Source organism: Anopheles coustani, chromosome 3, assembly GCF_943734705.1.
Source record: "Anopheles coustani chromosome 3, idAnoCousDA_361_x.2, whole genome shotgun sequence".
Classification (NCBI taxonomy): domain Eukaryota; kingdom Metazoa; phylum Arthropoda; class Insecta; order Diptera; family Culicidae; genus Anopheles; species Anopheles coustani.
Window position 1 is genome coordinate 29,271,523 of NC_071288.1, and position 63,400 is coordinate 29,334,922.

Genomic DNA, 63,400 nt, shown 5'->3' on the forward strand with positions numbered 1-63,400 from the left:
ACACCACTCATGAGCGTGCCGAGGCAATACTACGGTTTCTGCAGGACAATGGCTTGCAGGGAGAGCCGACGGTTGAGAAGTGCCGCGAACTACGCAAGCAAATTCAGCTCGAGAATGAAGCGAAAGTCTTGGACGTTAGTGTCATCATAAACGCTGGCGAAGGTAGGATTATCAAATAACTTTTTTTTTGTTTCCACATCACATTTATTATTAACATGCAATATTTTCTTCCCAGGACGAGTAACTAGACAAAGAACAAAAATGTTGACTACTACTACCGCTCCGTCCAACAGCGAACAACAGAACAAAGTGGTGGAAACTAGGCAGCGGGAAGCACCTCAAGCAAGTGAATCCAATATTGAGGAGGCATCGCCCCAAGGTAATAATGAAATTCAGGATAAAGAAATCGAACACCAAAAGGAAGGCCAACAAAGCACATTACAACTGGAAAATGAATCAACCGAATGTCATAATGAACAAGACATTGGGCAAAAGGAAGGGGTTCAAGAAAGCAATGTACAAACCGGAATTGAAGAAGCGGAATGCCACAGTGAGGAAAACATTGAAAAAGACCAGCAGCAAAAGGTTCCAGATGGTGAAGTTCCGCCGGTATATGAGCCGACTGAAAGTCACAGCGAGCAAAATACTGAAATTGGCCAGCAATTAACGAATGAAGAAAAGTCTTCACAACCCAGCAATGATTTAATTGGAAGCCATAACGATCAAGATATTGAAAAAGAACAGGAGAAAGCTGATCAAATGCCGTTGCAATTTGCAGATGAACAAATCAAGTCCCATGCCATCGAGCAAACGACTCAAGAAATCGAACCGCAATCGGGAAACGAACCATCCGAATGCCATAAGGAACCGAAAAGAGCATCTGAGAATCAACAGAAGAATCAGTCGGGAGGTTCTTCTCCATGCCATGATGAAAAAACTTGTATTAGCCTAGAGCAAGCAACATCAACTGAAGAAACGGCAGCTGTTGTATCACATAATGGATTAGATACTTCTGGTCAGGTAAAGGGATAAGTGTAATCCTTTCAATTCTACCCAGTTCCAAATTATTTTTATGTGGATTTCAGTTTTGAACAGTATTGGAGTAATTTTTTATTTTAAAATTTATAATACTAATTTTTCTCATAGAGAAAGCAGAGTGTGTGTTCACATTTTTGTGGTGGTTGAATCAAAATCATGATGGCAGCTTAGCAGTAAAATGTATTTTTATTTTATCAATTATTTTCATATCTCTAAAGCATAGCTTCCCCATAAACGCATCACTGATACATGAATAATAAACAATTAAGTGGAATGTTTTATATTTGCAACAATGATTCTAAGCTTCAAGTATCGAAAGAAAGTATTTTATTTAAACTTATTGTAATTGAACGATGTAAAATACCTGTATTTGAAATAGATTGGAAAAGTATTTTTTATATTCTATCATTTTTTTAACGTTTGCATTTCAATCTCGTGGCATTAGACAACTCTTTGCATCACAGCGTTTGCCTCATCGAGATTAAAAAAAGGAACACGCAGCTTCTGTCTCGCCTTCCCCCCGTTCCGTCCCTTCTCCCACAAGCATACAGTAGTAATGCATCGTTGATATGTAGGTCACTGTCGGCTCCACTTCGATGGGATGCTGAAGGTGGAATTTGGGGGCGACTGAGGGCGAATGAAAGTGTATCGTTTTCATGTTTATTTTTCTTTCGCGTTTCCTTGTGGAAAACTGTACGCTACGAATAGAACAGTCTTTTGGCTTCACATGGTGAGCAAGCAATGAGACAAACATTTTTTCCACCAATACTTGTGCTTATCGCTGCCGTCATGGACCTGACTTGAATTTTAAACAAAAAAAACATAAATTTGCCACCATTAAGCAGCGCATTGCAATCAGAATGCAGAGCACCGTGCTTCGGGTTGGAAATCTTGCCCTAATCCTTCCACAAACACCACCGAGAAACAAACATAAATGCCGAACCGGTTGGCCTGCCTTATCATTCGTTGCGCACCAACGTTCTACTATCGGTCGGCTGGTCGGTTGGTCAAAAATGGCAAATGAAAGATTGCACAAAATGTAAACTCTTTCCGGTGCTGGTGCGGATTGGTACACACGTAATACAAGCCGTTGAATGTAGCGGTACGTAACATTACCGTAACGCTTTCCCCACCCAGCATCGACACAACCACACACATTGTTGTTTGTTTGTGTACCCACTTCTTAGTGGTATCTGTGAAGGATAACAGTGATCGGGTGGAAAACAATTGTGAGGAGATGGAAAACGGATAGGACAAGTGTCCAATACCAATACTGTCACGTGATATAAAAAAAAAAACAAAATACGATACGGAACGCGAAAATGTGCGCATGGAAAATCGCATGCAAACAGTTTGGCTGCTACCAATACATCGACGCTGACGGAAAAGCGAGCGTAAACTGTTTCGGTCCGCAATTTTCCGGCTTAACGAGGGCTTGCTACAGTGAGGTAGGAATAAATGCAGTTGCTGTTTTTAAAATACAATATTTGTTCAACATGAAAACGGTAAAAATGAGATTGGTGAGAATAAATCATTCATGAAATAAAATTATTGAGTGTGGCGAAAGCATACATAGTTATAAGTTTAGCTTTACTCGTTACATTACTTACAACTTTTATTTATTTACAGCTTTTGTATTAACTATGAATATATGAAATACGAAATAATTACAATCATAACTAACAACTAATATTTAAAACAAAACCTCAAATGCCATCGAGGTTCCTTTCACTGCTAATCGTGCGAGCAGCACTGTGCAAGCGTGCCGTGGCGTACACTATCAGGCGGCTCCATCGCTCGGCTGAGATTTGTGTGCCATGCACACCGCTTCGCGAACATGCGATTTACCTACACTCCCTGGTGAGCGTGTTTATTCACGGCACCAGCACCATCAGATGCGGTCTCGGAGTGTGGCCCTTTTGTATCCAAACTCACCCCCCGAAGGCGACGAATGCGCGGAAGACATTTAGAGTACGCCGCGAGAGACTTTTGCCATCCGCCGAGCAGTTTGCCAATCGGTGGCCACGCTCGGGCGTTCAGTTCTCTGCCAGCAGCGACCGACGCCGGTCTTGCGCACGGTTCCGGTCGTCCCCGTTACGCGAGGAAACCCCGCGGAGAGGTTTTCCGATTTTCCGCGCCTTGCGGGAGTGGTCGGTACTGGCTTGTAATAGTGTTTTTATTTTCACTTTTGTTCACATTGTAATGCGTACGGTTTGCATTCAGCCGGTGCCAACAAAAAGTGTGTGCAAAGCTGTGACTTAGCAGTGCGAGCGAGTAAGAGGTTAGGAAAAAGTGGTGTGCACCTCCCAAATATCCACCCAACTAGGGCGTTACAGGGACGTTCGGCAATGAAAAGGACCTCGGGGACGGTCGCAGCTCGCAACAGTGAATTCCGCTGTATTCAATTCGGTTGTCCTTTGCTTTACGCAATGTGTTTTCCGCCAGTCCGGGCGAACCGTGTCGAGTAGGCCGTGAGATTTGTTTCTCCGAAAGGAGACGGTGACAATCGAAAACAGAAAGGGCTCGCAAACGCGGAAGGGTGCAGATTTTGTTTATACCGTCGAGCCCGTTTGGTCTCTCCCTTGTGTTCGTTGTCGTGTGAACGTTGGCTGCATTTTCCACCCCTCGCCAGAAGAGCTGTACGGAAAAGAGGTAAATCGAGTGGCAAAAAGGATAGTGAAAAGTCAAAACATCGTTTTATTGTCTTTCGGGTGCCAGGGGGCGAGCTCGTGTCGGATGTTTGGTTATGTAGCACAGCGCTAGCAGCACGTCGTTAGGATCAGCGTCGTTCGTTGCACGATTCGCGTTTCGCCTTTTTGCTTTGTGTTTTTGCCGACTTCCGGCGCCAACCAGCACGGCCACCGACCGACGGTGAGAAGCGTTAAACGTCAACGAAAGTCCTCTCGCGAATCCTTGCCGGGGCGTCCTTGGCTGGATTCTTGGATCCACTTGCGGGCTCCGCTCTCCGGCGCCGAAGCAGACAGCGAAGCAAACATAAGACAACAAACGCAAAAGAAAAGCGCGTTTGACATTTATCCCGACCATTCCTTCCGAGGCGGGCCACCCGCGTCTTTAGCGGTGGACAAAGAAACCCGCCGCAAAGTGCTGGCCAACACGCCCTCTTCAAGGTTGCGGAGAGAATCCCAGAGTCGGGAAAAAGTATCACGCGCAACCCGGCCTGGGGGTGGCTGGAGAGTGATTTTTCCACCGCTTCCCGCTCGCAGAATTCACGTAACGCAAACACAACCGATAACCGAACGCTGCGATGCTGTTTGAGCAAGTCGAAGTCCCGGCTGTGGCGCTCGATTTTTCAACCTCCAACCCCGTGGGGGGCGTTGAGTTTGCTACCCGATTGAGGGATGGTTTGTTTATTTTACCCCCGAACGAATCGAATCCTACTGCGATGGATTCGGGAAGCAAAAACATTATCGCCGTTCAATGTTAGCGATCGGCTCACGGTTTGCGTTTTGCGGCTGACGAAGAAAGAAACGCCGCCATTTGCGCCAAAACGTGCGTTAGCTAGCCGGTGCAATGTTAACAGCGCCAATTTACGTGGATGAAAATAGATGGGAAGCAAAGGGCACGTAACAGCAGATTCGTCTTCATCGTTGCACTGGTTTATGCTGTCGACGTGATTTTGGGTTAACCAAAAACCAACTCAGTATGAGGATGTCTTGTTAATAATAGATTATGGTGTATTAGCTAGCAATTTAAAATATGTAAGTTGCAAAAAATTAAACACGGACCAAGCCTTTTTTATACAAATATTTTTTTGGATCCTATCGGATAATTATCATCCAAAATAATAGACACACCTTCAGGTAAAATAGAACGTATAACTACATACTTGAGCTGCGAATGCTTCGGAGTAGGTGACGGATTGAATGAGGATAATTTGATCCTTTTTGAATAAGTCAAAAAGAATTATTAGCTCCTAGTTCTACTATTAAAATAGGTTATAAAATAGGGTGTACCCTTTTACTGTTACCCCGGTACTGTTAAACTAGGTTATAAAAAGGGTGTGTAAAAAAAAGTTTCTACTTAACAGTCATTATCAACTACTTAACAGTCAAGGCTCATTGTCAAGTAAAGTCAATAAAAGTTACCAATAATAAAGTTGAGTTGAGTCCCTAATGAAAACATACAGCGACCCTTTTCAAGTTGGCTTCTGTGTTTGTTTTCGGGTTTTATGAAATAAATAAATTAAACAATCATAATTCCTGGCTTACCATTACACTGAAACATAAAGCCGTGCCCTCAACGCGTAGGAAAGTATGCATTTTTTCCCTGAGCAAATGTGTCGGCTGTTATGGTCGGCTTTCCGTTTCACAATCTGTTCCGTTTAATGTAATCCTCATCGTACACCATTTGCATAGAAATCGCGCTCGAGGAACTGTAAAGTGGTTGTAAAAAATAATTACAACCCCTCCAACCCGCTCCCTGTATAATTGTGCCGTGGTGTATCGCCGCCTAATGCAATTCCGCCTCGGACTAACAACCATCCTGAGTACGCGAACAGTACGCACGTCCTTACAAAACGTCAGAATGAATTAATTGCATTGAATGCTGATGCACTTAGCGTTGCTGTGAAAATTGTTGCCCACCATGTAGTTCACGCTTTTTCCTCTTTTTTCTGTTTTGCAGAACAAGTCCACCACAAAGAGATAAGAAAACGCAGCTTAACGTCGACCAACGTTCCTAGGCGAGAGCTGTCTCGTGGCTTATGCTTAACCGGCGATACGTAGAGGCCGCCTTAAAGCGATTGGTTCGGCTGGTGATTTTCACAGCTTACACACTTCCACCGCGTCGAACAGGCAGCAAACTGGTGCGGTTGGGGGAGACAAAGGGAAAAACTCTATACTCCCGGTATCCGGTCGAAACATCGTTCTCATCCTCGTTGGAGCTGTTTTCCTTCCGAACGATTATCCTGCATCCTGCCACTGGATTCATCGCCCATCAATCAGTCGCCGCAAAAGGGACCGGTGGGCCGGTGGGAGGCTGGTGTACCGGTCTCACACTAACACGCGATAAATAGTAGGAACCGGAAACTTCCAGGCGCACAAAACAGCAAAAAGAAAACCGCAGCAACGAAACGACGGTCTACCGCCGAAGTAATGGTAAGTGAAGATGGCAGCATAATTTCACGTTTAACATTCCGTTTGGGTTTTGCATTTTTTTTTGTCCACACTTCCCAACGATGCTTCTCCGTCGCAAATGATACGAAACGGCTGCGTCGACGTTACCGACGAAAATAAGCAAGCAATCCGATAAACTTTTGAAGCACGCCTAATGAATTCATGGATATGCTATTGGAAAAAAAAAACTGGAAACGTTGGAAAGTACAAGCGACGATAGCAGAGGAATGAAGGCAGTGTAAAAAGTAAAGCCATGCGGCCTAAAAAAAAGTAAGAGGAAAAAGTTTGTGTTTGTTTTCACTTTTGCTTACACTCTTGAAAGGAAAAAGAAAGATGTCAAACTAGATGGGAGGGGGAAAACCCACCGCTCGATTTTTCTCTAGTTTTTTCATCATCATCATCATCCTTGCGACTAAGTTTTCCAAGATACTACTACCACCATGTGTGCGGTACTGTTTAAGTGTGGCTGTGTATGTGTGTGGCGTGCAACTTAACGCTTGGGTTACGGTGAAAGGATGTAAGTTAAACACAAGAAAGCACAATTCAAACAGCCACCGTCAGTTCGCAGTGGAAATGGAGAGCAAGCGAGCCGGAAAAATCATACATCCGAACCGCGTTTCCACACCATTCCTGCCCAGCCGTGGAAAACTCGGATGGCACGAAACGGACCCGGAGCAATTGTTCGCAATGTAAAGCGACGAATGGGAAGATAAAGGAATTCTCGAACGCCGTTTCATAACCCAATGAATTACATTCACGTGGGGTTTTTCCACACCAGACCACAGTGGCGATAGTTTTTGCCCACAGGTTCTTTTATACGTGCTCCGGATTTCAATACTTCCGCGCGTCGGCTTTTCTATGCCTTTTAGAACAAGGTTGCGGATTTCTCGTGCAAGTTTGCCGCCTTGTTTTTTGTTTCCTTTTCCCCCACTAATTCATGCTGACGTTGCTCTTCATTTCATTTGTGTAATCCTTTTCGGGGCAAAGTTTTCTTTCCCTATCTGCTCGATCCAGCGGAGCCTAACAAAGAACTGATTAGATAACTTCGAATTAGAAGAAAACTTTCCAACCCGTTTTCTGCAGCTGCAGCAGGACGTTTCCTGGCAGGATGCACTCGGCATTATTTCCGTTTTCGATTTAATCACCAAACCTATTGCGAACTCCGTTCTACCTTCCTACAACACGTCGCAAGCTCGAAAACAAAAAAATTCTCGGTTCCATTCGACGGGATTGGTTATCGATCGGAGCGATTCCCCAAAGACACCGGGGGTGGTTCTCGCAGGACCTAGCATGCGCCATTAGCGTAAGATCCAAGAAAGAGTGAGGATGGAGGAGTTGCATGGAGTTGCGAAACGGTGCGAATTTAATTTTTCTTTCTTCACGAAATGAAGAACCGACCACCGGAACGGAACCGGAGGCACGGCATGCTGGGATGCTGTTCCAGGCGGTGCTGTTTTTAATTTCCTTTGTAATGTCATTCCATGCTGTGCGAGGAAATTATCCTGCCACGGTGGGATCCGTGTCGCAAAGACTGTTCGAAGCTGTCAAGGACGGAACGGTCGTGGAAAAAGTCGTACAAGTCCGAAGCCATCTTCTGAGCTTTTCCATTGCTTCCGTGCAACGTATGGTTCTGTACTGGCGGTGAACAACTTGCAGGTCCGCTTGCACGACGATCTTACGGCTCCTCGATTCCATTGTATCATGAAAAGATGTAGAATTTTGTTAACCATCGTCCGCTTCTCTGGCGCAATGGGTGCCTTGGGGTATATTTGATTCATTTCCATTTAAACAATATAAACAACAAGCTTTGTTTAGGGGGCAACCATTGTTTTATTTTCGAACAGATTCACAATATAGCTTTGTACTAAAGTGCGTTTTAAAGTGGCAATGCATCCTTCTTTTGCATTCCATTTTTTTTTTTTGCAATGCGTGACTGCAGATTCCAATTAAAAATTAATAGCTACGCGGTATTCCATTACGCTCAATTATAGCCGAAGTAGGTCAGCAAATTAATTGGACAGACAGACTTTTCCTCCGAACGTGAAGAAGCACCACGAATACTTGACCTGAAATACTGCGCTCTATTTGGCTTTTCCTACCGTTTGTGGAACGCCATGTCCAAAAAGTGTGTGTAATGCATTTTTGTTTTTCGATACTGATTTTCCAAAGTCCGAGAGGTCATTTGAAAGAAGTTTTCAATTTTTTTCTAGCTAATTTGGCAAATCTATTAAACGTTTTCACGCAGTAGACTGGGTAAGCGCAATCCTCCAAGTATGGATAACTTTTTTGAGAAGAGACATTTTGAAGGATATTTTTTACGTTGCACAACGCTATCGAAATCTTTATCTGTTCATGTTTATTTCGTTGGCGAACTCTGACAAACCGCCCTGGTTCAGGATTCGTTTATTTCTAAGCTCCCTTGAGGCTCGATTTTCGAAATGATGATGATGAACTGAATTTATCATCACTCTTTTGTCCGTTGTTCACTGGAAAATGGTGGTCATTCATGATTCAGCGGTACGCATCCATGATTAATGTGTGTGGTATTGTGTGAGATGAAGTTGGGATGATTATGAAATTTTACCACCCAGCAAAATGCTGCCACAACCTTGAACTGAGATTGAGAAGGGAAATGTTGCACAACTTTAATTTCTCCGTAAAAGATTGAACTAACTGCCCTCGCCACGACATCCGGTCGGATCCCAACTTGATAGCCGTACTTGGACGATAAACGAATGTAAAATGATGACGCGCGTCCCAGTTAACGACCCAATTCAAACTTCATCATTCGCCGAAGCAAACTGACTTTCGACGAAACCGGGACCGAGGATCAAAAGCACTCCGGCCAAGACCGGTTCCTCTCGAAGCGATCTGCGCCCCCTTTTGACACCATGGCGACAGGTGACGGACGACGTCCTTTGATCCAACCAGCGCTACCTCGTTGTATCTGAGCCGATCCAGCTTGCGGGAACGACTCTCAAGTGCTCACCCATTTTGGGCCGTATACAACTTGATTTTTCTATATTGTAAGCTCGCTCTCTCTTTCTCTTGCTACTTACGCACTCTTATTGTGTCGTTTGTCAGGATTCCACGAAGAAGCTACCAGGACCGGCAAGCTGTATCTTAAGGTGGAAGGAAAGATTTCCCCGGCAACGAACAGATGTAAATCGTTATGGAACTGCTGGGTAGACAATTGAGGCACTTGATGATGGTACTTTGATGCCTCATTTGCTTCAAAACGATAAAGATTAGCTGAAACGGTTCGTTAACGTGGATTGTGGTCTTATAGACATATAATCAATGTATTATGTCTAGAGTTGTGTAATTCCAATTGCGATTCATGAATCTGAATGACTTTTTGGAAAGAAAAACATAGGAAAAACGGGAAGAGACCCTCTTTTCCATTTTCTTTTGGTGGCTAAACCCTTGCCAATGAGAGAATCATGAAAATCCGTGAAAGATTCATGAAAGATTCATTAAGGTTTCAAAAGATTCATCAATGTTTAAAGATTCGAAACTCAAAAGATTCATGAATCAAAATGAATCAATCCTAAGTGAAAGATTCATATGAATGAATCCCGCCTAAAGATTCATAAGACACAACACTAGTTCTGTCTTATCAATGTATTTTGGCAAAGATGCTTAATAATAATTCTGTTGGAATGCATGAAGAAAGAAAGAAAGGACATGCCGTGGCATATTTCTTTATGCTAAACATCTGGATTTCCTAGAAAAAACCTCCCTCATGCGGGATTCTCCATCCCCAAAGCCCAATCCCTGACCAAATGTGATTGATAAAACACCATCTACGCTTCAGCATCGTTAATCAAATTGCACATCAAAAGGCTTTTACCGAGACCTTTCTTATTGCGTTCGCTGGTTTTTTCCCCAAAAAGGTTACTCTATTTTTCTTCCAGACCACATGCCATTCCCTAAATGTGTCCTTCATCCGGAGTTTCGTGCGACTGTTACATCGAAACCCATTGCCTGTACCACCGCCTGCTCCATTTGGGGTCGTCCTATTGCACTTAATTTGAATGAAATGAAATAAATTGCAAATTAGATTCACTCCGCAGCTCACGGGCTGTCAAAGTTTGAACATGAAATAAAATCACACTACCGTTACCTGACACCGGCTGCGTGTGGTTGGGTACCATGTGCGAACCTGTCCCCGCGCACCGAACATCCTTAACTCCTGAACCAAAAACAACTCGAACCGTAAAGGGAACCGTATGTGCCTGTGTGTGGCGAGTAGATACGAAAACTGTCCTTGTAATATGTCCTGCAGCATCCAGCAGCGTGCTGCGACTTACAGCAACATTCAAATGTCCTTCCCCTCGCCCAACTCGAACCGGCTGCAAACGACGAACGTTCGACGACGACGACAACGACGACTACGACGACGAAAACGGAACGGGAAAAGCTCATCGTCCCGATCAGAGCAACCCGGACAGGCGGCGCTCCGCAAATGCAAATGTCAATGCAAATGTGTCCGTCAAATGTCACCGTGAAGGAAGATGGCTCCGGTTTATGTTCTTTTCTTCTCTTCCGGTGAATTCAAATGTAGCACCCGGGCCCGGGGTACGTGTCATTACAATTGGTTTGATGAACTAAACTTTTGCTGTTGCGGCTGTATCGAAACATGTTTGCAAGCAAGGATGGGTGGTCTGTAATATTTTCAGTTCAAAATTCCATGTAACCATTTGAAGGAAACATATGGCATTGGAGGAAAAATCGTTTTTAATACTCTACTTGACAGGAGGAGGATGTTTAATAAACATGTTTTTATTTTTTGAAAATAAATATTACAGGCGTTGCTTGATCGACATAAGTGTTCCATAATTTTCGATGAAAATTCCAAAAACAAGTCAAGTTTACTTGTCGGTTCTTTAAATTGAAATTTCTTTTATCATCTAACCAAACCTGAACGCTTACTAAACCTGTGAAGGTTATAAAAGATTCGGAAGCTTTTTTACTGCAAACTGATCTTTTCATGTCTGCCCATCCTTATGGTACGATTCTGGTAGATACAACATTTCCATCGTCAGAAGAAACCTTCCACTACTTTTTCGCCGAACGTGCAATCATCGCTCTGTAGAGAAAAGTGTTCATCTCTGTTGTAGCGGCGGGTTTAAGCCGCCAGAATAGTGTCCATCATGTGCAGCTTATGCAAGACGGAGGTAAAATTGTGAAATATTCACCCATAGCGTCCCGTTTCATTGGAGCTGGTCCCGGGTGTCCTGGCCCCGAAGGCGCTTTCATGGTTGAACGATATCACGGACACACTGCCAATGTCAGTTCCGGTGCGTTTCACACGGACGCTAGGCCTAGGACATGACCTAGCAGAATGTCCCGTTCCCATCATCCCTCGTGCGGCAGTTGCATATCGAAAGGATGAGAGTTTCTCGTTGTCCTACGGTTTTGGTGTAATCTGGAACAGGTTGATGTCGGCTGCAACAGACGTTTACCGAGCACGATCCTTTTGTGGCCTCGAGGCACATACAAGTGTATTGAAATAAGTATGAAAATGTTTACCAGAATGTACAAAAAACCAATGTGAAACTCGATAGTGGGTGCGATTTGAACCCCATCATTTCGAGTTAACTCGAACTTTATCTCTTTGCAAACAGAAATGTCAATCTGTGAACGTTAGATACTAACTGATGCTAGGAAATGTGATACGTAGCAGTGACACAACACTTAATTAGACAGTGACTAACCGACGCGTCCGTGCAGCACACGTTCACTGTTTGTGTGTTGGCAAATCGGGAGCGAGAAAAATCTCCGCTCGTCAATAATCGATTGCTTTTTCAGATTTCAATCATTCAGGTTGTTTTTACTTTTTCCTCCAAACACCGCGCCATCTGGCTACGGAGGCAAACACACGAACTGTAGGTAGCATCATATGTTGAACTTGACGCAATACATGTTTTTTTTTGTCGATGCGGAGTTAGTCGATCGGAAAAAAGGGACAGGGCAAAAAAAATGAGAGATCCACCAACCGTCACGGTAGTACGGTGTCGTGCTGTTTCTTGATTTGTTGTAACTGGCTTTTCTGTTTTTGGTGTTTTATTTATTTTCCTTTCCACCCGGCCCGGATGCTAACGGATGCTCGGATACAGATGTGCTACCGAACTCTGACAGGATGACTGACTGACTGTGGGTTAGTGCAAAAAATAAATTTCCCCCACCCACACACACACACACACCCAAACACATATTGCTGCAATTCGTCGAACACATCTGCTCGGTGTTTGGTGAGTTTTCACATGGTTTGAAAAATATATTTTAAAAAAAATACACACACAATTTTCTGCTCACAAAAGGGACAAATGCAAGAAGCAACCCAAATTAGCGCGGATGAGTGAACAAATATGAGCCATTGTTGTTTCCAGTTTTTCCACTTTGCATTCCCCAGGGCATTAAATATGCTCGGCACAGAATCCAATCGGAAATGTCGTAACAAACAGATGTTACAGAACGATCCGAACGTTCGACGGCATGGGGTGGGTGGATGGTTGGTAAGGTGGTGATGGGTGAACGTATGCATCAACGTTGCATAAACAAGTCCGATCGGGCTCGGGAAGATCATAAAAGAAACGTCAACCGAACCCGGTTGCAGTTTTACGTTTCGTAGTGTGTCTGTTCACCAATCGCGAAACGGTAAAAAGTCGCGTCCCATCATCTCTTTCCGACCGGTTTTCCGACGGGGTGGTCCATTGTGCCGGGCTACGCAGCTGACGGCACTCCGGATAGCGGAGCACGGTTCAGTGGTTTTGGCGCGGGAAACCCAAACAGAAGTGTTTGGGATGGCAAAAACTGGCACAATGGTTCGAACCGTACCGCAACAACACAACCTGCCACAACACAATGGGAAACCGATGGAGCGTTTGTGTGTTTGGAAAGCAGCATAGTTTTGTTGTTGTTTTTTTTTCTTTTTCGTCAAGATTTGTTTTTATTTTTCAACTTTTATATCGTATTTTGGCTGCATTCGATTTCCGTCGCTGTGATGCCTTGAGACATTTTTTGTATCGTGTTTAGGTTAGAACTTGTGACCATGAATCAATTGCATTGTTTGTTTGGCGTCATTAACAGAGAAGCCAAAATTGTTATAAAGTTGTTTGCGGTTGAATGATACGTTTACACAAAATGTGCACAGTGAAACATAAGGCGCCTCCATCGAACAAAAGAAAAACATAAGTAGGAGTTTTATGCCAACATGCTATTCTATAACACTAGTACCACCAGTGCAAATAACCTAATTTATTAATGACATTTTCCAAACCCCATCAATAACCACAAATTTCCGTTGGTACCCATTTGCACCACATTTAGCTGGCAAACAAAGGGTCTGGAAAATAAGTTTATGCAGTTGTAATTAAATTAAATTTCCCTCGAGACAACACATAGCTCACCGGCTGAAATCTGCTCCGGCTTGTACGAGCGAAAAAGAGGAGGGTAAGGTCCAGGTGCTGGGGATTTTCGATCGGCCGGCCGATTCCGACCATCGGAAAACTGAACCTTTCCACTGCAGTAAAGCTCGACCCACTTCGGCCAATGCTTTTTCCCCTGACAAAAGTGCTGTAAGTGCTCTGCTTTAGGCGGCGCGCGGGGCGTTAGTGGTTTCGTGTGTAATTTATGATGGGCTCTGGAAATTCAATTACTCCATCGTTTATCGCCGTTTTTGGCCGGGATATCGAACGTGCGACCCCGAAACGTTGCTGCCTATAACCGAACGAGTTTCGTGAGCGAGCGGAACACGCACCGAAATAACACCCAAACTGCAGCTCCGGCCGGATGTCCGCAAAAGCAAAACAGCATCCGGCCGCCGGGCTTAGGGAAAAGGCTTCGGTTTCCATTTGTGGTACTGCCAGCCTGCCATCCAGACGGATGGGTTATCGACAGAATAGCATCTATTTATTACTACAGCTTCAGGAAGCGTAGCCTCCACACCGAACTTTATTGAACCTGTGCATGTTATTGTGGAGCGTTTTGCGTAGGGGAAAACTTTATATTCACATTGATTAAATTTTCTACCAACAACACCAGCTCAACCTCGTGTGATAGAGACTGGAAGCAAAACAATTTCATTAGTGTGTTATTTTTAGAGCCCATAGTGTTTCAGTGACGCGCTCTCTAACATTACGGGTGTCACAAAAACTCTCTACACTCCAGTGCGATGTTCAAATGGGAAATCTCCATCTGCTCGCAGGAGATAAAACCGCTCGGGTTGCTTGTTTCAACATGTGTCCCACACATCCTGCTGATCTCGATCATCAATCAATTTGGGTTAATGTGCCTAAATCAATCATTTTGTTTCCGGTATAGATAGCCTTTTTTTATGACCATCGTGATACTCATCGTGCCAGTAGAAATACCCACGGTACTGGAAACCCCGTCAATTAATAACAAACATTTTCAAACTAAGGCTTTCGATCAAAACTAATTAGGTAAAACCGAGGACGAGACAATTTTCGCAGTTACGAGTTAGGTTTTTCATCCACGAATTCAAGGAAGTGATAAAAATATCTAAAAACCTTGCTCATAATGGACCGAAGATGACGGAGGAAATTTTGAAGACTAATGGAAAGAAGCGAAGAAAACCCGCACCGTATGTTTTTTTTAAATTCATTTTCAAACCATTCAAAAATTAGGTTATACCGCTATTTGCTAAGGTTATTTAGACAGAAACGTCCCTTATTTTCATTTTCATAATGGACCCAAAAATAAATGGTTCGTCATGGTTTCACTCAGACAAAGTGTCGGGTTGTTTTTCCTTTTTCTTTTTCAAAGATGGTGACGCTGCTAGCAGATGTTTTGCTTCGGGACATCAACGTCATCATTTTATTTCAATACTAACTACGTTGGAAAGATATGTGCCCGGTACTAAAAAGGGAAGAAGGTTGTGCAAAAGATCATTTTAATTCTATCCAATCATGTTTGCTAAATGACAAACTGATTAATTTAATCAGTGAAGAAAATTATCTTTACTAGCTACCATTATTTGGAACAACAGATTTTGTTTTTAATGTTTTATTTTTTTTTAATATACCGCATTAAAAAATATTATACGGTTTTTAAATAACCGTAAACGGCAAACGCAAGCAAATAAAATTTGCTAGAAAAACCAGAGACGAATTCATTTTAAATCTCAGCTTGCTCCTCTCTAACGAAATATTTTAGACCTGCAAAGGTAAAAATGATTAAAAAAATAATTGATTAAATTCATAACTACCTAAGAACAAAAAAGTCTGTTAGAGCATGTTGGCTCTAACAATACGGCAGCGTCCGTCATACCCCAATAAATAAATTCATAACTACACATTCGAATCAAGTACTTCTGTAACCAGTTCCTTGAAATTATGTTATATAACATGAAACTGTTTTCAATTATTAGGTTAGAATTTGAACAGCTCAAACTATTCATAACCTAAAACTATCATTATGGTAATGAGTCAAAAACTACTGAGCAAATATTATAAAATGTAGACAAAATAAACTGAAAACAAAGGGAACATGTTGGTAATCATGGGAAAGTACTATAAACAACAACAAAACTACAAGTACAATTTGTTCGTCGTGCTATTAATTATCCAAGCGCTTTTGTATGCCATCATCATTGAATCATTGAATATATAACGGAACACAACCACAATTTCGCAGCGGAAACTACCCAAAACCGTTTCAGAACAATCAATTCAATGGTCTCTCGTCCCATCGGGCCGTGCTAACCGCACTTGTGGTTAAATACATAGTCAACTATGCCGACATTCCGGACCCGAACTGATCGCTTCTAATCTCGAACTCATTCCAAACCGAACGACCAAACACACATTCCGTTCCGCCGCTTTTCCGGCACTGCGATCAAATTCCAATTTCACACAAACTCGCCATTTCCGCGGGCGGATACTCACTCACCAACCCACCACCTCCCCCACACCTTCTCTAGTGTTCCATCCACTCCGCAGCATTAGGAAGTACCTGCGCGCATAGCATAAACTAATTTGCAAACTGTGCCACCTACGGCTCTGCAAGGGATGGTTTTGCGGGACCAAAGAAATGGCATTATCGTCGTTTCCTCCGAGGCAAACGAGCCGATTGACGATGCCGATGATGATGATGATGATGATGGTGATGCGATGCCGATGGGTTTCCCTGTGGCATTAATTAAATTGCACTGAACAGCCGCATGCAATTGAACGGCGCAAAACACAGCCCACCCCGGAGCGGAAACTGGTGCTTCGTGTTTATGACACTCCGAGGGGTGGGCCAGTTTTTTCTTTCCTTTCGGTTAAAATCCACCAAAACATCCGATGAAACCATTTGGTTGCTGTAAGAAGATGAAACTTGAGAGGAACAAGAGTATTAATGTTCGATTGCATCAAGAGCATCTTCACGGTTTTTCCTTCGTTCATATGGCATAGTTATTTTTTAATCAGTATTCTCATTGATTGCATATCCGACTCCGACAAGGCGGCTTACCAATTCCCTGCTGAAGCAGTCCGAACCGCAGCAGTGTCCTGGCGGAAGTGTGCGATCGTGCGCCTAATTAAATTACATCCAACCCACGCCATCGAAACACATTGTCGTTGTCGAGCACAAACTGCATCAAAGACGAAGGCTCATTAATTGGATCCCCGTTTCGTCCGACAGTCTGGGCGAGTTTTCGGTAACTTTGTGCCGATGGTGATAGAGCTGAACTCATCCACCGCAAACGAACGTCCCAAGTCCGTCCCGCCATCGCCCGGAACTTTTCTCCGGCAACGGGGACGCCCCGCCTCTGACCCATCCGGTGGTCCGGTGGTGGGGAACGTAGCGGCGAGTCGGTCGACGCGGGGAAGAGTTTCACTTCGACAGCCATTTGTCATTCCAATTAAGCCAAAGCAGGCGACTGGTGAAACAGTACGCCAGCGCCCACGCCGCGCATTAGCTTCCGTTGTGGTGGCGTTTCGGCTTTCCAGCAAGGAAGAAGTGAGAGTTTTTCCTCCTGCTTGTTTGTTTTTTTTTTTTGTTTTGTTTTGTGTTTTTTTAACAAAGAACATTGTTCTCCAATTTCACTTCACGGACTCGAGCAGGGGTCGGCAGCGGACCAGACCAGATGACCAGAGCAACTTTTGTATAACAATGTTTTTTATTACTATCAAAGCATACCATAATTGCCGGCAAAGTACGGTGGCGCGCTCGGCCCCATGCCAGGAGATGCTTTTCGAGACCATTTCTCGCCAAAACAAACTTTTTTCATACACGTTTTAAGTGATGTAATTGGGTACTGATGTTGTTTTTAATCTGAAGTCAGGTTCTTTATCTTTTCACTGAAGCATATTCTGTAACGAAAAAAGGGGTTTTTTAAATGAGGGTTTAATTGTCAGAATTTGTTCAAATTACAGACTCATCGACATCCAATCAGTAATTAGTGTTCGTAGGGAAGTGTTTTTGAACTCTGGCCAAGTTTTGAATTTCCTTTTCGATGACTTTCCTCTAATGAAGCACCATTTGAGTTTTCCTTCCACAGATCATGCTCGTTTCTTCCAATGCACAAATTAGCCATAAATTGAACTCACATAACTGCACAACCTCGGGCGCTCTCATACACACACACATACACACACGTACCAGGGTCACATCGAGTTTGTCGCGTCCTTCGCCTTTAATATTACATAATCGAAAACCCCTCCCTCCCCCTCCACCGAAACGACTTTGAGCCCTTTTCGGGTGGCGTCGCCATTTTCGGTTGTTTTCATCGCAGGGCGCTTTCCAAGCCCGGCACGGCAAAAGTTCATCATTCGAATCTCGTCCCGCCGCGGCGGATGCTTCGTTATCCCTTTTTCCCGAACGGAACGGCTGGATGTCCCTTCATCGGAGCGATTTGGCAGCCGGCCAGATAAAAACATTCCCCAAAGTCCAATAAAAAACATGCGCCCCCGCGCACCCGTACCCCTCACCTCTTTTTAGCTGCGTTGCGTCCACAGTAAAATGGTGTCTTATGAAAAATGGATTTTCTTCTCAGGACACGGTCCCTTTCTCGGGGAGATGACGATGAAAGGGGGGCAGAGAAAGTAGGAAATGGAATGGTGGGGAAAATTTTATATCTGTTTTGAAGCAAATCTATATATCGACAACTGAATGGTAATACGCACTTGTGGTGGGGAGGTGTTCGATCAGGACAGAAGTTGTACGCATTTCACACATTCGGGTTTTCTCCGGAACTCCAAAGGCAACACCAAACATAATACATAGTTCCAGTCCCATATGAAATCCGAAAAACCGGACCGCATCGTGTGTAGTCGAATGAATTTTCCTCTCCGGCAATATTGGCCGAGCAAAGTTTGATCGATCGTTAGACACATCCCCCCCAACCATTCCTGATGGCCTTTTCGTCTTGTTTACCGCTGATCCGAATCGATTTCGTCTCATCCATTCGCAACGAATTGCCTGAAAGAGATCATCCGATTAATATTGATCCCTCCACGCCGTCACCATCCATCGCCACCCGGCTTTTTGCCGGCACTTCCAATCGGCCGAAAATTTGTGAAAAACCACAGCGCAACCACATCACCCTCGACCGATTATTAATAAGTATCCCACGGTCCGCCTCGGTCGAGGTGTCCTTTTTTCAGCCGGCGTTAATTAAGCGTAACTGGTTACACTCATCGCCAAATCCGGCCCACCACCCGGCGCTCCAATCCCCCTCCCCCACCCACCAAGGTGGGGTTCGACCGGATGGGAAGGTTGTAGTAGGCTCGTTTACTCTACTAAACTAGAACCGGTTCCGCCGAGCCCTTTTTGCCCGGCGCTGCGCTTCGACAACCCTCAATCCCTTCACGACGTGGTTCGACCAGAATGTCCGGCCCCGGGAGGATGAGGACGATGATGATGATGATGGGTTAGTTTAATTATTGGTCGATTCTGTGGATCCTTTCTACGCTATGCGGTTTGTTAAATCCCACCTCCGGTCCTTCTGTATCGTTCCCCAACGCCATTTCACCGGTCAACCAATGTTCAGCCGACCACCCGCGGTGGAAAAAACTGTGGCTAGCATACTTATGGGCGGAAAAACTACCAGTGCAGCGAGTGTGTTCTGTGCGAGTTGTGTTTTATGGCATATATTTTTCCTTTATTTTTTTGGCGTGTTCGATTTGGTTTTGTTTTTCTTGCTATATTCTTTCCGGTTGTGATGGTTTTGATGTTTGCCGCACGCAATCTCGATCAGTTGAGGCGACGTGATACGGGTTTGACCTTTCGCATTACAAACGTGTTACACCTAGGACGAACCTCTGGACAGCAAGAAACGAAATGCCTGGTTTCCCAAAATTACATTATGATGTGCGAATTTGCGATTCTATTAAAGTTTGCGTGGAAAAAGTCAATCAAATTTGAGTTTCACTTTTTAAACATTTTCAATGGAATTTTGATCGAAATTAGTCCAATAGATCATTATCGAATAGAACATTAAAACCGTTCTACTAATTTTGGAAACGAAATTTTCAACTAACCTGTTTAATTTGTTAACTGTTTGAGTTTATTTCCTTTTTGGTACCAACCATTATGTACATGTTCTCTTACAAGCGAATTTATAAACACCGAATTCGTATGTAGGCTTAATCCAATATGCAACCGAAAGAAACAGTTAAATTAGTTCCAAATTTAACACTAGAATACACTGCTTTGGAATCTTACGATAATGCTTTTTAGCGGTAATTTTGACCGCTCTATTTTGGACGTTATAACTTTTCTAGTTTTGTATACTCTGTTCTGTATATTTACATATTTTGTTTATGTATTTTACAAATACCAGCTTGTTTCCGTCTGCTGCTGTGCCTAATTGAGCAGTCTTTCATTGATTTCATTTATAGCGAACACTTTTTTGAATTTATGTTATTCCTTTTTATGAATATAAAAGTTTGCAAACAACTCCAACTCGCTCATTTTTGCTTTACACCGAGCTTGAGAGGTGCATAAAAAAATAAAAAAAAACGCCAAAAGATAGTCAACAAATATACTAAAAAGCAGCCATTTGGTCATTAAAAAAAAGGTTCAAATATTTAAAAAAAATAAAAAAGAGAAGAAAAATTGGGTGGTTAAAATGTTGGCGGCCTAAGCAATATAAGGGTGCTCAAGTTAGTTCTCCGAGCTGGTTGTATAGAAAAGTCTTAAATTTTTATTTTAGCTGTTGCTTTGATTCTAAGAAAGGCCTTTTTTAAATATCCAACCGTTGTTGAGATATTAAATTCGAAATTAAGTGTTAAGCAACAAGAAAGTGGGAGTATCCGTAGGGTTGCTAGAAATGCTGGACTAACATATCAGTGTTGAAAATGAGATAGTTAACGAAGACTACCTCACTGGTTCGTTTTACCTCCAACTTTCTTACGATATCCAGCGTAGTGTACTACTAGTTATAAATAGCGAGATGACTGCTGGTGAAACTCAGAATCCTACAAACAACCCGGGGAGGAAAAAGGAAGGGAAAAAAAACCTCCCCCATCCCGACGAGGTGTCTCGCGGTCTGACACATCCGTTGGCTGCGGATGGAATGTGTTGCGTGCCGCACAAACAAGATATTAATCATAACCGTGTTAGTGTTAGAAAAAGGTGGTCGAACAGATCGGTCGGAGAGATCTATGGACGAGAACCTCTTTCTAGGCCAATGTCGTCGACGGGACAAAATGTGCGCGATCGGGCATGGAAAAACGTGGATTCGGTATTGAGACTCGCCAGCTCGCTAGGTTACGAAACGAAAACATAAACGTACCATTTCTTTATCAAAACGTTCGTATTCATTAGGTCGCAAGAGTTGCTCCTGATTGCACAGTACGCACTGCTTTACCTCCAGCCCATGCTGGCCACCATAAGTTCGGTACGTAACATTTACATATTCCAGTGCGTAAGGCGGTGCTGGTTGTGGTTAAACCTCAGAAGTGAAAATGATATTGTAATCTCCCATTCACAGCATAATAAAATCGTCATGAACTACGATTAGTCCTTGCCGTGCCTCTTTCGCCTTCGAACCAGAATCGGCATCGAGCGAACATCTTATCAAAATGCTAACCTAATGGTATATTATTTATTTCACCCAGGGTCGCTAGCTCTCCATTCCGATTCCACCGACCACGTTGGCATTCAGAAATCGTGAATTTTATCAGCACATAAAAACGGGCGAACCATACTTAATTTCTTATCGAGTTTATTTATGCCATTTTTCCCCCCGCACGCCACGATGCGGGTTGGGGTCCTTTTTTCCTTACCGGGGACAGATTTCGTGTCGACACTACATCCCCCCCGTTTCGTTTATCATTAGCTTATGGCTTTCCTTCGCGGAGGGCAACAATAATAATATGCCCACCACCGTCTTAAGATACCGTTTTTTATTACGAAATAGTGGCAAATAGTGACCCGAAAGGTGGAAAACAGCGCGATCGAGGGGGTGGGGAAATGTTAATTGTTCGCTCGGCAGCCGTTAATGGTGCGAGGGTACTTGGCACGCCGATCGAAGGTCACAAACTCCGCTCGGTGCGGAGTTAAAGAACGGGAAGGAAAAGCGTACCAGCATTACCTTTTACCTCGTCGAAGGAAAACACGCGCCATATTGGTACGTGCCCTCGTAAACATCGCCACACAGCACTACCCCGGTCGCATGAAATTAGATCCTAATTCAGAAGTGCGAAGGGTAGGAAAAGCGGGTGGTGGTGGTATCTTGGATTCAATAATAAATTTTCCCAATATTCATCCGTGCGTTCCATCGTGAAAGGTTCACTACGGACGCCATCCTCCCCTCCCACAAAAAGGTTGGTCGCTCCAATCCCGATTGCTTCGTGATTAATATCATAGGGGTCGCCTCACGGCTTCACGGCCGCACCGAAGGTAAGCGTATAATCAATGTTTGCCCAAACCGTCGGCACCTCCCCCCAAAATGGGTCCGCAAGATACTGCCGTAACCAAATTTGGTTCCACCTGACAACATCCGGTTGCGCAAAGTTCGAAAAAAAGGCCACCAACCCTTGATGAAAACCCCTCAGTCGCTCCTAGGGGAAACTCGGGAAGATAAAGTGCCATTTGGCCGCATGGGGCGAGCAATTTCCCTGCGCGTTTCAGATTACAGGTGCTACTACCGCAGGAATATAGGAACACGGTCAATTTTGGGCTCCCCTCGCTTGCTTGCCTGGTGTGAAGAGATTCTTCCCTGTTTCCCCCACGACGAAGACGATGGCATACTATCCGCCCAACCCGCCCCCGGTGGGATCGATATTATAAAACATCCTGCCGACCGGCATTATCCTACCGCAGGGCCAACACATTAAGGCGATTAGCAGGGCGCTTAGTTGAACGGTTCGCGGAGCTTATCCCGAAAAAAAAAACTAAAACAATCAGCGCCCCGACTCAGCCCCCGTTCTGTGTCTTCATCGCCCCGCCTTAGTAAGTCCCATTAGCGCTCGGCCAACATGTAAAGCCAACAGAAAAACAACCACAAAACTATGCAAATCCGCGGGAAGGGTCGGGAAAATCGATCGGATACATAATACCTCCTACGGTCAAGCCGCCGCGGGGGGAGGGATTTGGAGAATTCTGCTGACCGTTCCCGGTGGGGTACTAAAGTGTCGAGGGAAAAGGAAAACCAAGGGAATGATTATGTGCGAGTGTGATACACTTTGGTTGGTGGTTCCCGGTGGGATAGTATAAAATTTAAATGGCATGCAATCGGACGACAAGTGGATTGTATAATGAACGCTGAAAGATCAATTGTGCATCATCCTTTCCAGTATAGTGTTACAAAATAAACAGCTTATAAAACTGTCGACCCATATGACCCGAGCTGACACATAAAAATAATGGATTGATTAATTGTTACATTTATTACCCCTGTACTGAAACAGCCTTTCGATATCATAATTATCGTTCCACGGAACCGTGCGGTCGAAAATGGAAAATTAATTTCCGATACGACATCGAAACGTGCAGTTAAATGGACCATCAGCACCGGCCTGTGATATTCATTATTTTATACACTTCCGTCCCGAGCCCGTTATGATTGCGAAAAAGAAAACTCACTCCCGATGACGAATAATTTCAGGTCGCATCAGCAGCTGCCAGCGGGGTGTTTATTTATCGGTGTAAATTTAAACCGGAGAAATGCGAATTAATGCAGACCCACTAAAATAAAAAAAAACAAGCGGACACTTTTCACCGTTTACGGCAACCAATTCGACGGGCGGGAGCAAAAGTCGTAAAGCCCCATAAAGCTTCAGCTTAGTGTCCTCGGTGGCGCTACTGGTGGCAGCTGTGACCGACAACAATGTGCTCGTCCTGTTCTTTTGATGCGAAAATTTCCATGCGGCACGAAGGCGGAAGGGGCGCGCTACCGTCCACGATGGTCACGTCGTTGCAAACCAGAACATGGGACGGAGAGAAAGCAGAAGGCCGAAGGTGGCACAGACATTTGTAACCATTTAACCTACCGAGACGGAGTGAAAAAATCCCCTTTCCGGAAGGTGGACCAGTTGGACAGAATTCTAATTACCTGGTGTCAAGATGGGACCGGGATAAATAGCCGGAAGTGCAGCGGTGATAAAGAATACAAACTGCAGCGCAGAGAACGTTGCAGAGGGCAACCCGGAGTGCACATTTCGTGGAGATTTAAGTTATTAAAGTGATCCCGCAATGACGCTTCGTCACGATATTTTCACACAAAGAGGGGCTTGAGCTACTTTTGGGTTTGACAGACACGCAAACTTTATAGAAGGATGAGGCTTTAATTAAAGAGAATTTAAAACGGACAAAAAGGTAAAAATCATGTTTAATGCATAACAGTTTGATGTGGAAGTAATCTAAAAAAGCTTTCACCTTTTAACTGCGTGCCAATCAAACCCAACCTCATAAGTCCGGCTTTCATCTCGTAAAATCAAAACCTGTTACCCCACGTTCAAGCTTGGTCCGAATCCAAAGGTGAAGTTATTCCCCCCTCTAATACTTACATTACGATACACAAGTTTTTATTTGAAACCGTGTTCAATTTTACGCTCGTTACCGAACGAATGCTTGCTTGGATGATGGAATCGGCAAAATCGGCCGTGCCCTCGATGGAGGCGCCTGGTCGATTATACACCGGCACGTGTGGGTACGGTTTCGTGTTGGGAAAATTATTACACACAAACCCGGTGGTTACCTTTTTATTTTTATTTATTTTAGTTTTTTTATTAAGTGGTAGAAGGGAATAAAACTCAAACGCTCTCAAAAGACTGCCGAAAACGGTGGCACGCCTCGCCGTGGAGCACACGAACGATCGAAAACAGGTACCGTGCACTGCCGAGCAATAAATCGTAATGTCGTGTTTATGGTTTCCCGAAAACCGAACAACGAAAAAGCATCAAAAGCTCGGTTTTGCTGAAATATTGTTCGATCTTTAGTGTAAAATATCCGACATGGGCGAAGGTTGGAAAAATGTTTGCGAATGAACGTGCTCGCAAAGTTCATTTTAAAGGGGAAATACACGCTACTACGAAACGGAAAGTGGTTGATCGATTGTAGGTAATAAAATTGCTACAACATTTTAAATGTAGCCAGCAAAGTTTAAGATTTTTTCTTCATTTTTATTTAAATTTAAACCCCAATAGCCCTGGATAAACCTAGATTATTGTTGAACTCTCTACGAAGGCTTTCAAATAAACTACTAAGAGCCACCATCAAGTTGCGCAATAAACCCGAAGAGTTAAAAACTTCCGTACAAAATGTAGACGAACAGCATTCTCAAGAAAAAGTCGCACCAACGACAAAACAATTCCCTAAGTTGACAACAAATGGGACATGAATCAACCATAAAACATAGGACGTTGAAAAGGGGGTGGCCGAAAGAAGTGAAAATAAATTCAAACGAGAAAAGTGACAAATGGAAGGAAAAAAAACTTACCTTATGCAACGAGACACGGGAAAACATTGCCGCTGTCTTCGAGAATGCCATTCTTGTCTCCATTCTGCCTCTGTTGCATTTATTTGCGAGAAGGCAGACAGAAAAAAATTCAATAAACCCATAAGTCGTTCCGTACCCGACGCAATTTGCAATAACATCTCAGCCGTCGGGGTCCCGGTATCCAGTACCCCCCTTCTGCCCCCACCAAGTAGCTTCATTCACACTCTCTTGCTGCCTAAAGCAAGATTTTCTTCAACGAAATGGGTCCCACAATGTGCGAGTTTGCAACACTTATATTATAGGACGAAACATTGAAAGCTTGTCTTCCCCAGCAGGGATGTGTGTGTGTGTGTATGTGTGGTGGTGTTGGTGGTTGGAAGTGATATCCATTTTTCTCTTACGTAGGCACGGGCTTATCTGCACACTCGGCAGCCAAGCTAGCTACTTATCTCGATGCTGGCAGGATGTGGCAGCATGCCCGGCGCTGCGGCTATGAACATGCAGATTTCCTATTCGTGGGCCGGATGGAATGCCGGTTCGTGTCGGGCCCAGCTGCATAGTTTTCTGCAGCGACGGAGGCGTATGATTTATTGGATCCATTGGCAATTCGATGCCGGGAAAATACAACGAACGGTTCTAGTTTACACCCTGTTTATATAAGATTGATTGAGCCGGGGAGGTGATTGCGTAATGTATTCACTTCCAGGGTAATTCATAACTATTTAGTCGAATATATTCTATGTGCACAGAACGAGATTTATTTTCCGATTTCTTACGTGTTATGAAAAAAGAATTTTCTAGGAATGTGGAACTTTGAATCATATTCAACCTGAATACCACCGCTTCCTGTCTCGACCCGACACGGAGAAAGGAGTTCGAACTTTAAGAGGACCTGATATACAAAGAATTCGCTCCAGTCCAAGAGTGATTTTTGGTTTCATTCAGTTTGAAGTATTTCTAAAGCCATAATAGTAATTTAATGTTACTTTCATGTTAGAAACGAAAAATATTTCAAAGCACAATATTTCACGTAAAGTTTTCGAGAAATTTCGGAAAACTCGGGGTGCGCTTCAAGGGAACACTTACATTATTTTCTAAAGAGATTTAAGTTATGAATTAGTAAGAAAAATGACGTTCATGTTAAAGTTTATAGAGAGTCTATATAGGGCCGGTGGCAAGCAGGCAACATTTCGCTGGGCAAATACATGAGAAAAATAACTAAAACAAAATATATCACTCAAACAGACGACCGTAAATTGACGGAAACAAGAGAATTCCCTTCGCGCGTTCCCAATGCGTTGCGTCAGTGTTCAATTATTAACGAACTTTATATTTGACTGGAAAATCATTTTTCAAAGGCAGGCGTATTCAAGCACAACCAATAAAAAACAGTACACTCCCCAATGACAGCGTGACAGAAAAAGGACCGTTGCCAAACATCAATCCTCAAGAGAACCAGTCCTCCAAGAACCTCCGTGCTCACGCGAAATTGGTATATTTTGCAATTTTGATACCACATTTCTGTTTTTATTTGAAAGGTATCGTAGTCGGACGGTGGCCATCATTCGTCGATATATTTTTGAAACTTTGTCGGTTCCCAAGAACAGTTCCGTTTTATCGTACTCATCGATGACAACAACATGGCGGGGAACGGTTTTTATATGATATTTTTTTATGCGTCATTCCTCGAAGTAAATATGTTTTATTACCTTATAGTTGGCTCAACACTCAAGTATATTGGTTAATATCTATCTGGAGGGCCCGTTTATTGCTGTAAAATGAAATTTCGAATAATATTTCATATGCTTCCATCTCCATTACTGGGCATTTAGCGGTTTGCCATATTTATATACTATCGAATCTTCAACTTATGTTCAATAAAAGTATCTAAAAACGATCTGTTTACTGCAGTTTAATGCTCATAAATTGGCTCATCATGTCTTGGCCGACCCGATTTTGAAATGTAAAAATCATTTTATAATAGATTTGTTTGACAGCTATGACTGTACAATTTAATTTTAAATGTATTACAATGCAATGTAGAGTGGTTTACGAAAACCTACTGAGTGCTGGACTACATGAAAAGCCAAGTGAAATATGTTTTGGTTTTGTATATGATAAAATTTGATAAATATAGTTTACCAAAAGTCATCATCAGATTGATGATGAAGTGATATGGTCATCTCTCACCGAAGAGGCCTTTTTCAATTACTTTAGAACATCCCGCATTTCCTTGCACCATAGTGGAGTTCTCTACACAACAACAGGCAACAACACTGGTACTGAAGGTCAACAAACACATCTAAAAAAAAGTGCTAGAGAACAAAAGGAAGGACTGAATGTAAACAGTACTTGTCCTGGACAACACCGCACAACAAACATCCGTTAGACATGCCACCGTAATCCACACGTCAAAGATATCCATCGGATAGAGTCAACAGTGTATGGGACAACTTTTCCCTGGCCAGGGGAGGTAGGTGTCAGCGGCTATTGGGAGGGTCCTTTTTGAGACCCGCAGCGCTGAGGCGATGAAGCACGGCATGAAGAAACGGCTTTCGCACATCCACTTCCTTAACTGGCCGGTGGCAACTCTCGTTCGCCATTATGCGCTGCCAGGGAGGATAATAAAAGCCACCAGCAGTGGCCGCGTCGGTGCATTGTACGGCGAATCGGCCGACAAGGCCGGCAAGGATGAACCGCCCGAAGGGTCGTCCCCTCCCGCTGGCACCGGCGGAGAGGGTTGGTACTTCGACACCAACCAGCGTCGCGTTGTGATGCCGTGCTGTGCCTATAATGGAAATCGCTGTCAGGTTGCACTTAACACTCGTTAGCCGGTTCTTTATGCGAAACATTGTGTCGTCGCCGTCGTCCTCAGCGTCGTCGTTGGTATGCTGGTGCCCTCGGGCCAGCATCCATCGTGTCATTCGATAGCCTTGTGGCCCTGGGTTGGTAAAGAGATCACTCATTAGAGCAGCAGCTGGTTGGCAACGTGTCGGTCAGAGGCCCATCGAAAGAGTGCCCTCGAAAGCTGATGCCGACCCCCCCCAAAACGAGCGACGGTGCTCGGGTTGTCCAAAATCGATCGACAAATTATCGCCTAATTATCGCCCTTGCGTCCAACTGGCAAATGGCGGGTGTCTGTGTGTGATTTCATCGCTCGGCACCGTTCGCTAAACCTGTTTGGAACAGATAAATCAAATTTCCAATAAAGTGGCCGTGTACAGGAAAAGCGGGAAAACGATTCATATTCCATTCGATTAATGAATTTATTTCTTTTGGCTTTCAGTTGGGGCGCTTTTGTATCGTTCATTCTTTGTATGGTAAATCAATTGGCAACAATTTAATCATCTACCATAAATGGATCATTTTGGTTTTCTTTTCTGCTTTTATTTTATATTACATCGACAGTCATCAGCATGTTAAGACTGTTTTTATGTCATAATATTGGGATTCAAAATATTTCTCTTTTTTAATGTTGAATTTGACTGATTGGAAAAGATTTTGTAACTCTCAGTTTAATGAAGGAAAATGTTTATTTTAATAAATACCATTTTGATAATAAACTAGATATTTATAGAAAATGTAAACTCATCGTCAGTTAAACCATAAGTGAGGTTTTCCCACCATTATTCGTTCAGAAAGACATTTACCGCCTTTGATATAATTTTTTCTTTGATGTTTCGTTTCAAAAACATCGTTTTGATAATAGTTGAACAAACAGTAACGAGTTTTGTAAATGGGAAAAATATTTCCTTTGGTCGTGAAAGGGTTAAGTAAATAAAACAGTACTGTGAAAACAACGACAAACCAATAAATTTTAAAAACTAGTAGATTTTAACTACTTCAGTGAGTAAGGTTTAGGTTGCCTTGCACCGAAGCAGAATCTCTACGTTTTAAAACATAAACAACCACATCTTCGCTGTGTTTGCCAATTTCCCGAGCGTACACGAAGGGCGTAACATAAAACTTCAGTTTAAGCCCGGTCCTTGTTAAATGCACCTCGTCGACTTTTGCATCAAAAACTCACAACCAACACTCACCATTTTACGACGATGAAGAAAATCTAGACCAACGAGCAAATTTCCTCGGTTAAGAGGAGGTTTTACTACTTCAAAACTATAATGTCGCCGTCGCCGTCGTTGCTGCCAAAACCACTCGACGACTCAAAACGCCACGAAAGACGGCGGTGTCCACTCGGTTGCATTGTTCGCGTGAATTTGCATTTCTGGGGCACCGCGTCCTCGGGAAACTATGCTTCAAACTGGTGCCAAAGTGCAGGCGCAAGTTGGCCTTTTCGTTTGATGATAGTAGAAAACAAAACAACGAAGCCAGCGTTAAGACCAGCGGTAAAAACCGTTTAATAATAGCAAAAGTCGACCCCAGACTTGTGCGCCTCTTGTTGGTAATTTTATGATTTATTAAAACAATCGCTTTGATTCGATCTAAAACGAGGTGATAAAATGATTTAATTGATATTGAGGTAGCTTTAATCAGCTATCTAATGACCCATAATTTGCAAAACCGTGCAATGGCTCTACCGACACCATAAATTACTTCACCGTACTGACCCATCCAATTATGCTGACAATGGGCCCACCGCAATGTTTACCGATTGGTCATCGAAGCTGTTTGTCGACATTTGTCACACCCGCATTACGTGATAATTATCCATACGACAAACGGAAGATAACGATCTATTCATAGGCGGGGTAAAAAATACTTTGTCTTCACGCCAGCGACCCACCACCCCGTTGTATACGGCTTCCGCCCTCCTCCTGGGCTGTTGACATTGTACACCCATTCACCGTATCTCCCGGGGGTTCAGTTTGGGAGCACAAGTAGGTTAAGTGGTCCCGGCTGATCGCACACCGAAGGGCTTGTGCGACGGCGGTAAACGGTTGGCTTCTATTTCTGAAAACTCACACGTGCATGCAAAAACGAGCACCCTTTCGAGGATAAAAGAGCGATCTCGAACTCGAACCGGTTTATTCTGAGAACCTTGATTCCTAACTCCTAAGTAGGGTTAAAAACATGACAAACGGTTGAGCTTCGGTATGGCGCGAAACGGAAAACACGTGAACTGTGCAGCGATAAACAACGCCGTTCCGTTTGTGGACACGCCAAATGTGCCACCGTCGCTCGAAGGTCTCTTGCCACGTGGAGGGAGAGGGCGTAGTATTTGCGCATGAGGTCATCGCTTCGAGCGCTTACTACTCCGCGAGATGGCACGTACGCTGGCATTCCTTCTGTGTGCCACGGGCGCTCGAACCCACCCTCCCCCGGCACCTCCGGTTGATCCACCGCAAACAACCACGTAGAGCGATCGACGAGCGGTTCCACGATATAGTCAATAAATACTGACTCTGTCCGGGCGTGATTTCTTTACCAGCCGGGTTGCAGACGGCTAAGGGCAGCAGAAATGCGCCAAAGAAGTGCTCATCAAAGTGGGGAGACCATTGTGGGAGGTCGAGGTAGTCGCGGACAGATGGCTTGGCGAAGTGGTAAGCGTCTTCAGTGCGATAACGCTGGTCTTATTTCTCAGTGCCAAAGCTAAAGTGTTGGCAAAACTCGACACACGCACGTTCGTGGAGCTCATTTCAGTGTTTATTAAATAGAGCTAACTCGTTGTTGTTATTGCTGCTGGCACTACCCTTTGGAGTTCCAGTTTCATCCATCTTGGATTCCGTGTGGACTTCATTGGCAGCCGAACGTTTCGTAATTAAGATAATCTCTTCATTAATCTTCATTAACCACATCGCCGCCCATTCGTGGTTCCATTTCCAGATTCGATAATGCGGCCATGGCACTGCGCGGTTGGCGACTGTTTGGGGTGGCCGGCACCATACTGGTGTACGTCGGTGGCATACTGGTCCTGTCCTTCGTCAGCCTGCAGGGACCGCAGCAGAAGCGGGGCGTTCATGGGCCGCGCGGGTACGGTGAGTTCGAGACGCTGCGCAACCGGGACCTGGGCCTGATGGGCAAGAAGCCCCCGTTGCAGTGGTGCACCGAGCTCCACTACCGCGATGCCCCCGCCCGGGTACCCCGCAAGCCGCCCAAGCTACTGCAGACATTCCCGGGACACTTCGTCAAGAAGTTCAGCGTGTACAGCTATCACCAGGGAAAGGGTGGCAGTGGTGGTAGCAGCAGCAGCAGCAGCGGCAGCAACAACGGTGACCTGAGGAAGCAGCACAACCAGAACCTACACTCAGTACCCGAGCCGGCGGGAGGTGCGGTGCCGCTCGTTGGCAGTTTGGCCTCCCCGGTCACCAGCAGTTCCTCGCAGTCCGTTTGGCCTAACAACGGTGACGCGCCTAGTGGTAAGCTAGTGGATAGTGATAGCGTAAGAAGCAGCGAAGGGCAGCTGCGGAGGTCGAAGCCGGAGCTGGCAGCGCTCGTGTCATTCCCGGGCAGTGGCAACACCTGGCTGCGGTACCTCCTACAACAGGCCACCGGTACGTATCGATGGGTGAAAGGGTGGGGCAAAAGGGTCGTGGTTTCATCCGCTTCTCCTCATTCCATAGGTATTCTGACAGGAAGTGTGTACAAAGATTATGGACTCCTCAAAAGTGGCTTCCCGGCGGAGAGCGTTGCCAATTCTTCGGTGAGTGCCATTCTGGAACTAGGATCCAAAATTATTCACCAAACTGGACATCATATTATTCCTTTGACTTCCTACAATTAACATCCCAGCTTCTCTGGGATTTCCTAAGAAAATAATTTCAGTTCATTCGAAACGTATTTTCAACGAACGCAGAGCAAATCTGGGTTTCTGAGAAAACTAGCTAGCCCTAGGATGACAACTGTCCTTGTTTATGCAGGAATTACTCAGAACTAGATCCGGGCATTTTGCAGCATATAATTACGTTCCCCATCGTACATTTGTTTCACGCCTCAAGTCATGAATAATCTGATCCAGTTCGCAAAATATGCTTCAGCATCCACAGACCCCTCTGAGGAATTTGGAATTTTCCCCTCGTACTTAATATTCCCCTACCCCCTTAGGTGCTGGTGGTAAAAACGCACGAGTGGGGCCCGAACGCCTGGGCCCCATACACGAAAGCGATCCTGCTCGTCCGTGACCCGGAGCGGGCCATCCTCGCCGAGTTCAACCGCCAGTCCGGCGGCCACGTTGGATTTGCCTCGCCCGACCGCTACCGTAGGACCAAGGGTCGATGTGAGTATGGTGCCGGCGCGCGCCCGACCGAACGCTGCCCAATTTCACCTGAACAAGTTTTTCCGGTGCGCTTTCTAGATTGGACCCAATTTGTAAAAAATAAACTTTGGGCGTGGGAACAAACGAACCTCTCCTGGGCGAAAAACTTTACCGGCGAGGTGCGGCTCGTGTTCTACGACGATCTGGTCGCCAACGTCGAGGGAACGTTACGCAGTATTCTGAAGTTTCTCAACCACACGCCGGACGAGGTGAGCCCCCTGGGCCAGGTTTGCCGATAACGAAGCTAACCTATCTTTTCCCTTCCCCCATAGGAGCTGCTCGCTTGTGCACTGATGCGGAAGGAAGGGATCTATCGGCGCAAGAAACGCATCCTGCAGTTTGATCCGTACAGTCCGGCGATGCACGCAGCGATCGACGAAAAGCGGGCCGAAGTCTACGCAGCCCTTGGACGCTACGACGCACAGTGAGGGACAGTTGCAGGACCGGCAGCTGGATATGTGATTATTTTTGTCTCTTAGTTTACTTGGAACGTTGGTCCAAACTCGAAGTGTAAACTAGTTTTCCTACAAGAATGCTGCGCTTTCTTTCCCATAGCGCGTTGTACAAAATCCGATTAGGTTGTTAAGTTAATGTCCTTTTTTACGTGATTGCGAAGGAAAGTTAAGGTGCAAATCAAGCGAATGGTTTGCGAACGTTTGAATGCTTCCATTTTGAATTACTTTTTAACTACAAAGCCATACAGTACTCGTTAGGTTGTTTCTAGTTCAGTATTGTGCTCCAAGTCTGTCCATGAAACTGCTCACTAGATTAACCAACTATTCTAGTCCATGCGGGCGATCGTAGGAACTGCGATCGTCAACACTGCAGCCAAAAAGTACTTAATAATTAACGAAACCAAGATACACGCAATTCAGCAACAACGTACGAAACGAGCAGGCTTAACAGATACTACTTATTCAACACACGAATTAGAGGCAACATGTGTAGAAGCTATAAGAAACTTGTAAGACTTTTAGAGACAACCTAGGAACAATAGCTACAACATAAGCATACAGAAGCGCACGGTGGCGTGGATGATTTGTAGTAGAACGTTTACGTTTATTTTTTACTGATAATGCGACAAACACCGTACCCCCAATGGTAGAATATAGGTGTTTTGGGGAAAAAATGGAAACACACACGAGCATAATATAATTCACACGTACCATTGATTAGCTAATTGTATCATGCGGTGTGAGCGAAGTAATACACAATAATAGCGCTGGGCTGGTGGAAGAACGGATGTGCATTAAACGTGAACACCAGGGCAGGAGAAAATAAACCTATTTAGAAGTGTTAACTTAGCTGGATTGTTTGAAATATTCCTATCCGAATATGAGCTGTTACTTTCTGATAAGTTAACAAACTTTGGGTGCGAAACGTCGGTTTTCCAAAATGTTCGGCTACGGTACAAATCCAATTTCCAAAGGTTGATGATTTTTTCTTGCATTTACGTTTCGTTTCGATTAATCAAAGCTTAATGGTTCTCCAAAGAAGTGTGAATACTAAATAATAAAAGATATGTGAATTTATGGAGAATTTTCAACAACGTTCCACGATTCATATTTCCTACACTAAAAGATTCAAATTCTTTCGTTCAAAAGTTTGAATTTATAAAAATTGCCCAACACTAGAAAAATCCAATGTTTTCCGATTTTGAACCCAGTGGTTTTGAACCCACACCGGTACATCGGAACTTTTTGTGTTTGACACTTGGCATTCGGCTTGACAATCCTAGATGACAGCTGTAGAGGTGGGATATAGCGAATCCCTGCTAGGATTCGAATCTTTCGAACCAAATCCGGTGTACTGAAATTTCAAAATCCAAATCACAATCCATTAAATAGAGCAAATGCGAGAAGGCACGAGCACGGTTGTGTAAAGAAACTGATAATTCGAAGAAAAGCATATAGTTGTGATGCTCACAGTAGTTCTGACGATAAGGCAAACTGGTTTTACCGAACGTTTATTGAATCCGTCAAGTGGGATCCAATCCGATGGAGTCCGCCGAGGGATCGACTACTGACTTTGCCAACACTAGACACCAGCAGAGGTCAACGAACCGAACAGAGGTCTAGTCGACTTGTTCGAGGTGCGAAATGAGCGTTGCAGATCGCTCATAACGTCTGCCGTATTCGTGTACGTAGAACCGCTCGCTGACGATCGTATCGGCCACCGTATCGAAGAAAGCAGAAGATATACGGCCGTCCATCGGTGTCCCGGTGTGGGAAGTGTTTCATCATCGCTGCTACGGCAGAAGGAAAGTGCGTCTCGTCGTGCCAGTTTGTGCGAGCGGCGGATGACCTGGCGGCGCCAGGGCAGTCGGGCCGGAGGAGCAACGTGGTGGTGCATACCGTTTCGAGAGCTATGCAATTCGCCTCAGCCGTAGCGCAAGTGAGCGGGTGCTTGAGGAAGAGGCAAAGTTGCATATAATTGTGGTGACGTATCGGCTCGTGTTGTTATTAGGAACCGCCGACAAAAACCTTCCCTGTCTCGTCCTATGGGTGGGAGGGTGGGTGACTCGCGGGTGTAGTGAATAAATTTGACATTTATTTGTTATTGACCTGCGCGGTGAGCGTGCGGGGGGAAAGAAGGCTGAGGCGGTCGGGGTTGCGGTCCGGAAGGTCGCGGCGGTGCCGCTTTGTACGCCGCAGTTGGAACGGCGAAACGAAAGGCTTCGCGAGTCAACACAGAAGTAGTAGTATAGTAGCGATGAACTAACAACAACAGGGCGCTCGGCGAGGTCAGCACACGTGTGCGAAAGAGTGCACACAGCACGGCGAAGAGCGAGCAAGCAAACGCCGCCGTCGTCGTCGCGGAGTGTTGACGGTGACGGAGGACAAAACCAGCAACAACAACGGCAACCAAGGCCTCCTTCACCACCAAGGCTGGCGGAACGTCGTCGTGGTCGTCGTCATTGCCGCGCGGCAGCTAGAGTAGGCAGTAGTAGTAATCTGTCTTCGTGGAAAGTGACTACGCGCAGCGAAGAAAAGGCCGCTGGTCCGTGTTTTGGGATTAGTTTTCGGGTGCGAAACCGGGAGTGCGCGGCGCGAACGCCAAACCAGAGTGTGGTGCCAAAAGCAGTAAACACAGGAAGGTAGAAAAGAAAAACATCATTTGCAACGCCTGCGGCGACCCGTTTCCATAGCATCCCGCGTGCCTCCTGTGGGTTTGCGTGTCGTCGGCTTCGTCGTGGACGTCGTGGATCTCGTAGTGGTGTTGTTTGGATCCGTTGTCAATCGACGGTGGCGCCGTTTGTTTGTCGCGCATTTGAATTTGACACATCCTCTTCCTTTGCCTATCGCTAGGTCTAAGCGCGTGTGTGTGTGTGTGTGAAAAAGTGTGACCCGACACCAGCAGTCGCAGCAGCGTTTTGCATATCCCCTCACAATTGACGCGCAGTAACAACTTCGCGGAAAACATCCCCTCCGCCGCTCGAGCGGGTTGCAGATTAGGCTAAGACCCCTAGAGCGTAGGCACACACGGTTCGTGCATCTTTTTCTTCTTCCTCTCCGCCGGTGTGCCAAGTGAAAGTCAACCGCCATCCCGCACCTTCAACCAGGTGAACCTCCGCGGCACGTAGCGAAAGGTGATCGATCCCGAATCGTGTGCTCGTGATCGTGAGCGGAAAAGGGAATGTGTCGTGTGGCTGTGTGGTGCTGTGTCTTGGGAGTGAATGAATGAATGCACCTCTTCTGCACCCGACGAGGAAGTGTCTCAAGGATTTCTTTATTCAATCGACTGACCGGGCGCGAGCGCAACCGGAACTGCAAGGGCCCCGGCGTTTGGCGGTTTTCACTTTACGGCCGGGTGGCAAAGCGCAATGAGTGCGGGCAGCAGGAGGGACCATGACGCAAGAAGTGTTGCCTCCGACGCACCAGTTCGAAACGCGGTGCCGACTGTGTTTTTCGGACGAGGACGAACTTAGCTGCAGCCTGTTCCCGGACGCGCATCATCCGGCGACCGATCAGCAGCATCCGGTCCGGGCTGCCGCCGAGCTGCTAGAGATGATTTTGGAGTGTACCTCAATACAGGTGAGGAGTGGACGCCAGGAAGAGGCACGGGGGTACATGGAACGATCGATCGCCTTGCTCCGTCGACCGTCCTTGGCCGGCCGCACAGTGAAGTTTTCGTCAAGGATTCTCTTCAATCTTGTTCATGACAAAGAAACCGCACAACTGTCTTCACTTAGTAAATGTGTTAGAAGAAAAAGCTCTAGTCAAATAAATACGTTTTGTAACGACTCGGGAAATCATTCAAGTGGGTAAAAGCAGTCGATTAGCCTTTTTTCTGGCTCTAATATGATTAAAGCATACTATGATGTCTCAAAAGGCTTCTTAAATTTCAACAAAGTAATTTAAAACTTTATACAAGAGACCGTTGTTTTTCACGTTGCTATGGTATGCGGTATGTTAAAGGTTGTATTTCTAACCTTCGATCCAAGGAGGCATTTATTTTGTGAAATTTCTTTTTTTTCGTTAATGCCAACCATCAAGTACGCCCTTTGAGCCACTGTGGCCCACCGGACATTCGGTCCGATCTCGCATCACACGTTCGCCTACCTTCGAGCACTCCGGTGGCTCATGTCTGGGCCATGATGTCCATGGGGTAGGCGTGTGTGTGTACGTTGTGTGACCATTCCAAGGACGAGCGTGCAGCGCGTGAGCGTGCGGCGCATTCGATTCTCCGCCGCGCTCGAGGTTAACTAGCGCGCATTCTCTTTGTGTGTTTGCGGTGCAACATGCGGTTGCGGACGAGATCGGGGACGACGGTACATACGTGCGACGACCTCCCTTCGACCGTTCACCCCTTTTTTACCCCCACCAGCGTGCGCGCGAACGCAGCGCGCAGGGCGCTCGCCTTGCCTCGACATACTTATGGCTCAATCTTTTTCGTACCCATTCACTCTGTCTCTGTCTGCCTCGCTCCCTTACTGACTGACTTTGTTTCTCCGTTTACCCCCCCACATGGGTGTGTGTGTGTGTATGCACACATTTTCAGATAACCTTGGAGGAGGACTATCCCGCGAAGGTCTGCGAAAAGTGTGTCGAAACGCTCGACAAGTTTTATCAGTACCGGAGGCGCTGCCTGCACAACGATCGGATACTTCGCGCGGAGCGACGGGCGGCGACAACGACCACAGGCCATAAGAACAACGACGACGGTAGCAGTGGCACAGCTGTCGAAACAGAAAGTAGTCGCCGACGGTCCCAGCCATCGTCCCCGTCGCCGTTGCTAGTGCCAACGATTAGAATCAAGAGTGAACCCGCTTTCTCGGTGGAACGGTTAGACCACGATGGAGGAGGTGAAGGGGACGGGGACGAGCGAGGCCAAGAGGTGCGTACCGATGGTGCGGAAGATCACATACACCCGCAGCAGCAGCAGCAGCAGCCAGCGATCGAAAACGAAACCCATTCCGAGGGCGGTACGTCGTCGATACTGCGGAGTATCCTTTTGCAAACGCGCGATTCCACGACAAGTCGATCGTCACCCAACACGGAACCGGAATCGGCTCGTCAGACACCTCAACCACCACCACAACCACCAACCGCGAATATTAGCTCTCCCATGGCTGGCTCGGCTGAGGATGGCCGATCAACGCATCCACCGGAGGAAGACGTGAAGCCTTCGCTTTTGCAGCAAATGTTACTCCAGCAAGGATCCCCCGCCCGTTCCCCTCCTAAGGCAGGGCCCAGCGGTGGGTGTTCCGAGGGCGCCACAAACTCCCCCGCCGGTGGCGGATCATCTTCATCGCTGCTGAAGCGAATGCTGCTCGATGGCAGTGGAACCGCAAGTAATACCTCCGGAGAGCTGGGACCCCCCGAGACGGGGATGTCCGGCCATCAGCGGACCAAGCACGAGCCACTGAGTGCCACCGGTACGCCGTCGCCACCGTGTCCGCCCGAGGATGAAGTGCCTTCAACTGAAACCCCCCTCGCATCGCAGTTACGATCGATTCTTTTGCAGCATCGAGCCGCGGCATTGTCAGCGCCCCAGCAGAAGCAGGATACGTCCGCGGCGGCTGCGGCAGCGGCAGCGGCGGCGGCGGTCTTTGAAAAACCGGAAGTGTCCTACATACGGAGCCTGTTCCTAAGAAACGATTCCGATTCGGACGGCGAACCGCCCCCGACGGAGGATCAGCGTGAGCTGCTACTGTACACGATGTTCCAGGAGATAAGGGCACGGCAGCAAGAGCAACATCAGCAGCAGCAGCAGCAGCAACAAGCGCCTGCTGACTTCTCCTCGGACTCGGACGATTCGGACGATGCGCCGCAAGACTACCGGCTGCCGAGTGTTCGCCGGCGTAGCACGGAATCGATGGATTCGCGGAGCAGCAACAAACGGCGGCGGATGGAGTATCCCTGTTTGCTCTGTGGCCGATCGTTTGCGGGACGGACGAAGCTGGTGATGCACATGCGAACACACATGATGCCACCCACGTTACCCCCAGCAGGGCCACCACCACCAGCAGGCTCGTTACTTTCTTCGTCGCTGGCAAACGGTGGTCGTAGCTCAGTAGGACACAGCGACCTGGAGGAAACCGGTGCGCCTTCCCCGCTGGTGGCGACAGCGACGAGGGCAGGTTACAACCACAGCCCGGCCACCACCGCCAACAACAATCCACCACCGGTGGCCGGCGGTGGCGGTGGAAACGAGGACGAAATCGATGCGCTCGAGCGGCGATCGTACGCGTGCTACATCTGCGGGGCCGACCAGAACAATCTGCACCAGCTGAAGGAACATCTGCTGGCGGCACACCAGGACCGGATACGGTCGCGTGGCCGGACGCGGGAACGGCAGCGGACAGCGATCGGGTGCGAGATCTGCCATCGACAGTTTCGCAGCCAGTTCGCGTACAGCGAGCACATGCGGACGCACACCGGCGAGCGACCGTTTCCGTGCGATCAGTGTGATAAGCGGTTTCCGCGCCGGTTCCAGCTGCTCGGCCATCTCTTCAACGTCCACAAGCAGTCGTGGGTGGCGGACGAGTCGAAGGCGAAGTTTGCGAAAAAGTAAACTTACCCCAACCCGTGACGCGGCCCAGGAAGGGACAGAACACACGAATTTTACTACGCCTTAGGGTTTACTCTTTAGTGTTTTAGTGAATTAGGAGGAAATGTCAGAGACATTGGATTCTCTTTATCGTTTATCATTATGTTTTGTTCGTAGTATAATTGTTGATAGTTATACAAAAAGAAAATATACTTATATATATACATACAATATTTTTAACAAAACTTTGTAGATGCAATGAATTATAACCATCCGAAAAAACTTCGGATTGTAAGAATAACTCATAGGAACGAGTATTGGAGTCTTGGGAAATACTCAATCAAGAGCATGAACATTTGTAGATTGAATGGTGAAAAGAACTACAAGAAACCCACGAATATATAATAGTCTATTTTACATTCTATTTCATGATTATTTAAACCGAATACTAATTATTCTTAATAAATTTGGGTTCAAATCTTCAAACTTTGATCAATCTTTCGAAACGAATCTTTCACGAATCTTCATGGCTCTTTCATCGACGTGGATTAAGCGTCCAAAAAAGAAGGGGGTACTTTTTTCCTATTTCATGCTTGTTTCGGGCTAAACTTTTATGTTCGTTTAACATTAATGTATCGTTGAGATTTGTGTATCTCTCATTAAAAGAATTATGAATCGTACAAACGAAACATAGAGTCATTCAGAGCATGAATCTGAATCGGAGTTACACAACTCTACTATTCAGTCTGAATCGGTAATTTACCGGTACCGGTTCGTGTGAATGTCACAAATGACACACGCCCGCCATTGTGATTGTATTCAAACGAGGCATTTTTCTTTTTTAATTACCTCACAAACTAGAGAGACGGAAAAATCTTAACTTCCACGAAGTTGTTGATCCGAAAAATACCTTTCATTTAAGAGGTCATTTATGAAAATCGGTAAGGCGATCAAAAAGTTATTAACAAAATTGCGATTCCATTTTTAAAATCCAACCAAGGTTTCTGCACCTATTGCTATTTTGTTGCAAAACATCAATGTAAACATTAGGAAGTGACGGCAGGAAAACAAACCAGGCAAAACATCAACAAAACTTGCGGCAACATTAAAATCGCAACAGTGTGTCTATGTCGGGCAGAGGTGGGAAATGGAGAACGAGAGATTGTAAGTTTTGCGTGCGGTCTGCTGAAAGCCCAAGTCGCTAATTTGACCATTTGCTTTCAGCACCTTGGAATACTTTTGTCGTCTGTGCGCATCGGAAGGTGTTATAATACACCCACTCTTTCCACCCGGAGACAATGACCCCAAGGACGAGCTGGTGCGTATGATCGATGTGCTAACTTCCGTGCATCTGACGCGGGCGGACGACGCCGGGGCGGTCATCTGCGATAAGTGCTTACAGATGCTCGATCTGTTCTGTCGCTTTCGCGAGGAATGCCTCCGACAGGATGTGCTTATACGGACCAAACGGACACTGATTTGCGAGGAGCTCGTGCGACAGCAGCTACTACTGGAACAGCAACGCGCTGAGACCGAGCTGCTGCTTCGGCAGCAGCAGGTTGAAGCGGAATTGTTGAAACAGCAAACCCCACCTGAGACAGTGAAACTGGAGGACGACAATGACGGTGCGCAAGTAGAGAAGCTTGGAGCAATAGCTACACCACATGCCGCAGAAAGCGGGGAGTGTAAAGAAGAGTTCGATAGTGAAGAAGTGTCCGAGGGAAACGAGAGCCAACAGAACGTCCAACAAGATTCCGATGATATTGCCACGGGAGACGACGACGAAGTGGAAGAGCGAATAGAGGAGTCTAGTCTTAGTAATGACCCATCATACCCACCGTCCAACGGAATTGCGCTGCTCACCCCGGCGGGAAGTCTTTCGATTTCGGTGCAAGTGAACCAAATGTCCCTTGGCGAACCCACCACCGACAGCACGGAAACGACCCCAAGCGGTACGGTAATGTGCGATGGTAACACCTCACCGATACCGTCCGTTGCCCAGCAGCGAACGGTCCGCCGAACCAAACCGAACCTCAACAAACCACCGCCCGGTTGCGACATTTGTCAGGAAAGCTTCGCCACGCACTACGAGTACGAGCAGCACATGGACCAGCTCCACGCATGGGACAAAAACAGTCGCAGCTCGCTAGCATGCGATCCGTGCCAGATGCGATTCACCAAATCGTACAACCTCAAGCGCCATATGTACGAGGTGCACGGCGAACTGTCGAAGGGCATGACCGTCACACCGTGTCCGCTGTGCGGCGAGCGGTTCCTGCGGGGCTACATTCTCGAGCGCCACATCGCCAAGATGCATCGGAATAAGAAGAAACTTAAAATTATTGCCATCAAGTGAGCAACTACTGCTGCTCATGCCATGCCATTTTATTACTCCTAAAGGACGACTAAGCGAGCGCAAGGAAAGCTCGCGCATTGGCGCAACAAAGCTACAAACCGTGATTCGAGGCAAATATTTTGTACATCAGTTGCAATAAGATTAGCATTAAGTGGAGACAAAGAGGATCTTTCTTGTCAGTATTACGATTAATGATTATTACAGGAACGGACCACAGCTTAAGGTACGGAAGAGACCGGACCGGTGTGTCTTTAATAAAAATGATCTCGAAATGAAATGCCTTTTCGTCTAATTCGTAAACACCAGCCGATCCCGCGTATCCAGTGCATTGACTTTGATGTCCTTCATGTTGTACAGGATCCACTCGAGGTACGACGCAACGTTGGTGTAGATATCCGGCACGGTAGGATCGCACTCACGCGACCCAAACGATAGGATACCCTGCAGGAAGCGTCGTTCACGCCGGCCAAACGTTTGCACCGTCTGTAGCGGCGCGCCGGACATTATGCGTATGCACGGCCCGGTATGGTTCGCCGGCAGCCCATTGGCACAGGTTTGGGTGTAGCTTTTGCGCAACGGAAACCCAATCTCGTTGAAGCGCTGCTGGCAGTTGACCGAGTTGAGGTACGTTGGATTACTTTCCGCGACGACGGTGCCGTCCTCCGTTGGGAAACCGGCCAGTGTAAAGTTTTCTGGCTTGTAGCTGCGTTGGGCCAGCGTCACCGGGAGGCAGATGGGACGTACGTTCGGTTGCGTCATGTCGGCCGGTTGTTGCAGCTGAACGAGCGCTATGTCGTCCGTGATGGAGATGCGGTTGTAGTCCGGGCGTATGTGGATGGTTTGTATCGGGAGCCTTTGGAGTGGTGGCGCACACACCGTTGTACCCTGCCGCTCAACACAGTCCGTATCCGTGGATGTATCGTAATCGCCCAATCGAATAGTTCGCCTAAAACGTAAAACACATTTTTGTTAAACAAACTCTATGAAATCAGTGGCGCGGTGGGATAATCGGGAAGGGCTCCGGACCGTTAAATTGCCCTAAATGTTTGTATCCTAAAGACCAAAGTTAGACTTAGTTCTACAGGAGCTAATGTAATCCTTAAGCAAGATCGTCGTATTCTTGTATTAATGTTTACTGATGAGAATCTATATTAGATTTTCAATTGTTTCTATATTCATTATGAATATGATGTTGTTATTGTAACTTAAAAAGTTGAAAATCTAAGCAAATTAAGCGATCCAAGCAAGCTAAGTAAATTCCGTTTGCTTCTCACGCTGTTCATTATGGCCTCCCAAACCTAAGCCGATATGGCCAAATGGCCTTAGAAGCATGATTCACTACGACGAGGAAAATAATCTTACATGTTGGATCAAACTGAAACAAGACAAGCGCTAAATGAAATGGTGGCTTCTTGTTCGGTCTTAGGTTTTCCACGGGTGCGTCAGTTTGCTCATAGGAAGATCATAGACCTCTGTATAAAATCCTTTAGGTTTAGTACTTACACCTGTCCATCGTTAATGAAGCAGTGCGCCGGTCCAAGGACGTACCATTCGCTGATGAGTGTCACGTGGCAGAGCACTTGTGATCGGTTCTGTCCCCTCGGGATCACTTCCACCAAGCCAACCCACGGATTTGTCAGAAAACTATCGTTCGAGCTTCCGGTCAGATTGACGCTAATGCCACACTTATTGAAATTGAGTAGCCGCAGCTTGGGACTGTTGTCCACCAGCAACGGATCGGTCGGGACGGAGGCCGACGTCGGGGTGATGTACATCTCGATCCACTCCCGATATTTGGCCACATCGGTGAACACGGTGTACTTCGTACCATCGCACAGTCCGACGTTTTCACGCAGTGGCATAAACGAGACGATACCGCGCACGTACCACGTCTCGGCCAGCTCGAAAAACATTCCACCCCCACTGTCCCCGTTGCAGGCGCTCACACCCTTCCGGCCACCGCCGCAGAACATGCTGCTGGTGAGCGAGTTCCCGTACACCGCGCGATCACTTTCAATGCACGTCCACGTGTCGACGACGGTGATCTGCGCCTGCCGAAGATAGTCCGACACTCGATCGTGCTCGGTCAGCCCGAAGCCCACCACGGTGCCGTTCTTGCCGGCGATCAGTTTTTGATCCGGTTCCATGTTCCACAAACAAACCGGCTGGATGTAGTTCGTCATGGTGATTTCGGTGGCCAGCTTAATCAGCGCTATGTCGTTCGCCACGCTGTTCCGGTTGTGGTCCGGGTGCACGATCAGCTCCAACGGGACGTGCTCCTGCGAGCTGGGGCTCGCTTCCGATAGCTGATTGCGTCCGAGCTGCACCGACAGTTCGTCCAGCTTCACCAGTGCCCCCCGCTGGTTGTAAAGACAGTGCGCGGCTGCAAAACGGAAGCAAACGATCGATCGGCAATCAACAAACCTGAACCGCCGAAACAACACTTACCGGTGAGAATCGTGTTCCTATCGAGGATCGATCCGCCGCAGGCGTAATTGAACTCCTTCCCTTCCCGATGGTAGATGGCCGTATGCCACGGCCAGTGACCTTCCTTCGTTTCGGTGCCATGCTGCACCAGGTAGACCGTTTTCACCTTTCGCTCACCACACGACAATGTTTCTGCGTTCGCGGACGCCAAAAACACTACCGTGACCACCAACAGTGCTGCCAAAAATCCCCTAACCGTGCCGGCCGCTGCTTGACCGTTTCGATAGCCCATCGCAATTCGAGGGAGTTCCCCTTTCGAAAGGGAATGGAAAAAAACACACACACACACTTCCGGCCGCTCGTTAGAACGCTCGGCACAGAACGTCTTGGTCGATTCAGGGTGATCTCCAAACTGGCGTACTGTTAAACGAGCAGTCCGGTTTTTATCAATTTCAATTAGACCCGGGCCGGCCGCGCCGGGGATTTATGCAGTCGCATCTATATACTGGTGCACACCCACACGCATGAATGGAGCCACAAGGGCGATAACGTTTTGCACAGGATTTTGAGAACGAAGACTTGACCGAAGCCGTCACCATGCTCTTTGGCTACTTTGCGCCGTCTCCAGAGGGTATTCACAAAAAAACACCGATAATATAGACCAAGGGTCGGCACAGGAGTCCTGACAGGAGCCAGATGATGAAAAAGAGTCCGATACCGCGGGTCAGATACTTTGAACGATGTTTTAATGGGTCGCCAAATATATAAAAAAGTAACAATGTTAAAGATGTTGTTGTTGCTCTGAACTACCGTTACAGAGGTTCAAACACAAAAATCCTACGCTTACAAAACAAACTAACGATTGCATAAAAAAAAATAGACAAATTTCTACGACTTTTCATGCAAAAACGGAAAACGCTCGCTACTTTCTGTTAAAAGCAAAATAGCAATTCTATTAAATTTAGAACAAGTTTGACAACTGAATTATTTTAAATGAATCCCTCGTTCCCATGGACGTTTGATTGTGTGTTAAAACATACAGCTTTATCGCGGACCACGTGGCTAAAGATTATTTAAAGTAAGACAGCGACAAGTGGTAAAAAATCCAAGTACTGTATGATGCTTTAGAAGCTTGTTACAGTATATTTAAAATGTTTTGAGGTCCCTTAACTCCCATAGAACGCCATATCGGAGCATGCGTTTGCGTAAAGCTCTGACCAGCGGTTAAGGGTTGATCGCGAATTATGTGTTCGAAGTTAAGTCAAGAAGTTGGGTCCTCCAAGGTTAAGCTGGTTGAATATCTTAAGTTGCTTTGTAAACACAAAATATCGAAGAAAGGATTCTAATTCCAAATTAGTAGGCGAAGATGAATTCCCGCCACGGTTCATTCAATGGCCAGAACTATGCTTTCACTCACAATATTTAGGAACAGGATCAACGTACGAATACTTCAAGGATAACATTCATAGACGATCTTCAGAGTTGATGAGCTTCGCTTCAAAGAAGGAGAAGCGGGTAAAGTCTCTTGACGGATTAGGCAAACCGAAACCATCTGCGTGGTGGGTTTTTCTGCAGGTAATTTCATACCACACCCGATCAAACCGGTATGGCCAGTTGATTAAGGCAGACTTCTCGATGCCGACGGTATGTTTGTAATTCTTTATTGAGGCATTGTTTAAATTTACCCGAGCCTTCCTGGAGTACCAGAAACATATCCCAAATAAAAATAATAAAAATTAATATTTCGGCTTGGTTTGATGCATGTGCCGTTTTTTCCCCCAGGGTTTTCCATGTTTTGACCCACATCTTTGCCTTCACCTTGATAAAGCGGAAGAAGGAGCGAATCTGCTCTAGCCGGTGGTATAATCAGCTACGACCACAGTCTAAAACTGGTTTTATTTTTTCGCCGTGCTGATGCGTCATCCCATCCATTATCACGATCAGTTTCGGCGTAGCGTTTCGGGTAGCAGGTTTCAGTCGCTGATTGGACACTGGTGCGAATACAGCATCTCTTCGGCAGCATGCGTGGTGGTACGTTTGGGTATTCCGTCGTCATCGCAGCCTTGCTTCTCGTCGGTACCGGAAGTTCGCAGGAGTGCGGCCGACGAAAGGTGAACACCAACAACCTTATACTGAACGCCCGCGCAGCCGTTGCGGGGCACTGGCCATGGCACGCGTGCATCATGCACCACTACCAGAGCAGCTTCACCAACGTTTGCGGTGGTTCGATCATCGATAAGAACACCATCCTGACGGGTAAGTGGTAGTCTCTTGTGTCCGGGACGTCACATTAATCTCCTACGTCTGGTTCCAGCGGCACACTGTGTCTTCACGCCTAATGGCCTGCTGTCGGTGGATCTGGTGTCGGTCGAGGTGGGTCGCATACGGTTGCGCATATCGGACCAGCGATCGCGTGCCTACGAAGCCGACCGGATCATCGCCCATCCGGGCTACGCGCCCGATAAGGTGCAGAACGACATAGCGCTTATCAAGCTGCGCACGGACATCGAGATGAGTGACTACATTCAACCGGTGTGCCTGTGGAACCGTGGCCCGGACTTGGCGCAGGTGGAAAGGAAGTACGGCTACGTCGTGGGGTTCGGGCTGACGGAGACCAACGAGGTGTCGGACTATCTGCGCGAGGCCGACATTCCCGTGGTGGACTTTGCGAGCTGTCTGGAGAGCAACCGGCCCGCGTTCGGTGCGGTGCTCAACTCGTTGATGTACTGTGGTGGAAGCGCCAACGGGACGAGCGCCTGCAACGGGGACAGCGGTGGAGGAATGTTCTTCGAGTACGACGGTACGTGGTACGTGCGGGGGCTGGTCTCGTTCACGCCGGGCGTCAATGGGCAGGCAAAGTGCGACCCGTACCAGTACACCGTGTTCACCGACGTCGCCCGGTACCTGGACTGGATACAGCAGAAGCACAAGGTGCAGAGCTTCGCCAGCGGTCCGGTCAGCTCGCTGGTGAGGCAGAATCCCCGGCTGTCGAAGCTCAACCTCGACATCTGCGGCTTTAATGCGTACCCGTTCCGAAGGGAGGCGGAGAAACCGATCTTTCTCAACTACCCCTGGATGGGACTGCTGGAGTACGCCGTGGAGAGGACTCGCGAGCCTCGCACCCTTTGTCACTGTATCCTCATCAGCGAGTGGTACGTCCTGACGGCGGCACACTGTGTGGCAGGGGTTTCCTCCAAGCATAAACTGTAAGTAAGCGGCCTCTCCCTGTCGGCTGTCACAAACTAATCACGCGTCTATTCGCAGACTCGCCGTCCGACTGGGCGATTACGACCTGAGGTCGCAACCGGACTGCGTCGAAATGGACGGCACAAAGCGGTGCGCCCCGGACGCCAAGCTTCTTCCCGTCGGCAAGATCGTCATGCACAAGCAGTACGACAAGGCGACGAAGCGCAACGACATTGCGTTGATCCGGCTACGCACAAAGGCGGACGTCACCAAGGACAACATCAAACCGATCTGCCTTCCGGTTAGCGCCACGCTCCGGGAAAACATCCCGAACGCGTACGTGCAGGTCGGTTGGTCACGCAACTCCCCCGTCCTGCAGCGGACGGCACCGACGCGCCAGAATGGAGCCCAGTGCCGGCAGCAGTACGCGGCCGAGAAGATTGTCGTATCGTCGGACGATCGGCACATCTGCACCTTCCAAAAGTATGATCCCGCGGGTCCGTGCAACTTCACCGCCTCGGCCGCCCCGCTCCAAGTGATCCAGAAGATTGAGGGCAGCGATCGGTATGTCCTGCATGGGCTGCTATCGTTCGGGTCCTCGAAGTGCCTCTCGGACTATCCCGACGTGTACACGAGCATTAATGGATATATGGACTGGATACTGGACTCGCTGGAGCCCGAAGAGCAAGCGGATGACAAAATTATTTTTAGCGATAAATAAATCTACCTAAAGGGATGTTCTCCAAGGTTTCACCGCAGTTTACAAACAACTCTGATGTCAACGGCCACACTAACCGGCTATAATTTGTAATTTTAAAAAATAGCTAGGACTTCTACTAGCACTCGAGGAACAATTATGTTATTAAAGGAGGATTATATTTTCTGTACAACAGACAAAAAAAAAGAATACATATTTTTTATTAGTAAAACACATACAGGGTGTCCGAACGATCAGTTTACAAGATTTGTCAGAGGATAGGGCAAGCTGAAACATGTTAGGAGTACTCTTAAACATAGAACAAGAATAGTTAAACCTGATTAGGGCACCATTAAACCCAACCGGTAAGGTATTTTTAATCTTTGTTAGTGAATTATAAAATTGAAAACCGGTTTGCCTCCATGACTACAAGAATCATTGTTACAGAGGTACAAATATAAAAATTCAACTATTCCAATACAAAATGTATAACCAACCCTGATGAATCCGGGGTAGTAAACTGAATCGATATGAATCTGTTTTCTCTCTTGTTAGTTGCGAAACTATTTTTATAAAATTATAAATTGATTTTGTTATCATTTACATGACACATTTTGCGTTTATTTGAGCATTCTGTTGTATGTGTTGCAGACGGAGTCAGAACTTAGTCTTTTGTTTGCATTTTGTTTACCCTTCCTTTCTAAGCGACCCGCAATCGGCGGTTCTAGTCTTGCATATTACTTAAAATCCACTCCATGAAGCTGCCCACGTTGACGTACACATCCGGGAAGGAAGTGCTGCATGTTTTCGGGCCGTACGACAGCATACCGTGCAGTACGTAGCGCTGGGTTCCTCTTACATTCTGGACCGCCTGCAGTGGTGCGGCGGAGGCCGGGAACTTGCAGCGCGAACCCGTCGCCGCCTGCTGCAGGACGCAAATCTCGCGGAAGGACTTTTCCAGCGCGATCGACTCCTCGGTGTACTTCTGCTGGCACTCCACGGTATCGACGACGCCGCGCTCCGATCGCTCGATCTTGGCCGCCGACGAGCCTGCCTCCCAAGCGGTCAGCGTGAACACGGACGGTTTGAAGCTGCGCAGTTCCTTCGAGAACGGGAGACAGATCGGCTTGACGTTGCGCTTGCTGACGTCGGCCCGATCGCGCAACCGGACGAGCGCGATATCGTTCGCAAACTTTGGAGTATTGAAGGATTTGTGCGCGATGACGGACTCGATGCGTAGCGTTTGCACTGGCGGTGCGCACACCGTACTTCCGTCGATGACGCCGCAATCGTTGTTGGTGGTCTTATCGTACTCGCCCAGACGGACCGTTGAGCTACGGAATATCACGAGAGACATGGTTGTCAGATGACGCGGGACTAGCGCGATCCGGGTATACTTACAGCTTGTACCGAGGAGGCAGATTCACGATGCAGTGCGCGGCAGTTATTAGGTAACGGTCGCTAATGAGCGTCGCATGGCAGAGGGTTTTCTTCTCGCGCGCACCGGTTTCGGTGTACTCGAGCAGCCCGACCCAGGGATACCCGAGGAAGACCGGTTTCGAAGATTCTTCCTGATACGGATAGGCGTTGCTACCGCACGTATCCAAGCTCAGCAGGTTTAGCTTCGGGCTATTGTCCACCGGTGGCGGAAGCGTCGCAACACCGCCTGCCTTGCGCAGATACGGTGCAATCCAGTCGAGATACTTCGACACGTCCGTGAACACGGTGTACTCGTGCGGATCGCAAACTAGATAATCGGCCCCGTCGATCTGCCGGCTCTGGGTGTACGATACAATGCCGCGGATGTACCATGTTTCGCCGAACTGGAAAAACAGACCACCTCCGCTGTCGCCATTGCACGCGCTCGTACCGTTCCGGTCGCCGCCGCAGAACATTTTCTCTGTAAGCGTTTGGCTGAAGAAGCCAGGGTTGCTTTTCACGCACTGGAAGTTATCCACCACCGGCAGCTGAGCTTCGCGGAGCGATCCGGGTGGCCGATTGGACTCGTCGATGCCGAATCCCACGACAAACCCGCGCCGTCCGACGATCGACGGCAGGCCATCGCTCCACAGGCAGATAGGCTGGATGAAGTTCGTGTACGTAATGTCAGTGGCAAGCTTGATCAGGGCGATATCGCCGGTCACCGTGTTAGAGGTATAATCTTGGTGGATGAACACCTGATCCACTTCGTGCTCCTTCGTCCGGTCGTCCGCTAACTTCAGTCGGTTGCGACCGACCTGCACCGTGATCTGTTCCCGGCTGATCGGTCCCAGCGGGGTCTGCAAACAGTGAGCCGCTGGGTAGGGGAAAGGGAAGCACCACATTGTTACACCACATCTAATGGAAACTCCCGAACTATTGGCTTTCTATTCCAGACGTGCGTCACACTTACCCGTTAGCACTACGTTGTTATCGAGTATGGTTCCGCCGCAGAAGTAACTGATCGTTCCACCCGTACTGCGCCACAAGGCCACATGCCAGGGCCAGAATCCGTCCTTTGCCTCCTGGCCTTTCCACACGAGCGTGTTGGCCGCCTTCCGTATGCCACAGCTTTGCGCCGTACTCGGTGCAATCAGGACCAACAGCGTCCCAAGCGCTAATGCGTAGCACCCCGCGAGGCGAACCATCGTGTTCCGGACACTGATAACCTTTACCGTGCGCCTTCGCCTCCCAACGTCGCGACCGCTCGAAGTGCTCCGGGGAATTCCCAAACACACACTTACACTCACACACGCCCCAGCGTTGGATGTAAACACAATTCCAAGCGGACGCTGACCGCAAAGTAATCCGCTGCGGAGGACCTGTTAACGTCAACTGAAACCGGTTGGGTCGGAGCGATCTCGTCGAAGCTGCGATCTGGTGTCACACTTTTGGGAAGACGAGAGAGATAGAGCGCGAAATAAGGCAGCGATCGCTACATCTCTTTGTTTGAACCAATCGCACTATGATCACAGTGCTGGTATAAACGCAAAACTCAAGCCATAAACAGTCGAGCTTACGATCAAGTTAGAGGCTCTTCTATTGGACACAGATCACCTTGGATTTTTAACGTTCAACCGTTTGGGTCAAGCATTTGACGTATTTGCCCAAATTTAATCAACAAAACAGGAATTCTTGCTGGCGAGACATCACAGGAAGGATCAGGGGTCGGCAATCTGCAACTAAGAAAAAAACTTGATTTTTGGATGTTTTGTCGTGTTGGAATCATCCTAAAAAATGCTACCACGTGTCCATAAATAAATGCTTGACAACAGCCCCTGGTATGGGTCTAGGAAAAAATGAAACTACAGCTGAATAAGATTCTGTTGACATTCGATGTTGTTGGTATGAATCCATTTTGGGAAATCTTTCAAATATGCTCGGAAATGTTTTTGATAAGGCTTTCGTAAAACACATATTATTGTAATAATGAGAATAGGTATTTCATTTACCAATTAAATTTACGTGCGTTGCTTTCTGGTACCAAGATTGTAGGAATAAAAAAAGGCACTTTTTTCTACATCACGCATTAAGGATCCTTGTGTGATGAATAATTAAAAAGAACCCGTCGTCACACATTCCATCTGCTACGCGGTGTTTTTCAAAAGGAGCCGTAACCCTCACCAAGACATTCCCGATCAACCGTGAATCTCGGTTGGCTCTAATGTAATTACTACACCTCCCACGAGGCATTTCGGTAATGGACGTGTCCGTGGCGATGTTGGATTGGCATGTAAACAGAAACAAGGCCCGAAAACTCGCGATGCCGATTTTCGACGGAGGCACGAGGGGTACAAAAGGATCCTGCCAACCGAGTCGCACTTGTTCGCACTTCCATTACACTGCTAATTACACGTGAAAATTGTATGTAAATTTATTCAACACCATCACCACCACCACCACGACTCCATAGAAACGATCCGTCGGTTGCCTTCTCATGCTGGTCGTTTGAAGAAGGCAGAGGAGAAGATAATTTTCTCACCGAATGGCACCGTTGGGGCGCAACAAGGTGGGATCGGTTCGGGATCAAACAGACTTACTGATTCTCCAAAGAACGACGCCTCAAATCCGGGCCGGAAGCGTGCCGAGGATATTCTTTCGCGGCGAGATCCCTTTTTTCCATCGTCATGCAACACGTTAACGTTAGTCGCGTTAAATCGATTTATTGCCGGGTCGATTTATCACTTCATTCCGCACGCAAATGAGTTTTTCCTGCCGTGTGACGGGCGGAAAATTGCCCTTTACCACCTAGGGTATCACGTGGCTCCGTTGGGATTCATATTCCTGTTGCTTCTCGTTCATATTATTTGCATTCAATTACACTATAAACCTTGCGTTAAAAGTGATACTCTGATAAATGTAAAAATAAACACTATAAAAAAAAGTAAAGGAAATTAAATGTGTAACGTGTAAAATGAAATAAAAATAGTTTTCACAATAATTCTAAAAAAATACGCTTTGATAATAACAGATATCGACAATAACTAATATTTGCTGTTCATCAATTCAATGAAATGTTTTGATTTTCCCTCAGAGAATTAGTCCATAGTGTACGTCGGGTTCCTAATGTCCTATGTTTCTGTCTGGCCTATCTAACGCAAAAAACACACTTCTTACGACACATCGTTTTCTCTGATAAATGTTTGTACGTCGCGAGCCTTTAGCCAGACCTTTAGCCACCGTTCCGATCCAATACCGTTCAATCTGTCCACCCCTTAACGTGCAGCTTTTCCCGTGTGGCTGGCTAACACACGGCCCTTCTTCCGGAGGCCCACCGGAGCCGATAAATATGACATTTTCTGCAGTGATTTATTCAAAGTCAAGTCTACCGAGACGCGATGCGCTCGGGACCGGGGCATTACTAAAACATCTTCCGAGCACGTTCTTTAAATCGAACAACGGCGCTAAGAGATGGTTGGCAAGCGAAAGGAGGTGCCAGATCGAAGCCATAAATAATAAAGATGACAACGGATTGCACCGGCACCGTCGGGGCGTTATGATGATGTAACATCAAACAAGGAATAATAGAAACGTCAATCGCGGGTGCACCCTTTTCTTAAGCAGAGGAGATGGATGTTCCCTTTTTAAACGTGAAATGTATTTTCAACATTCAAAGGATCCGTGACGAAACAATTTGCACTGTAGAATGGACGTCTGTTAGTCGTATTCTTTTCTTAAAATGATTTTAGATTGAGTTCAAAGGATCAAAAGGAAAACTTCTTCCGGGCCAGGTTTAGAGCCGACCGTACTAGATTAGTTAAATTCGGAATCTTCAGATCAAACTCGTCTCGAACGGTTGATAGAACGCAAGAGAATAATAGCCTCCAAACCTACAATCTTTCACCGATGTATGAGATTAGCACGCTCTGTCGTTTGGCACGGCTCAGCAACGGCCTCAGATCTGGAGTGCCCGGGAAAACGCACTTCTGTGTGGGGCAGTTTTCCATTCAAGCAAAAAAGCAGCAAGAACTTTCCATCATTGTCATTGTGCCGTTCCGCCTGGCAGGCAGGAAGCCCAGGCGCTCTTCATTTTCAATCGGTTTTCCGTCTTTATTTTTGATTGGAAAGTCCGTAATCTTTTAATCATAACTCTCCTCCCTCGCTTCCGACCGGTCCTTTCCCGACCAGCCGGCTCTTGATCTTGAGCACCGCTCAAAGCTGTCAGTCCGCTGCCGGGGCGAAAATGGCCGATCCGTTTGATTGCTGCCGTTTTCGGAGGGGGCTTTTCCAGCCGCACGACGCCGTGGCCCGTTGCTAAGCCGTTCCCACGCCTTGGCCTTTCGGGCGTTGCGCTGGGTGCAATTTGTGCTTTCCTCCTTTTTCCGGCCAGCGACGAGTGAGATGAAACGAAGATAATCTTTTGAACAGGGCTTTTCTTCGGTTTGCCTCGGTTTGCCACACCCCTTATCCAGCTGGCGTTCGTTTGCCCGCTAGGGTGACAGTTTCCGTTTAGCAGAAACCAACAGGTAGCAGGACGGGAGGAAAATTGCTCTCGAATAGCGTAGATTGAGTGGAAAAGCTGCTTTTCCAGTTTCATCTGCGACTGATTGTTGATGGAGGGTTTTTTCTTGGTATTTTTTTCTCTTCCAGAGAAGCTCATCTTGAAAGTGCAGTTTGCTGAATGTCCAGCCTGCGCTTGTTACAGTTTGCGAAGGATCGAGATTGTTATCCCGCCAGAAGAAAACTGGGATATTATTCTCCCTCACGGTACCTTTTATTGAACCAAATGGCCACCACGGGAGCTAATTGAGTGAGGAAATACTTACGATTAGGTGCATTATCTGTTTCTTTTGTACAGAAAGTTGACGAGAAAGAACGAGCAATTACAATCACCGTTTTTCTCTATGCCTCATAAGTAGTTGAACGCAATTTATGATGCGTACTTGCGGAAACCCTCGTGCAAATTTTATATAAGAAAAATCTTGAGACTCTCAATGTTTTTTCAAACATTGTAAGCTACACAAAGTGATATTTTGTAACAACACAGGAGTTGTAAAAAAATAACATTGTAAGAACAACAAACGGGAAAGATATAATAATGGATGTATTATCCTTTTGGAAAAAAATGTTAGATTAATCTTGGACCATTCTAACCAATTAGTTAGAAACTGTATTGAGAATTTTCAATCCTTGTTTGAAATCGTATAGAAAACATAAAAGTTATACTCCAGTTGTTCTTAGCTAATCAAAAATTAACACATTTACCTTTGGCCCATTTGGTTTTAGTTATTAGTACAAAAACAGTACAAGCGATCAATTGACCAATCAAAAGTTTTGTGAACTTAATCTCACTATTAACTCACTTGTAATCATTCACATCAAACAATGAATAAATACTTCAAGATATTCACATTTGAATGAATGTTTGCAAAATATTGTGCTATCAAAAGTATAGCTGATTTTTATAATTTTATGAACTTCAAATTATCTACGACGCATACAACTTGTGTGTCTCTATGGCACAGTTGTGTGGAAACTGACCTTGGTTGGAACTTGCTTTTCTTCAACTGAAATGCTATTCATTTTGATTCCACAAAGTAGTTTGCTAAGTGCTCTGGCACTGATATTTAAAATACCATAACTTTCTTTGATGTTTAAAAGGAAAAAAAAATATAAAAGGCTCATAAAATATTCCAGTGAGCTCTAACTGCAATTTCTAAAAAGTTGGACTCGCAGAATACACCTTGGTATTCCATTAAATCTCTACCACATCTTCGACTGCAAAACAACTCTGCACGACTAATCAACATTATCTTTACGCCCTCGTGACTCTCAACACTCATTTCCTGTTTGCCAGGGAACGTTGATGCACTTGAAACACCTCAACCCTGGATGCTCGCTGCAACCTAGCAAAGTGCATCACATTCCTCGTAGCGCAGATAATCGTACAATGGCAGACCATGCAGCCCTCAATAATGTACGACTGCGCTGCTAATGAAAAACGTGTAGCCCAAGTTTAGTACTTGGTTTCATTCCTTCGTTGGGGCGCTGGAGCAGAGGCTCAACACGGTAACAGGTGGTCAATGCAAGTTCTTCCGTGTGATTGCAGGCTTTCCAGTGGCGAGGGTACGCTAACGGTATCCGGTGCAAGCGACCCCTGGCATGTGGTTGCAAAATGGAGAACATCGTCCGGGGTCGGTGGCTTTGTTGGAACTTTACTTTGAGGTGCATTAAATTAAAATCAGATTAATAAATACTTCCCCATTGTGCGCTGGTTTCTGCAAGTCTCTCGCCTTGCGGAAGGGACTAAACAAGTGATTCCGGGTGCCTCCCGCCGCTTCCTAAGGGTTGGCTAGCACATGCGTTCCCTTCGAATTTGGGGTTTGGCATAGCTGTGTGCGAGGGAACCGGCGATGAAAGCACCATCAATCCGTCACAACGGACGAGTATCATACCGGCTTTCGCTTGCGGTGAATTCTAATTTCATGCATTCCGAATGAGGTCATGTATGAGAAGCTGCTTCGTTTGATGGTCTCTGCTCTGGCCCGTAGCCCAAAGCTGCCGGGAGTTGCATGGCTCCATTTGTAAATGTTGTAATGGTTCCGGTGTTCCGCCCCAAACGTGAGGTTGAAGTTTTCATCCCAACTCAAGCCCTGGTTTCCACATCGGGGCCCGTAAGACAAGGCGGTAGTCATTTTTGGCAGTTTCAAACGAGCGAAAGACATAAGCCAAAGAGGTCGCCACACGCTGAAACTTGAAAGAAGCCTTTTCTTTTCCGATGCTGGTACAAGATATTATGCTCCCGTACGCACCGGTAACATTAATCTCAACTTCAAAGCCATAGTTTTGATTCCCAAGTACCGAGTGTCTTGTGGAAGAATATATAATCTTTACACGATGTTGTTTAACAGTGATGGGTAAATATAGTCAAACGGTTTTATTCTATTCCAAGTATAAGGTTTTTTTTTAAATTCTGTTAACGTAGTTTCGTTTAATATTTTACTTTCATTCTATTTGTAATATAAATGCTTTCATCTTGTTTTAAATTTTGGTTGCATTCAAACACTCATTAACAAAACAATGTTCAAACATGTTCATGCTCCACTTCTTAAGAACACGGATCTACAATGAAATGATAAAGGTATTTGTTTGAAGAAACTTATGCTAAGATATGTTTGTTAATCTGTTCCGTGGCAAATTGCGAACTGTTTGAATGTTTAATGTTGCGACAAACTGCGCAGTGGGCAAACAATCGGGTCCACTCAACGAAACCTACTCATCAAATCATCATCAGTGGCAGATTAAAATGTTTTTTAATCCCCCAAAGCCGGCATAACTCAACGGCAGTGAGTTTGTGCGCTGTTTTTTTTTAAATTCAAACGAAAACAAATTGACATATGCAATCAGTGGTAAAGAACAGTACACAAAAAAAAGGAAAAATTACACATCTCCCCAAAGGAGCACTCTGGGATGGTAGGGGAAAAAAAAACTCCTCAGAAAATAAAGCGAGCAGACATGCTTCCCATACTGGTGAGCGGCATGACGTCAGGGGAGGCGGTGAGATGAAGAGAATAATTTAATTCAATTTTGTTCCAACATGTACGGACGGTGCTTTTGACGGAATAATTTATAATGATGAAGTAACCTCGCCCGCGGGTGCACGTGATCCGAAGACTGCGCTTGTTGGAAAAGCCCGCCGGGCCAGAGTAGACCGCACACCTTTTCCCCCCCAGCTCCCACTGCAGACCGGGCGCACGCCATTTTCCGACCGTTTTTCCGCACACGTACACGTATATCAACTTCAATCGCCTTCACTGGAAGCGTCTCTGTCCTACCGAGGCAGGAGGCGAACCGCAGCATCGCGATTTTGATGCGTTTCCTTGTTGTTTTCGGTTCTTTTTTTTCGCCGGGAGTGTACGCATTTTCGCTCAAACTCACCTGTATGGCCACCGGGGCAAACCCGGAGTGACGTTTTGCGTCAACAGTCCAATGTCCAATTTGCTGGAAGTGAACTAAACAGAAAAAGTGGAAAAAAATCTCAATTTATTCGAATCTCCCTCTCCGTTGGATGACAAATTCGTCCATATTTATCATCCCCCCTCCTCCTTCCTCCCTCCCTCCCTCCCTTAATTCCTTGGCGGGGCGAACAGATTAGCGATTAACTAATGGAAATTAATAGACAAGTTTAAGTGGCCATTTTCGTGCGGTGCCTCGTGCGGCGAATGCTTTTACTTTTAAGCCACAAGGCCGTAAACAAGCGAAACAGGAAAAAACAAACGGACAACAACACATTTTCCTGCTCCAGCTGGCTCGCCGTTACCCATTTCCCACGGCCAGTTTGCCGAAAAGCTATCGGTTTAAGGGGTGTCGTTTTTTTTTGTTCTATTTTGTTTGCTTGTTTTGCGCTCCGCTAATGTTTTATGTCGCGGATTATCAAAACAAAATGCTCGCCCATCGCAAAATGTGCGCCACCCTCCCCCCAAAGGCAGGCATTTGTGCGTTGGCAGTTGTTTGCCCCGACTTCTGCACCGGTGTGTTCGCGATTGGCCTAATCTGATAAGTGAATAAATAAACAATAAACAACCGCCCGGTAGCCGGCGGGTTGGGCTCCACTGTTGGAAGGAGTCTTGGGGGAAACCAAAAAAAACAAGGCTCCACCGTGGGCCGAGCGCAGCGCAAGCAGCATCCACGCGGTTGACCACCCGGTTGTGGGCCGGAAAATGGGTCCGTAAATTTTACTCCAGCGCCGCTGCCTCCCCACCCGCCCGAAACACTGAAACGGAAACGCCCGAATCCGAATGGGGTGCTGCACCGGGTGAATGCAATGGCGTACTACATCAAGGGCCAGGTGAGCGTTTGTCGGGAAGCAAAAGGAAAACCCACGGCCCGGGAAACTGTTGCTTCCGTGCGGCGCGGGCGAGCCGAACCAGGGCTGTCCCATAAATCGTTGGACACCTTTGGCGCATCTGGCCACCGGGCGGAAGTTTTCGACGGCATCCGGTTACCGAAGGGCTACCGGTTGGACCGTTTTCCAAGGGGTTTGGCGGAAAGTTTATGATGAAAATTGGGCAATGGTTTTTCGGCGGTGGTTTCCTTCGGAGCCGTGCTGCAACTCGCACTGGAAGTGATTTCAATTCGAAGAACATATTTCCGAAACATGCAAATTTTCCACGACTCCAGCGGTCCGCAATCGTTATAATGTTAAAGTTGTGTTGATTTATGAAATCACTCTGTAAGACGTTCAGTGGGTTCTTTTATTGGTCGTTGGGAATACAATTGTGTTTACTTACTTATCTCTGAGGTGGAAGCAATGCATAAGCCGTGTAATGCATATACATTCAAATTTAAAATCATTAATCTAAAGTAATGTAATAATCATACGTCTAGATTAACATAGTATCAAGCTTCCCTGTCGAGGATATCTTTTAGTCCTGTTAACTTTACCTTTTTTCGTACATATGCGAAAAACTAGAACTTTGGAAATAATATAAATATGTATGTTGTTTATTTTTCTGTGTTTGCTTGTTTTATTTTCTTTCAATTTTGGATATTTCAAGTTGATAATTTTTAGTAATTTGTTGTGTCTTGTATGCTTGTCTCATTTTCGATTTTTTTTTTATTATTCTACTTGTGTTTTTCAAATGTTTCAAATAACTGGACTTGAAAGCAATATTTATAAAATGTATGTATCTCAAACTTTTTGGTTTTTTATTTTGTCAACGATTTAAAAGCCTAAGCTGGCGGTATCTTTTAACTAAGCGCCATTTGCTCATCCAAACAGGACCGTAACCAGCTTCCTGACATCGTTGGTCGGGTAATGGATGTAGTTCATTTCCACCTTTCGGTCTTTTAATCATCCATTCTCCCCGGGCTCGTGTTCCGTTTCGCTTGTCCAGCGCCTTTTCACGCACCGATCCAGACCCGAACTCCGGCGTGCTGGTGATCGTTTTCTCAAATGCTTCCACCACCCCGCAGCCACAATACAAACATGTTAAACGAATGGGTCCGTTTAAATGGCCGAATGTTTTCGTAGGAGTCCAGGCGAAACGGCTACTGTTCTACTTCCGGGACGAAGTTCCACATGGCGGCCAAGTACAGTTGGGTGTTCGGTTGGGGTAAATAAATGACACAGAAAAACAGTTGCAGAAAAAAAACAACAGCAACAACAGAGCACAAAACCAATAAACAATATGAAGACCATTCCCCCTCACGGGCCATGTCATCTGTTTGGTTAAAGTTTTTGCTAAACAAATCATTTAGTATCTGCTCGGTTCGGGAAGGTTCGGCGTTGCATCGTCGGAGGCGAGGGAACCAGCGTGCAGCTGTGACTTTTCCACCGCCATCGAGCGGGCTGAAGCGCACTGCTTTCATTCGGGTTGGATTTATATAGGTATTAAATTAGCTAAACGATTCAATAGCAATGATACACTCGGGTGTAGCAACTTTCCCCACCAACAAAAGGGCGCTGCTAGGTTGAAAAACCTCAAGAAAGCTGGCGCTGCGGGCTCTTGCTGCCCACTCCGGGTTTGTTTCGTGTACCAAAATCAACACCCGAACGAACCTCATCAACAGAGCAGGCCGGGCCCGGATCCCGCAGGCAGCAGCAGAAGGATGATTGAAACATATTTTAATTTAATTACGAAACTTTTCACTTCCCACCACTCACGGCGCACCACCACCAATCAAAATGGTAAGTATGGTGGACGCGGGGCAGTGAAATTCTAAACTCGACCACCGTCGAACATCCTCGGGCCGGTTTATTTTTCCACACCACACTGTGTACAAACGCAGTCCTTTCGCTGCCCACCACCAAACCGGCACCAACACACATAATACACCTGTGGGAACATATTTCCCATACGGGCCACAAGGGCCAGGTTTTGCAGCAGGATACAGGATGGAGAGATGGCGGTTTGTGTTGGCCAAACTTTCCCGAAAAGCGTGTAACGCGACCACAGCATAACTAACTACGGAGCCGCCGTTCGCAGGTGGTGTCCGGGTTCGGGTTTTCCCCGGGTCAGCGGACCGCTGGGTGGGTGGATGCGGTTAAGCAATTGTGTCCTCGCCCCGAGCTATGTTTGATGTTGAATTAATTTCCCACCGTAAAATCGTACCCAACTGGTACGCAGGCACAGGTACAAAGTGTTACATGCCGAACACACTGACGTTAACATATGATGGCATTAATATGAAAAATAATAAAAGATGTTTCAGCATTTACAAAACACCCCAGAAAACTATTCCGGACGGCGGACTTTCTCTGCCTAGAAAGGGGATAGTTAGTTGAAAATAATAACCATAGCCGTTCCGGGGTTCATTTGTGGCCAACCGAAACCGCGACGGGCGTTCACAGTGCATTGACTTGGGGCACGAATTTTCCCCGTCCTAGGGGCGGCACATTGTCAGGAGCGAATGGCGAATGAAATTAAGCGAAGGGCGAGCGGTGGCGATAACCGGCAATAGAAAACGGGCGAAACGAGCAAACAGTTCCACAAAAGAGTGTGGAAAAGTTTTCAAATGAAATTAATTCAGTAGTAAATTGATACGGGCCATACATCCGGGATCCTTCCGCTGGCGGGCCGGAATCCTGCCCCCGGTTTGTGGACGGGGGGCAGTGAATTAGGCAAGAAAATGGCAAACAACAAGTGACGGAAGCGAGAAGCAAAGATAGGAAAGTATGTTTCGGAATAAGGCCGAAGTAGTCTCTGTGTAATGTTGATATCATTTTTCCACAACACTTCGTTAGTTTTATTTGCAGTCTACAAAACGGTTGTAAAAGAGGACCAACGAGGCAAGGCTATTGAAACATTTGATATCTACACAAATTAAATCTTAAAATAAAATATTCCCAAATGATCTTTATCCATCTGGAAAATTGACACACGTTTATCTGCTATGACTATCGTGGAACACTTTGCTCTAATGAAAAGGTATAAATAATGACATTCTAGTTTTAAACTTTTTTCCACCTCAAACCTGTTCCTTTACCCAAAATAAGGAAAAGAAAACACACGCTCTGCGTGTTCTCGCCAAGATCCACTTCAGTGATTGTATTTATTTTTAACTTATATATTTTATAATTGCTTCCTTAAGGAGTTTGTTTAATTTAGTGTAAAATAACATGCTTGCAATGTAGAGAAAGTTATTCCCTCTTTAGAGAGTGGAAGTGTATGGTATTGAATTTTCGATTCGCATACAACTTTCCGCCGATTCGTCAAACCATCATAAACACCTAATGACTAATAAACACATTTGCTGTGCTCTACCCAACTGTTTCCCCCACCACTCTTCGGGAATGAGAAGGGAGATTTTCCGTTTCGTTTAATTTCAACGCAAAATACTCCCACAAATAACAGTTTCCAATCGATGCGATGCAACAGCACTGTCAGTTTAAATCCTTTCCGAAAAGGCGATTGTTGTCCGCTGACAGCAACAATGTAATCGCATAATGCAGCTCGCCTGGCCTGGTCCGGGCCCGAGCAATGAGTTTCCCCGGTGGTCCAGGGCTTTTCCCACCCGCCCAGCGGAGAAGCAACAAACAGAATAATTATTTTTAATCAGCTTAACGCTTTATTGCCGTACCATCGGGCGGGAAAACGGCCCGGCGTGTGGAAAATGCACGCACTTCGATGGAAAACCCCGATCGAGCTCAATTCGTGACACGCTCGTGAAATAAATAAATCCACCATCGACAGGTGTGCTGGAGGCAATTGAAAAAAAAAACAACGAAAGGGGCTTTAGCGGCAGCAATCGCGAAAAACCGGCAGAGAACGCGAAAGTGCTCAAACAGTTAAGTGGTAAATTATTTAATTACCGAATCCGTATTCCGCCTTCCGGGCACACCGAATGAGCTCGTGACTGAAAAAATGCAGTTGTTTCGGTGGACTTGTTATCTTTCGTTTATAAAAGAAACAAAACATGATGGTTTTATAACGATGTCGTAAATTCGAAAATCTTTGAAGACAGGGATAAAAAAAAGGAAGACCGCCCTTGATTTAACACCTTTCTCCTTCAAGTCGAGCACTACCGAGTGTAAGGTACGAACGTACATTTGCCTTGAGCCACATTTAACAACCAGCTTGTCTACCGTTCTCGCCAACCCCTGCACTTCACGCCAATTGCGCCACGGGCAGCAATTTGAAGGATTGGTATGAACATAATTTGGAGTAGCGAAAGCGGGAGCATTAAAATTTCATTTCACTCGAAACTGTGCCTTTCGGCGGTGTTAGCCGGAGCGTTGGCCCACCGGGCGGGAAAGGAGAAAGGTACGCAGCGGGCCGCACTTCGGGAAACCATGCAACGGTAGGAAGGATTTTCCGATTGAAAAAATTTAACAATTTTAATTTCTTCCACCTCCGTTCGGGTGGAAGAGACCGGTAGCGAACGGACGGCGCACCCGAAGCCTTTGCTCGCAGATTATACAATACCAGAAAACCTCCCCAAAACCAAAGGAACATCCCAGGAGCTGGCCCGGATCCTAACTCATCATCCGACCTGACGGCAGCAGCATTCCTGGCGATGAGTCTTTGATGCGGTCCTGGAACCGGGCGTACGTCAAGGAGGCTCGAAAGGCTCCTGGGGTTGATGAAGGGAGAAGGAGGAGAGGGGGGGGGGGGAGGGAGGAATAAAAATGGAGCACAGTTAAAAGCTAATCCTTTGGCAACATTTTACTCATTAAATATGGAAAAGTTAATCATGGGAAAAACTGACTGACACATTAGTAACGGCACCGGAGCGAGGGTTGAATGGGTTTTAACGTCGGTTTCGCCAGCCCCCACCCGAGGGCACCCGCCCCCACCCTTGGCGCGGAGGGGTAAAAAGAGTTAAAAATCACAGAACATCCTAGCTGTACGGGGGGGAAAAAAGGGTCGTGAAATTATTCGGCACGAAAGGTGCAGACAGGTGAAACGGCAAAGCCTTCCCGAGGAGGGACTGAAACGGGGATCCTAATTCCTTGATGCCTAGTTTGCGGTTAGGCAGCACATTGTTCCACCGGATTCTTTGTGTGGCTAGGTGGGTGTGTATGTGCGATTTGGTA

At 46.3% G+C, this 63,400-nt stretch overlaps 5 protein-coding genes across 7 annotated transcripts in view; 4 read left to right on the top strand and 1 right to left on the bottom strand.

Moving 5' to 3' along the window:
* Window positions 1-1,314, top strand: part of LOC131259024 (uncharacterized) — a 4,096-nt gene extending 2,782 nt beyond the window's left edge. The window contains exons 6-7 of the mRNA XM_058260437.1: window positions 1-162; window positions 236-1,314. The exon at window positions 1-162 is cut by the window's left edge and continues 125 nt beyond it. Coding sequence (XP_058116420.1) covers window positions 1-162; window positions 236-1,032 — 959 coding nt within the window. The 3' untranslated portion in view covers window positions 1,033-1,314. The remainder of the gene's footprint in view (window positions 163-235) is intronic.
* Window positions 1,315-6,041: 4,727 nt separating this feature from the next.
* On the top strand, window positions 6,042-33,580 carry LOC131272770 (WSCD family member AGAP003962). Of its 2 annotated transcripts, none has more exons than XM_058274621.1 (6): window positions 6,042-6,155; window positions 30,856-31,523; window positions 31,593-31,672; window positions 32,074-32,245; window positions 32,324-32,493; window positions 32,557-33,580. In XM_058274621.1, exons 2-6 carry the CDS (start codon window positions 30,872-30,874, stop codon window positions 32,710-32,712), a joined length of 1,230 nt encoding a protein of 409 aa, XP_058130604.1. In that variant the 5' UTR covers window positions 6,042-6,155; window positions 30,856-30,871; the 3' UTR covers window positions 32,713-33,580. The 2 variants fall into 2 exon arrangements, with proteins under 2 accessions (XP_058130604.1, XP_058130605.1); XM_058274622.1 differs by lacking the exon at window positions 6,042-6,155 and adding an exon at window positions 30,549-30,572.
* Window positions 33,581-34,351: 771 nt separating this feature from the next.
* Window positions 34,352-39,542, top strand: LOC131272852 (ras-responsive element-binding protein 1-like). 2 transcript variants are annotated; one of them, XM_058274721.1, is made up of 3 exons: window positions 34,352-34,548; window positions 35,847-36,318; window positions 37,286-39,542. In XM_058274721.1, the coding sequence occupies exons 2-3, from the start codon at window positions 36,133-36,135 to the stop codon at window positions 39,299-39,301; spliced, it is 2,202 nt and encodes a 733-aa protein (XP_058130704.1). In that variant the 5' UTR covers window positions 34,352-34,548; window positions 35,847-36,132; the 3' UTR covers window positions 39,302-39,542. The 2 variants fall into 2 exon arrangements, with proteins under 2 accessions (XP_058130704.1, XP_058130703.1); XM_058274720.1 differs by having other exon boundaries at window positions 34,352-36,318.
* Window positions 39,543-40,345: 803 nt separating this feature from the next.
* LOC131260416 (zinc finger and BTB domain-containing protein 44-like) lies at window positions 40,346-41,904 on the top strand. Its single transcript, XM_058262129.1, has 2 exons — window positions 40,346-40,441; window positions 40,502-41,904. Exons 1-2 carry the CDS (start codon window positions 40,425-40,427, stop codon window positions 41,631-41,633), a joined length of 1,149 nt encoding a protein of 382 aa, XP_058118112.1. The 5' UTR covers window positions 40,346-40,424; the 3' UTR covers window positions 41,634-41,904.
* A 17-nt stretch (window positions 41,905-41,921) lies between these two features.
* Window positions 41,922-50,733, bottom strand: LOC131259043 (transmembrane protease serine 9-like). Its single transcript, XM_058260459.1, has 6 exons — window positions 50,336-50,733; window positions 49,345-50,239; window positions 48,685-49,277; window positions 44,082-44,327; window positions 43,137-44,016; window positions 41,922-42,579 (listed from the first exon to the last, which is right to left on the bottom strand). The coding sequence occupies exons 1-6, from the start codon at window positions 50,568-50,570 to the stop codon at window positions 41,922-41,924; spliced, it is 3,507 nt and encodes a 1,168-aa protein (XP_058116442.1). The 5' UTR covers window positions 50,571-50,733.
* Window positions 50,734-63,400: the final 12,667 nt, after the last annotated feature.

Excerpts from the sequence above, each read along its gene's own strand:
- LOC131272770 (XM_058274621.1), top strand. The coding sequence starts at position 30,872 with ATGGCACTGCGCGGTTGGCGACTGTTTGGGGTGGCCGGCACCATACTG. Across the intron at positions 31,524-31,592 it reads CCTCCTACAACAGGCCACCG|GTATTCTGACAGGAAGTGTG; the intron begins GTACGTATCGAT and ends CTCATTCCATAG. Across the intron at positions 32,494-32,556 it reads TCAACCACACGCCGGACGAG|GAGCTGCTCGCTTGTGCACT; the intron begins GTGAGCCCCCTG and ends CTTCCCCCATAG.
- LOC131272852 (XM_058274720.1), top strand. The coding sequence starts at position 36,133 with ATGACGCAAGAAGTGTTGCCTCCGACGCACCAGTTCGAAACGCGGTGC. Across the intron at positions 36,319-37,285 it reads TGGAGTGTACCTCAATACAG|ATAACCTTGGAGGAGGACTA; the intron begins GTGAGGAGTGGA and ends ACACATTTTCAG.
- LOC131259043 (XM_058260459.1), bottom strand. The coding sequence starts at position 50,570 with ATGGTTCGCCTCGCGGGGTGCTACGCATTAGCGCTTGGGACGCTGTTG. Across the intron at positions 49,278-49,344 it reads CTGCCTCCTCGGTACAAGCT|CTCAACGGTCCGTCTGGGCG; the intron begins GTAAGTATACCC and ends GATATTCCGTAG. Across the intron at positions 44,017-44,081 it reads TAGGAACACGATTCTCACCG|CCGCGCACTGTCTTTACAAC; the intron begins GTAAGTGTTGTT and ends TCCGTTTTGCAG.